The 71,257-nt window shown below is 44.6% G+C and overlaps 4 protein-coding genes across 4 annotated transcripts; 2 read left to right on the top strand and 2 right to left on the bottom strand.

The window, feature by feature from the left end:
• Window positions 1-14,596: 14,596 nt before the first annotated feature.
• LOC133151174 (uncharacterized) lies at window positions 14,597-17,613 on the bottom strand. The gene is made up of 3 exons (XM_061273970.1): window positions 17,580-17,613; window positions 15,958-16,866; window positions 14,597-15,274 (listed from the first exon to the last, which is right to left on the bottom strand). Exons 1-3 carry the CDS (start codon window positions 17,611-17,613, stop codon window positions 14,796-14,798), a joined length of 1,422 nt encoding a protein of 473 aa, XP_061129954.1. The 3' UTR covers window positions 14,597-14,795.
• LOC133151860 (zinc finger protein 260-like) lies at window positions 16,862-21,100 on the top strand. Its single transcript, XM_061275248.1, has 3 exons — window positions 16,862-17,185; window positions 18,309-18,421; window positions 18,565-21,100. The coding sequence occupies exon 3, from the start codon at window positions 18,663-18,665 to the stop codon at window positions 20,682-20,684; it is 2,022 nt and encodes a 673-aa protein (XP_061131232.1). The 5' UTR covers window positions 16,862-17,185; window positions 18,309-18,421; window positions 18,565-18,662; the 3' UTR covers window positions 20,685-21,100.
• Window positions 21,101-38,650: 17,550 nt separating this feature from the next.
• LOC133151167 (probable global transcription activator SNF2L2) lies at window positions 38,651-42,194 on the top strand. Its single transcript, XM_061273954.1, has 5 exons — window positions 38,651-38,755; window positions 38,932-39,033; window positions 39,737-39,989; window positions 40,061-40,187; window positions 42,189-42,194. Exons 1-5 carry the CDS (start codon window positions 38,695-38,697, stop codon window positions 42,192-42,194), a joined length of 549 nt encoding a protein of 182 aa, XP_061129938.1. The 5' UTR covers window positions 38,651-38,694.
• A 4,569-nt stretch (window positions 42,195-46,763) lies between these two features.
• Window positions 46,764-58,742, bottom strand: LOC133151975 (laminin subunit beta-3-like). Its single transcript, XM_061275430.1, is given in 25 exon segments — window positions 46,764-46,975; window positions 47,742-47,904; window positions 48,028-48,204; window positions 48,323-48,464; window positions 48,569-48,776; window positions 48,997-49,027; window positions 49,328-49,441; window positions 49,551-49,757; window positions 49,847-49,933; window positions 49,935-50,059; window positions 51,190-51,350; window positions 51,555-51,924; window positions 52,095-52,191; window positions 52,748-52,941; window positions 53,057-53,212; window positions 53,331-53,519; window positions 53,581-53,701; window positions 53,766-53,935; window positions 53,998-54,061; window positions 54,306-54,497; window positions 54,569-54,642; window positions 54,980-55,094; window positions 57,816-57,970; window positions 58,456-58,504; window positions 58,601-58,742. Coding segments are annotated over 24 exon segments (3,477 nt in total). The 5' UTR covers window positions 58,481-58,504; window positions 58,601-58,742; the 3' UTR covers window positions 46,764-46,835.
• Between the last annotated feature and the right edge of the window lie 12,515 nt (window positions 58,743-71,257).

The raw sequence follows: 71,257 nt of genomic DNA, 5'->3' as shown, positions 1-71,257 counted from the left end.
ATCGCCCCCCCGCGCACAGTTCCGGGCGGCCGGGATGACCTTTCAAAGCTGCCGCTGCCGCGGCAGCGGGGAGTTGCCTCCCTCATGCGGACACGACGAGTAAATACACCCGCATTCGAACTTAGAGCATATTGGCCGACTCTCCGCTCCGGCGACGCTCTGGGCCGGCTCCACGCGGTGCCGGGGCCAGCGGGAGGGCGTGCACACGCGCGAGGCGGCCGAAAATAGCTCCAGAAGAGCGGGTTGACGCTTTTTGAGCACCGCGGCGGAGATCGCGGAGCATGAATGACTTCCAGCGGGCCGCGAACACACCCAACGCCGTCCGAGGGAACTTTGTGACTTCCCCACGCGCTCCCGGGTTCACCGGGAGGCCGCGCACACGGGCGAGGTGGCCGGAAAAAAGCTCCAGGAGAGCGGGTTGACGCTTTTTGAGCACCGCGGCGGAGATCGCGGAGCATGAATGACTTCCAGCGGGCCGCGAACACACCCAACGCCGTCCGAGGGAACTTTGTGACTTCCCCACGCGCCTCCCGGCCGCGCACACGGGCGAGGTGGCCGGAAAAAAGCTCCAGGAGAGCGGATGGACGCTTTTTAAGCACCGCGGCGGAGATCGCGGAGCTTTAATAGACTTCCAGCGGGCCCAAAGCGGCCAGGCAGACGGCGCAGCGCGACCCGGTACCTCGCACGGGTCGCATCGCCCCCCCGCGCAGCGTTCCAGGCTGCCGGGATGACGTTTCAAAGCTGCCGCTGCAGCTGCGGCGGGGAGTTGCCTCCCTCCGGTGGACACGACGAGTAAATACACCAGCACTCGCACTTTGATTTTTTTATTTTATTTTTCTGCTTCCATAATGTAGCGCGGACACTTATCCACGCCCGGCAGGAGAGCTCGGAGGGCGGCTAGGAAGCCCCGCCAGCCGGTCCCACGCAGAATTTCTTTTTTTTTTTTTTTAAGCTTCCATAATGTACCGGTCGCGGACGCAAACCCACGCCGGGCAGGAGAGCTCGGAGGGCGGCTATGCTTTCAAGGAAGTCCCGCCGGCCGGTCCCGCTCAGAATTATTTTTTTTTTATTTATTATTTATTTCTCGGGGCCACCGGGAGGCCGTGCACACGCGCGAGATGGCCGGAAAAAAGCTCCAGGAGAGCGGATGGACGCTTTTTAAGCACCGCGGAGGAGAAGATGGAGCCATATTGATGGTTAATATTAGACTTCCAGCGGGCCGCGAACGCGCCGAAAGCCGTCCGAGGACACTCTGGGCCGGCTCCACGCGGTGCCAGGCTCACCGGGAGGCCGTGCACACGCGCGAGATGGCCGGAAAAAAGCTCCAGGAGAGCGGATGGACGCTTTTCAAGCACCGCGGAGGAGAAGATGGAGCCATATTTATGGTTAATATTAGACTTCCAGCGGGCCGCCAACGCACCGAGAGCCGTCCGAGGACACTCTGGGCCGGCTCCACGCGGTGCCAGGCTCACCGGGAGGCCGTGCGCACGCGTGAGATGGCCGAAAAAAAGCTCCAGGAGAGCGGATGGACGCTTTTTAAGCACCGCGGAGGAGAAGATGGAGCCATATTTATGGTTAATATTAGACTTCCAGCGGGCCGCGAACGCACCGAAAGCCGCCCGAGGACACTCTGGGCCGGCTCCACGCGGTGCCAGGCTCACCGGGAGGCCGTGCGCACGCGTGAGATGGCCGAAAAAAAGCTCCAGGAGAGCGGATGGTCGCTTTTTAAACACCGCGGAGGAGAAGATGGAGCGATACTTATGATTACTATTAGACTTCCAGCGGACCGCGCGCGGCTCGGCTGACGGCGCAGCGCGACCTGGTACCGCTGCGCGGGACGAAACACGCCCCGCGCAGAGTTCCAGCCGGCCGGGAAGACATTTAAGCGCTGCCGCTGCAGCTGCGGCGGGGAGTTGCCTCCCTCCGGTGGACACGACGAGTAAATACATCAGCAATCGCACTTGGAATTTTTTTTTCTTCTTTTTTAGCTTCCATAATATTCCGGAGGGCGGATGGGCTTTCAAGGAAGCCCCGCCGGCCGGTCCCACTCGCACTTAGAATTTTTTTTTTTTTTGGCTTCCATAATGTACCGGGCGCCCACGCAAACCCACGCCGGGCAGGGCAGCTCGACAGGCGGACTGGCTTTCAAGGAAGACCCGCCGGGCGGTCCGCGGGCCAAATAGGGTACCGTAAATCACCGAGAAAATAAAACAATAACCTTAATCGTGTTTAGGGCTGCAGCTATTGAATATTTTACGTATTCTTCTGATCACTCCGCCGATTAATCGTATAAAAATAGATTGAGCTTAATTAAACAACAATGGCAATAAGTCCGCATGAATTTGCCATCTCACCGTCCATCATCGGTCAATATATCAGTAAGCAGAATCGGTATCACCTTAAAAAAAACATCAGAAATAATCCAGGAGGAAAAAAAAAAAAAGGATTCAAGATTCAAGAGTTTTTTATTCGCCATGTTTGAGCGTGCCAAACAAGGAATTTGACTTCGGTAGAAACACACCCTCTGTTCAACATTTAGGTGACTAACAACATTCAGGACATGTGAATAATGGCAAAAACAGTGTAGACAAATTCAAAAAGGTGTGAGGAGCAGGATGTTATTGCACAGTAATGTCTCTGAGACTCTATGAGTGGTGTGAATTCATCAGAGCAACAGCCTGGGGGAAGAAGCTGTCTCTGTGTCTGCTGGTTTTGGCGTACCGAGCTCTATAACGCCGTCCGGAGGGGAGTAGTTCAAACAGACTGCAACCCGGGTGAGAAGGGTCTGTAGAGATGTTCCTTGCCCGATTCCTGGTCCTGGACAGGTACAAGTCTTGGATAGATGGGAGGTTGATTCCAATGATCTTTTCTGCAGTTCTGATTGTCCGTTGTAGTCTGTGCTTGTCTTGTTTGGAGGCCGATCCAAACCAGACAGTGATGGAGGTGCAGAGGACAGACTGGATGATGGCAGTGTAGAAGGTCTTCAGAACCTCTCGCGGCAGGTTGAACTTCTTGAGCTGTCTCAGGAAGTACAGCCTCTGCTGGGCCTTCTTCCGGACAGAGTCTATGTGGCCGGTCCATTTCAGGTCCCGAGAGATTGTGGTTCCCAGGAACTTGAAGGTGTCTGTGGAAAGAATAGTATTACTGCGGATAGTTAGGGGTAAAAGTGGTGAAGGGTCTCGCCTGAAATCCACTGTCATCTCCACGGTCTTGAGCGGGTTCAGCTCCAGATGGTTTTGACTGCACCAGTGGACCAGCCGCTCCACCTCATCTCAGTCTCATCACCGTCCTGGATCAGTCCGATGAGAGTGGTGTCGTCTGCATACTTCAGGAGCTTCACAGGGGAGTCACCTGAGGAGAAATCATTGGTGTAGAGGGAGAAGAGCAGTGGGGAGAGGACGCAACCCTGAGGGGCTCCAGTGTTGGTGGTCCGGGTGTCAGATGTGATGCCCCCCAGCCTCACATGTTGTCTCCTGTTGGTCAGGAAGCTGGTGATCCACTGACAGGTGGAGGCAGGCACCGCAAGCTGGATGAGCTTCTGTTGGAGGATGTCAGGGGCGATGGTGTTGAACGCCGAGCTGAAGTCCACGAACAGGATCCTGGCGTACGTTCCTGGGGTGTCCAGGTGGTGCAGGATGTAGTGCAGTCCCATGTTGACCGCATCATCCACTGACCTGTTTGCCCGGTAGGCAAACTGGAGGGGGTCAAGCAGGGGGCCCGTGACCTCCTTCAGGTGGTTCAGCACTAACCTCTCGAACGATTTCATGACCACAGATGTCAGTGCGACGGGTCTATAGTCATTCAGACCTGTGATGGCGGGCTTCTTGGCTACTGGAACGATGGTGGAGCTCTTGAAGCACGAGGGCACCTCACACAGCTCCAGAGAACGGTTGAAGATCCGTGCAAAGGTGGGCGCCAGCTGCTCAGCGCAGACTTTCAAGCAGGAAGGTGACACGCCATCTGGGCCCGGTGCCTTCCTGGTCTTTTGTCTCCGGAACATCTGGCGCACTTCCTCCTCGCGGACCTGGAGTGCGGGCGCGGCCTCTGCAAGAGAGTGAGTGGGTGACAACGATGATAGAGGTGTGGACGGAGCAGTTGTGGGGAGAGGTGAGTATGTAGATTGTGTTGCAGGAGGTCCCGTTGTGTGGGAGGACCGATCAAACCTGCAGTAGAACTTGTTTAGCTGGTTAGCAAGTCTTGGGCTCTCTACAGGACGGGTGGTTCGTTTCTTGTAGCCCGTGATGCTCTGCAGACCTTTCCACACCGTTGAGGGATCAGGATTGGCAGAGAGGTGTCTCTTCAGGTTCTCCCCGTAACACCTCCTGGCTTTTCTGACCTCTCGGTTCAGCGTGTTTCTGGTCTGCCTGAACAGCTCGCGGTCGCCGCTCCTGTAGGCCTCCTCCTTGACTTTGCGCAGCCTCCTGAGGTTCGGTGTAAAAAGAGAAGAAAGAGAGAATGGGAAGGAATTCAACACAAGGTAATTTGCAACCAGTTTTTATTTGTTCCATTAGCGAAGACAGGTGAGTACTTGGCAATCTCAAATGCTATGCAATATATGCCCAAAAATTAAATAATAAAGACAAAATGCACACAAAATAAACCAAAAGTTATAAAACTAATAGCTAAATTCTCAATATATCTAACAGATTGACCAATTGATCTACTCTGTCAGCGTTAAAGCTAGACAGTTGACTGGACAGATGACTGACATTTCAATTGACGAGGTAGACACACTCCGGGGCTTGATCGACCCCGGCGGGGCCTCCCTTGGGCGAGGGTGTCTTGTGGTAATGGCCGAAACACTCTGTGACCCCAAGGTCCACTACTGATGAGGTGTCTACAAAATTTTGACGTCCAAATTACCTACTACAATGACCCTTTCTAAATAAAACAGTTGTTTTTAACAAAAATAAATACATGAAAACAGGTAATAGTTCAAACATAACTAGGAGTTAACGGACACAATGGAGTTAATGGAGACATGTGTGGTCTTGTATTTTTTTGGAAAAAAAAGGCGGGTTTGTAGTTAATACAAGGAGGTCTTGTAGGTCGGGACTTTTCTGTAGCTTTTCACTGTTTTTCCGTCTTGCTAGCTAGGGACCTGGAGGGCGCCTCGACTGCCCGTGGGAGATTCTGGCGGAGGTGCGTTCTCACTGCGCCATCCTCCTACCGAAAAGGAGAAAGAAAAACAATCCAGATTTGGTATGACCTGGTACGGCGAGGTTTACTGCAGGGAATGGACATGGGTCTGAACGAAAGAGAAAGGAAAAACAATCCAGATTTGGGGTGACCTGGTGCGGCGGGGTTTGCTGCGGGGAATGGGCGTGGGTCTGTGCCTTTCGTTTTTTGGCCTGGTCGGCGGGGGTGGCGGACCCGGTGGGGAGGATTGGCGAGGCTAATTTAAAATGCTTAACCCTGACCCCTGACCCTAACCATTCACCCTAACCCCTGGCCCCTAACCCTAAACCTAACCCTAAACCTAAGCCTAAACTTAACCCTGAACCTAATCCTAGACCTAAACCTAACCCTAAACCTAACCCTAACCCTAAACTTAACCCTGAACCTAACCCTAGACCTAAACCTAACCCTAAACCTAACCCCTAGCCCTGACCCTAGCCCTAACCCTAACCTTAATCTCTAAGGATAACAGTTAATTGAATATAAAAACAAAATATTAAGTCGAGAATAATGCAAAGTGAATAGGCATAATGTAATCCAAGGTTGAAATTTTAGGTTAGGGTGTTCTCTCACTTTATCTCACTTTTCACTTGTTTTCCCATCTTGCTGGCCGAAGACCTGGGTAGCGCCTCAGCTACTCGGGGGAGGTTCGGTTTGAAGTGCAGTCTCACTTCGCCGTCCTTCGTACCCAATCCAGATTTTATGTGACCTGGTACGGCGGGGTTTACTGCGGAGACATGCGTAGGCCCGTGCCATCCGTTGCCTTCTATCTAACCGACGGGGTCGGCGGACCCTAAGGGGAAGGTGTAACGAGACAAACTCAAAATACCTAACCAGTCAGTGCCCTTCGGACATCCCAGTATAAGGACCTTAAGCCAAATTATCGGGTCGCATACTGTTCTAATTTTCCATTTTCCTGATTAACAACTTTTCACCCTCTCCACGTGTCGGGTCAGAAAACCTGGGGTTTTGGTCGAGATGCAGTCCCATTTCCCATTACCTATCCGTGGACTCTCCTTTTCTTTAAAACTTTTTTTTTCTCTCTTTTTTTTCTCTCTCTTACTTTCTTGTTAAATAGCTTCTCCCTCCCGTCCCTCCTCCCCTTCTGTCAAGGGTCGGAGAGGGAGAGGACCACGTGTCGGGCTTTTGGTAGAAATGGTCTCATTTCCCATTGCCTTTCCGTGGTCTCTCTTTTATATTTCTCTAATTCTCACTTTCTCGCTATTGGCTAGAATGAAAATGGCGCAGAGAGGCAACTTTTCCAACCTGGGGAGGGCCATCTTCAATCTCTACATAAGGCAGTGGAATGCCTGGAATCTACCTGAACAGAGACTCTAGAGGACCACTAGGAGCAGGCCCCGAGTAGAAGGATAAGTTCCCTCACTTCGGAGGAGGAATCAAGAGCACGGATTGGCAGCGCCTTTTCCATTGCGGCCTAAGAGGAGATGGGAGAGACGCCAACGGTGAGTTAAGAAGACATAGACGAAGGAGAGGTAGAAGAAACAGCTCAGCCACCACTCATTGGAACGAGGAGAAGCCCAACCCACGGAGGAACTGAAAGAAACCCACAAAACTTACCAGTAGGTGAAGGAAGATGTTCACCCACTCAGGAAGAAAACTCGACGACGCGGGAAGTGCAAACAACGGTAAGTGGGCTGCTGGAGCTCTGTGAAGAAAGAAGAATAAGATAGCAAGAACCTGGTCCTAATTCTTCTGAAGCACCAAAGGGAGAGAAGATCCATCACAACGGCAGGTGAAGGAGTGCATTCACCTACTCAGGAGGAAAACTCGACGACGTGCCAAGGGCCAACGGTAAATGTGCTGCGGGAGCTCTTTGAAGAAAGAAGAAGAAGATACCGAGAACCTGGCCCTAATTCTTCTGAAGCGCCAAGGGGGAGAGAAGATCCACCACAACGGCTACTAGTGGAGACAACAGCGGTCCAATCACGGGACACTGTAACACAAACTTCAAGTCCTAAATTCAACCAGATTCTAGTCTTGGAACTGAATCAAATTCTGAAATCGATTCCTTGCCCTGGGTCAAGTCCTAACCCTTAACCAAATCGCAAACAAAATCCTAAACTTAACTAATTCTAAGCTTAACCAAAATCAAGTTTCTAAATTTAACCTCATCAAAATCCTGACACTTAACCAAACTCCTAAACTAACTCGTAACCCTTATCCAAATCCTAAACTTAACCAATTCCAAAACTAAATCCTAAATTGAACCAAATTCCAAGACCAGATCTTAGCCTTGTTCTAAGCCTAAATTTAAAATCCTAAACTTAACCAATTCTAGATTCTAAGCTTAACCAAAATCAAGTTTCTAAATTTAACCTCATCAAAATCCTGACACTTAACCAAACTCCTAAACTAACTCGTAACCCTTATCCAAATCCTAAACTTAACCAATTCCAAAACTAAATCCTAAATTGAACCAAATTCCAAAACCAGAGCTTAACCTTGTTCTAAGCCTGAATTTAATCAAAAAGTTTTTTTTGGTCAAAACAATAATGACGGGACTGCACAAGGGGGCGCCATTGACACATTTGACAGCGGTCGCACAAACAAGGCTTTTTTTAGACAGAATTACTATTTTGTGAATATTATCCTTTAAATGTGGAGATAAATAAATAGGGAAAACACTAATAAAGATTACTAAGGTGTTTATGGACACTTTGTGGGATTCTGATCACTTTGTGGGGGTGGATATTAAGATAAATGCGATTGTTGACAGATGGTTGCCATGACACTGGGCGGAATCTTACGTACTTCCGGATTGCTGCCGTTGTTTAGCTACTTTACGTTAATGCCTATCTCGTTTCAATCAATATACAGCGCGATTATTGTTGGGGAGAAGTTGACGGACAAAAATGACCGGGTTAGCACGATTAAACTATTAAATCGATTTTTATTCGAGTATCATCATTTTGTGGGGCGATTTTAGTAACGTTATTGTTTACAGGCAACCTATGACGCGCCGCGGGGGCTTATGGGTACTTCCGGTTGGCTAATGCTCAGATTAGCTACAATACGGGTAAGTGGATTCCATTCCATATATGCGAAACTTTGAAAGTTATGAATTAAATTCACGAATAAATGAAGCCGATCGACACATTTGGGAAGTACCAGGGCATTGAATCGAAGTTTAATAGATTCTTAGCCGTTTATTTGGGTAACTTTGAGAGTGTTAGTGTTTGCGGGAGTTGCCATGACACAGCGCTGGGGCTTGTGGGTACTTCCTTTTTGCTAATGCTATTTTAACGGCTGCACGGTTAAGAAGAGTTCATTCCGAATATACGTTGTTATTGAGGTTTGGGATTTAAATGGCGGTTGAAAGTGACAAAGCAGCGCACTTTGACAGTAGCGTGGGGTTGGAGTGGAGTTTGTTGAGCGCTCTGTGGGTTGACTTTTGACGTAACGGGGTAGATGATAACTGACATCTTGGGCAGCAGGGGCTCATGGGTACTTCTGGTTCGCTCCTACTTATATTAGTGACGGTCCGCGTAAGGCGCTTTAAAATTGTGTAATTTGTCATGGTTATGGATTAAATTTATGGATAAAGGAGTCCGACAAATACATTTCAACAATACTAATGTTTTCAATCGGACCTTATTCGGCTTTTACCAATTTTTAGAGAGGTGATGGTTTGACGAGAGCCTGCCATGACACTTAGCTGAGGCTCATGGGAGTGGGCGATCAGTAGTGGCTCCGTGACTCCAGAGAGTGGCGCAAGTAAAGATTCAAGATTCAAGAGTTTTTTATTCGCCATGTTTGAGCGTGCCAAACAAGGAATTTGACTTCGGTAGAAACACACCCTCTGTTCAACATTTAGGTGACTAACAACATTCAGGACATGTGAATAATGGCAAAAACAGTGTAGACAAATTCAAAAAGGTGTGAGGAGCAGGATGTTATTGCACAGTAATGTCTCTGAGACTCTATGAGTGGTGTGAGTTCATCAGAGCAACAGCCTGGGGGAAGAAGCTGTCTCTGTGTCTGCTGGTTTTGGCGTACCGAGCTCTATAACGCCGTCCGGAGGGGAGTAGTTCAAACAGACTGCAACCCGGGTGAGAAGGGTCTGTAGAGATGTTCCTTGCCCGATTCCTGGTCCTGGACAGGTACAAGTCTTGGATAGATGGGAGGTTGATTCCAATGATCTTTTCTGCAGTTCTGATTGTCCGTTGTAGTCTGTGCTTGTCTTGTTTGGAGGCCGATCCAAACCAGACAGTGATGGAGGTGCAGAGGACAGACTGGATGATGGCAGTGTAGAAGGTCTTCAGAACCTCTCGCGGCAGGTTGAACTTCTTGAGCTGTCTCAGGAAGTACAGCCTCTGCTGGGCCTTCTTCCGGACAGAGTCTATGTGGCCGGTCCATTTCAGGTCCCGAGAGATTGTGGTTCCCAGGAACTTGAAGGTGTCTGTGGAAAGAATAGTATTACTGCGGATAGTTAGGGGTAAAAGTGGTGAAGGGTCTCGCCTGAAATCCACTGTCATCTCCACGGTCTTGAGCGGGTTCAGCTCCAGATGGTTTTGACTGCACCAGTGGACCAGCCGCTCCACCTCATCTCAGTCTCATCACCGTCCTGGATCAGTCCGATGAGAGTGGTGTCGTCTGCATACTTCAGGAGCTTCACAGGGGAGTCACCTGAGGAGAAATCATTGGTGTAGAGGGAGAAGAGCAGTGGGGAGAGGACGCAACCCTGAGGGGCTCCAGTGTTGGTGGTCCGGGTGTCAGATGTGATGCCCCCCAGCCTCACATGTTGTCTCCTGTTGGTCAGGAAGCTGGTGATCCACTGACAGGTGGAGGCAGGCACCGCAAGCTGGATGAGCTTCTGTTGGAGGATGTCAGGGGCGATGGTGTTGAACGCCGAGCTGAAGTCCACGAACAGGATCCTGGCGTACGTTCCTGGGGTGTCCAGGTGGTGCAGGATGTAGTGCAGTCCCATGTTGACCGCATCATCCACTGACCTGTTTGCCCGGTAGGCAAACTGGAGGGGGTCAAGCAGGGGGCCCGTGACCTCCTTCAGGTGGTTCAGCACTAACCTCTCGAACGATTTCATGACCACAGATGTCAGTGCGACGGGTCTATAGTCATTCAGACCTGTGATGGCGGGCTTCTTGGCTACTGGAACGATGGTGGAGCTCTTGAAGCACGAGGGCACCTCACACAGCTCCAGAGAACGGTTGAAGATCCGTGCAAAGGTGGGCGCCAGCTGCTCAGCGCAGACTTTCAAGCAGGAAGGTGACACGCCATCTGGGCCCGGTGCCTTCCTGGTCTTTTGTCTCCGGAACATCTGGCGCACTTCCTCCTCGCGGACCTGGAGTGCGGGCGCGGCCTCTGCAAGAGAGTGAGTGGGTGACAACGATGATAGAGGTGTGGACGGAGCAGTTGTGGGGAGAGGTGAGTATGTAGATTGTGTTGCAGGAGGTCCCGTTGTGTGGGAGGACCGATCAAACCTGCAGTAGAACTTGTTTAGCTGGTTAGCAAGTCTTGGGCTCTCTACAGGACGGGTGGTTCGTTTCTTGTAGCCCGTGATGCTCTGCAGACCTTTCCACACCGTTGAGGGATCAGGATTGGCAGAGAGGTGTCTAGGGACCTGGAGGGCGCCTCGACTGCCCGTGGGAGATTCTGGCGGAGGTGCGTTCTCACTGCGCCATCCTCCTACCGAAAAGGAGAAAGAAAAACAATCCAGATTTGGTATGACCTGGTACGGCGAGGTTTACTGCAGGGAATGGACATGGGTCTGAACGAAAGAGAAAGGAAAAACAATCCAGATTTGGGGTGACCTGGTGCGGCGGGGTTTGCTGCGGGGAATGGGCGTGGGTCTGTGCCTTTCGTTTTTTGGCCTGGTCGGCGGGGGTGGCGGACCCGGTGGGGAGGATTGGCGAGGCTAATTTAAAATGCTTAACCCTGACCCCTGACCCTAACCATTCACCCTAACCCCTGGCCCCTAACCCTAAACCTAACCCTAAACCTAAGCCTAAACTTAACCCTGAACCTAATCCTAGACCTAAACCTAACCCTAAACCTAACCCTAACCCTAAACTTAACCCTGAACCTAACCCTAGACCTAAACCTAACCCTAAACCTAACCCCTAGCCCTGACCCTAGCCCTAACCCTAACCTTAATCTCTAAGGATAACAGTTAATTGAATATAAAAACAAAATATTAAGTCGAGAATAATGCAAAGTGAATAGGCATAATGTAATCCAAGGTTGAAATTTTAGGTTAGGGTGTTCTCTCACTTTATCTCACTTTTCACTTGTTTTCCCATCTTGCTGGCCGAAGACCTGGGTAGCGCCTCAGCTACTCGGGGGAGGTTCGGTTTGAAGTGCAGTCTCACTTCGCCGTCCTTCGTACCCAATCCAGATTTTATGTGACCTGGTACGGCGGGGTTTACTGCGGAGACATGCGTAGGCCCGTGCCATCCGTTGCCTTCTATCTAACCGACGGGGTCGGCGGACCCTAAGGGGAAGGTGTAACGAGACAAACTCAAAATACCTAACCAGTCAGTGCCCTTCGGACATCCCAGTATAAGGACCTTAAGCCAAATTATCGGGTCGCATACTGTTCTAATTTTCCATTTTCCTGATTAACAACTTTTCACCCTCTCCACGTGTCGGGTCAGAAAACCTGGGGTTTTGGTCGAGATGCAGTCCCATTTCCCATTACCTATCCGTGGACTCTCCTTTTCTTTAAAACATTTTTTTTCTCTCTTTTTTTTCTCTCTCTTACTTTCTTGTTAAATAGCTTCTCCCTCCCGTCCCTCCTCCCCTTCTGTCAAGGGTCGGAGAGGGAGAGGACCACGTGTCGGGCTTTTGGTAGAAATGGTCTCATTTCCCATTGCCTTTCCGTGGTCTCTCTTTTATATTTCTCTAATTCTCACTTTCTCGCTATTGGCTAGAATGAAAATGGCGCAGAGAGGCAACTTTTCCAACCTGGGGAGGGCCATCTTCAATCTCTACATAAGGCAGTGGAATGCCTGGAATCTACCTGAACAGAGACTCTAGAGGACCACTAGGAGCAGGCCCCGAGTAGAAGGATAAGTTCCCTCACTTCGGAGGAGGAATCAAGAGCACGGATTGGCAGCGCCTTTTCCATTGCGGCCTAAGAGGAGATGGGAGAGACGCCAACGGTGAGTTAAGAAGACATAGACGAAGGAGAGGTAGAAGAAACAGCTCAGCCACCACTCATTGGAACGAGGAGAAGCCCAACCCACGGAGGAACTGAAAGAAACCCACAAAACTTACCAGTAGGTGAAGGAAGATGTTCACCCACTCAGGAAGAAAACTCGACGACGCGGGAAGTGCAAACAACGGTAAGTGGGCTGCTGGAGCTCTGTGAAGAAAGAAGAATAAGATAGCAAGAACCTGGTCCTAATTCTTCTGAAGCACCAAAGGGAGAGAAGATCCATCACAACGGCAGGTGAAGGAGTGCATTCACCTACTCAGGAGGAAAACTCGACGACGTGCCAAGGGCCAACGGTAAATGTGCTGCGGGAGCTCTTTGAAGAAAGAAGAAGAAGATACCGAGAACCTGGCCCTAATTCTTCTGAAGCGCCAAGGGGGAGAGAAGATCCACCACAACGGCTACTAGTGGAGACAACAGCGGTCCAATCACGGGACACTGTAACACAAACTTCAAGTCCTAAATTCAACCAGATTCTAGTCTTGGAACTGAATCAAATTCTGAAATCGATTCCTTGCCCTGGGTCAAGTCCTAACCCTTAACCAAATCGCAAACAAAATCCTAAACTTAACTAATTCTAAGCTTAACCAAAATCAAGTTTCTAAATTTAACCTCATCAAAATCCTGACACTTAACCAAACTCCTAAACTAACTCGTAACCCTTATCCAAATCCTAAACTTAACCAATTCCAAAACTAAATCCTAAATTGAACCAAATTCCAAGACCAGATCTTAGCCTTGTTCTAAGCCTAAATTTAAAATCCTAAACTTAACCAATTCTAGATTCTAAGCTTAACCAAAATCAAGTTTCTAAATTTAACCTCATCAAAATCCTGACACTTAACCAAACTCCTAAACTAACTCGTAACCCTTATCCAAATCCTAAACTTAACCAATTCCAAAACTAAATCCTAAATTGAACCAAATTCCAAAACCAGAGCTTAACCTTGTTCTAAGCCTGAATTTAATCAAAAAGTTTTTTTTGGTCAAAACAATAATGACGGGACTGCACAAGGGGGCGCCATTGACACATTTGACAGCGGTCGCACAAACAAGGCTTTTTTTAGACAGAATTACTATTTTGTGAATATTATCCTTTAAATGTGGAGATAAATAAATAGGGAAAACACTAATAAAGATTACTAAGGTGTTTATGGACACTTTGTGGGATTCTGATCACTTTGTGGGGGTGGATATTAAGATAAATGCGATTGTTGACAGATGGTTGCCATGACACTGGGCGGAATCTTACGTACTTCCGGATTGCTGCCGTTGTTTAGCTACTTTACGTTAATGCCTATCTCGTTTCAATCAATATACAGCGCGATTATTGTTGGGGAGAAGTTGACGGACAAAAATGACCGGGTTAGCACGATTAAACTATTAAATCGATTTTTATTCGAGTATCATCATTTTGTGGGGCGATTTTAGTAACGTTATTGTTTACAGGCAACCTATGACGCGCCGCGGGGGCTTATGGGTACTTCCGGTTGGCTAATGCTCAGATTAGCTACAATACGGGTAAGTGGATTCCATTCCATATATGCGAAACTTTGAAAGTTATGGATTAAATTCACGAATAAATGAAGCCGATCGACACATTTGGGAAGTACCAAGGCATTGAATCGAAGTTTAATAGATTCTTAGCCGTTTATTTGGGTAACTTTGAGAGTGTTAGTGTTTGCGGGAGTTGCCATGACACAGCGCTGGGGCTTGTGGGTACTTCCTTTTTGCTAATGCTATTTTAACGGCTGCACGGTTAAGAAGAGTTCATTCCGAATATACGTTGTTATTGAGGTTTGGGATTTAAATGGCGGTTGAAAGTGACAAAGCAGCGCACTTTGACAGTAGCGTGGGGTTGGAGTGGAGTTTGTTGAGCGCTCTGTGGGTTGACTTTTGACGTAACGGGGTAGATGATAACTGACATCTTGGGCAGCAGGGGCTCATGGGTACTTCTGGTTCGCTCCTACTTATATTAGTGACGGTCCGCGTAAGGCGCTTTAAAATTGTGTAATTTGTCATGGTTATGGATTAAATTTATGGATAAAGGAGTCCGACAAATACATTTCAACAATACTAATGTTTTCAATCGGACCTTATTCGGCTTTTACCAATTTTTAGAGAGGTGATGGTTTGACGAGAGCCTGCCATGACACTTAGCTGAGGCTCATGGGAGTGGGCGATCAGTAGTGGCTCCGTGACTCCAGAGAGTGGCGCAAGTAAAGATTCAAGATTCAAGAGTTTTTTATTCGCCATGTTTGAGCGTGCCAAACAAGGAATTTGACTTCGGTAGAAACACACCCTCTGTTCAACATTTAGGTGACTAACAACATTCAGGACATGTGAATAATGGCAAAAACAGTGTAGACAAATTCAAAAAGGTGTGAGGAGCAGGATGTTATTGCACAGTAATGTCTCTGAGACTCTATGAGTGGTGTGAGTTCATCAGAGCAACAGCCTGGGGGAAGAAGCTGTCTCTGTGTCTGCTGGTTTTGGCGTACCGAGCTCTATAACGCCGTCCGGAGGGGAGTAGTTCAAACAGACTGCAACCCGGGTGAGAAGGGTCTGTAGAGATGTTCCTTGCCCGATTCCTGGTCCTGGACAGGTACAAGTCTTGGATAGATGGGAGGTTGATTCCAATGATCTTTTCTGCAGTTCTGATTGTCCGTTGTAGTCTGTGCTTGTCTTGTTTGGAGGCCGATCCAAACCAGACAGTGATGGAGGTGCAGAGGACAGACTGGATGATGGCAGTGTAGAAGGTCTTCAGAAGCTCTCGCGGCAGGTTGAACTTCTTGAGCTGTCTCAGGAAGTACAGCCTCTGCTGGGCCTTCTTCCGGACAGAGTCTATGTGGCCGGTCCATTTCAGGTCCCGAGAGATTGTGGTTCCCAGGAACTTGAAGGTGTCTGTGGAAAGAATAGTATTACTGCGGATAGTTAGGGGTAAAAGTGGTGAAGGGTCTCGCCTGAAATCCACTGTCATCTCCACGGTCTTGAGCGGGTTCAGCTCCAGATGGTTTTGACTGCACCAGTGGACCAGCCGCTCCACCTCATCTCAGTCTCATCACCGTCCTGGATCAGTCCGATGAGAGTGGTGTCGTCTGCATACTTCAGGAGCTTCACAGGGGAGTCACCTGAGGAGAAATCATTGGTGTAGAGGGAGAAGAGCAGTGGGGAGAGGACGCAACCCTGAGGGGCTCCAGTGTTGGTGGTCCGGGTGTCAGATGTGATGCCCCCCAGCCTCACATGTTGTCTCCTGTTGGTCAGGAAGCTGGTGATCCACTGACAGGTGGAGGCAGGCACCGCAAGCTGGATGAGCTTCTGTTGGAGGATGTCAGGGGCGATGGTGTTGAACGCCGAGCTGAAGTCCACGAACAGGATCCTGGCGTACGTTCCTGGGGTGTCCAGGTGGTGCAGGATGTAGTGCAGTCCCATGTTGACCGCATCATCCACTGACCTGTTTGCCCGGTAGGCAAACTGGAGGGGGTCAAGCAGGGGGCCCGTGACCTCCTTCAGGTGGTTCAGCACTAACCTCTCGAACGATTTCATGACCACAGATGTCAGTGCGACGGGTCTATAGTCATTCAGACCTGTGATGGCGGGCTTCTTGGCTACTGGAACGATGGTGGAGCTCTTGAAGCACGAGGGCACCTCACACAGCTCCAGAGAACGGTTGAAGATCCGTGCAAAGGTGGGCGCCAGCTGCTCAGCGCAGACTTTCAAGCAGGAAGGTGACACGCCGTCTGGGCCCGGTGCCTTCCTGGTCTTTTGTCTCCGGAACATCTGGCGCACTTCCTCCTCGCGGACCTGGAGTGCGGGCGCGGCCTCTGCAAGAGAGTGAGTGGGTGACAACGATGATAGAGGTGTGGACGGAGCAGTTGTGGGGAGAGGTGAGTATGTAGATTGTGTTGCAGGAGGTCCCGTTGTGTGGGAGGACCGATCAAACCTGCAGTAGAACTTGTTTAGCTGGTTAGCAAGTCTTGGGCTCTCTACAGGACGGGTGGTTCGTTTCTTGTAGCCCGTGATGCTCTGCAGACCTTTCCACACCGTTGAGGGATCAGGATTGGCAGAGAGGTGTCTCTTCAGGTTCTCCCCGTAACACCTCCTGGCTTTTCTGACCTCTCGGTTCAGCGTGTTTCTGGTCTGCCTGAACAGCTCGCGGTCGCCGCTCCTGTAGGCCTCCTCCTTGACTTTGCGCAGCCTCCTGAGGTTCGGTGTAAACCAAGGTTTGTCGTTGTTGTACGTGCAGAAGGTCTTAGTCTGCACACACAGATCCTCACAAAAACTGATGTATGATGTGACAGTGTCAGTGAGTTCATGCAAGTCTGAAGTTGCAGCTTCGAAAGCTCCCCAATCGGTGCAGACAAAGCAGGCTTGGAGGTCCTGCCTTGACTCCACTGTCCACTTCCTCACAGTCCTCACCACAGGCTTAGAAGTTTTTAGTTTCTGCCTGTAGGCCGGGATCAGATGAACTAGACAGTGGTCCGATAGTCCTAAAGCTGCCCGAGCCGCCGAAAAGTGTTTCTAGGAGAGGGCTGCAAAACTCTTTCAACAACGTGACATCAGTACACCAACGTTCATTAATGTAGAAACAGACACCACCTCCCTTTGATTTTCCGGAGAGCTCCGCGCTGCGATCTGCTCGCATTAGCTTGAACCCGGCTAGCTCCACGGCGTGGTGGGGGGTTCGTTCGCTAAGCCACGTTTCCACAAAGCACAGCGCGGCGGATCTGCTGAAGTCCGTGTTCCTTGAAGTGAGGAGCAGCAGTTCGTCCATCTTGTTCGCCAGGGAGCGGACATTCGCCAGATGAATTGACGGTAGGGCAGAACGGAACCCTTTCTGCCTCAGCCTTACGAGTGCGCCGGCTCGCTTACCGCGCCGCCGTCGTCGCGCTAGCTTGTACGCTAGCTTGTACAGCACCGCCGCTCCGGCTAGAATCTCCGACAAACAGTCTGAATCGGAGAGAACAGGAGAGAAAGTACCAGAAGAAGTCTGTCCGATGTTTAACAGAGCTTCTCTGGTAAAAGTGATCCGGGATGGACAGCAGAGGACACAGAAAACACACAAAATAAGACAAATAAACAGAGAGCGACTCACCGTGGCTGCCATCCGCGGCGCCATCATATGTCCGTAAACTCTTTTTACTCTTAGAATGTTATATTAATGTCATATTAATCAAAACTGTAAACCGTGAGGGAGGGGCTCTTGCACGTGCATTGTAAAAGGGCTGTTGGATTTCTGCCATTTTTCCGCAGTATTCTCAAATACTGAAAGATTTCGAGGCCACTGACGCAAACTGCGCCATCTCTTGGCACCTGGAAGCGTATCGAAGTTCTTTATTTCGATATTATATCGTATCGTGACAAAACCCGCGATTTACACCCCTACTGTCATATAAAGCTTGTTTACGGAATTTACAACGTCATTTGTAGGTCGAAAAATCTTTGGCACACGAACTGGTCGATGTCATTTTTAATTTAAACGTCTTTTCACTTTTGACGACTGCAGTCATATTTTAGAGAAACATTAGATTTGGCGTATGGCATGGTATGGCGTTAGAATTGATTCAAAATGGAGGGCTACCCTTTTTTTAAGGGACTTAAAATGGAGGGCTTATAATATGTAGTGAAACTGACTCAAAATAGGGGACTTAATGTATTTATGTAATGTATAAGAGTCTCAAAATTGATATGTATTTGGTTATTTTATTAAGAGTTATTTGATCACTATTACAAATTATTAATGTCGTAAAGCTTGTTAGCATTGAAAGGTTTTTAGCTTGTAGAACTTGGGTCTATTCGAGTTTATGACTCCCCAGACACTGTTGCGTAAATACGGGATAACCTATTTTTTCAATTACTTCAACAAATAGCTCGCTTGCCGCTGCCCAGAAGACACTTTTGTTAGCCAAACGTCATTGAAGCAGTTTTGTGATTGCAGTGGGAAAGTGTCTGCAAGGACCACAGCAGCAAAGTACGTGAAAGAAAAGGACCGCTGTCGTCGACGACTGGAACATCTTTGGCTGCAGCCTTATGTTGTGTTGCGCAGAGCAGGTCAGGACACGTCTAGTCTCTATTATGAACTCTATCGGAATCATGTGTGATATGCCGATTGAAAAAGCCCCTGTATCGTTTTTTTGCCAGTTTCTCTTCAACTGTAACTTTCATTGTTTATATGTGTTTGTCTTGTTTTGCAGATATCAGTGAAGCTATTCGTCCTAAGCAGGAGGAGCCGGACCGCACACGCATTAAAGAGGAAGATGTGGGCAAGGAGGTCCACCACTTCAATGAACAAATGGAGCAGAAGTTTTTTTGCACTAAAAAAGAGGAGGAAGAGCCGGAGCGGCCTTGTCAGAAAGAGGACGGAGAGGACTCCTGCGACATCAAAAAGGAGGAGGAAGATACCTGCGAGATGCCATTGACTGGTGTACTTGTGAAGTGTTTAGATGAGGCTCAACGTGAGGTGAGCAAAGGGGCGGAGCCTCCAAGCTGCAGCTCAAATCCACATATGACCAGAGAAGGTGATGGAGACCACTGTGGGGCATCACGAGCAGCTCCACCATCAGATAGTGATGACGGGTTGTCACATGTTCCTGCTGATGATGATGATGATGACTCTCAAAACAAACACAGGCAATGTTCTCACTGTGGAATTTGTTTTGCTCATACCAGTAGTTTGAAACAACACATGAGAATGCACACAAGAAAGAAAAACTTTTCCTGTTCAGATTGTGGCAAAAAGTTCTCTCAGAGGGGACATTTAAATAGGCACACAAGAACCCACACTGGCGAGAAACCTTTTTCATGCTCAGTTTGTGGCCAAACGTTCTCTCAGCGGGCAGGTTTAAATGTGCTCACAAGAATCCACACTGGCGAGAAACCTTTTTCATGCTCAGTTTGTGGCCAAATGTTCTCTCAGAGGGGAAATTTAAATATGCACACAAGAATCCACACTGGCGAGAAACCTTTTTCATGCTCAGTTTGTGGCCAAAAGTTCTCTCGGAGGGGACATTTAAATTCACACACATTAACCCACACTGGCGAGAAACCTTTTTCATGCTCAGTTTGTGGCCAAACGTTCTCTCAGCGGGCAGGTTTAAATGTGCACACAAGAATCCACACTGGCGAGAAACCTTTTTCATGCTCAGTTTGTGGCCAAATGTTCTCTCAGAGGGTACATTTAAATATGCACACAAGAATCCACACTGGCGAGAAACCTTTTTCATGCTCAGTTTGTGGCCAAACGTTCTCTCAGCGGGCAGGTTTAAATGTGCACACAAGAATCCACACTGGCGAGAAACCTTTTTCATGCTCAGTTTGTGGCCAAATGTTCTCTCAGAGGGGAAATTTAAATATGCACACAAGAATCCACACTGGCGAGAAACCTTTTTCATGCTCAGTTTGTGGCCAAATGTTCTCTCAGAGGGTACATTTAAATATGCACACAAGAATCCACACTGGCGAGAAACCTTTTTCATGCTCAGTTTGTGGCCAAAAGTTCTCTCGGAGGGGAAGTTTAAATATGCACACAAGAATCCACACTGGCGAGAAACCTTTTTCATGCTCAGTTTGTGGCCAAAAGTTCTCTCGGAGGGGACATGTAAATTCACACACATTAACCCACACTGGCGAGAAACCTTTTTCGTGCTCAGTTTGTGGCCAAAAATTCTCTGAGAGGGGAAATTTAAAAAAGCACACAAGAATCCACACTGGCGAGAAACCTTTTTCATGCTCAGTTTGTGGCCAAACGTTCTCTCAGCGGGCAGGTTTAAATGTGCACACAAGAATCCACACTGGCGAGAAACCTTTTTCATGCTCAGTTTGTGGCCAAATGTTCTCTCAGAGGGGAAATTTAAATATGCACACAAGAATCCACACTGGCGAGAAACCTTTTTCATGCTCAGTTTGTGGCCAAATGTTCTCTCAGAGGGTACATTTAAATATGCACACAAGAATCCACACTGGCGAGAAACCTTTTTCATGCTCAGTTTGTGGCCAAAAGTTCTCTCGGAGGGGAAGTTTAAATATGCACACAAGAATCCACACTGGCGAGAAACCTTTTTCATGCTCAGTTTGTGGCCAAAAGTTCTCTCGGAGGGGACATGTAAATTCACACACATTAACCCACACTGGCGAGAAACCTTTTTCGTGCTCAGTTTGTGGCCAAAAATTCTCTGAGAGGGGAAATTTAAAAAAGCACGCAAGAATCCACATTGGCGAGAAACCTTTTTCATGCTCAGTTTGTGGCCAAAAATTCAGTCGTAAGCATCACTTAAAAAAGCATGCAAGAATCCACACTGGCGAGAAACCTTTTTAATGCTCAGTTCGGCCAAACAGTCTGTTAGAATAATTAATTTTGCTGAAGCGCTGGTCGGCCTGGAACCGAAGGTCACATATCTTCGCTCAAGTCAACATATGTGCCGGCTAGCATTGGGGAGTCCTTATACTCCCTTTCCTTGTCTTATCTTTGAGAGGCCCTAACAAGTTAGAAACAGAACATCTTTGTTCTTTGTTTCTTGTTAGTTCAAGAGAAGTCCTCTCTCTGTTAATTGTTTTGTCCGAGACAGTGTTTAGTTATCCCATATTTACTCAATGTTTGTTTAAGTAGACTTCATGCAAGTTATCTCACATCTACTTAACGTTTGTTAGAGTGTTTGCACGAGAGGTATCTGATTATCTACTTATTATTATTATTATTGTGTGAAATGTAGCAAGAAAGTCTAGAGCAGGGGTCTCAAACTTGCGGCCTGCGGGCCAATTGCGGCCCTCAGGACAATGTTTTGTGGCCCCCCTGCCTGAAATAAAATCTTTGTGTTAACGCGGCCCGCGGATTTATTCTCACATGCATCTGGGGTTTTTATATTTTTTAACACCTGTGGGCTCCCGTAGCTCAGGCTCGTGACAACAGCGCAAATTAGCAATTGGTCAATTTAACATGTTTGGATGAACAAGTGGAGGGAAAATATATCTGTTCACCTAGTGCAATACGGTTTTTGTCAGCCCCAGTCATGTCTTTTTCAAAACCTGTCCTGAAGAGAAAAATTGGCGATGAGCACAGACAATTTCAGGAGAAGTGGGAGACGGAATATTTTTTTGTTGAGCACAGGGGCATCCCAACATGTCTAATATGCAAGGATAAAGTTGCGGTGCACAAGGAGTATAACATCAGACGTCATTACTCAACTAAACATGCTGAGGAGTATGGAAAATACCTGGGGGATGAGCGAGAGGACCGGGTCGCCAAACTTAAAACGTGTCTACAGAGGCAACAAGATTTTTTCAAAAAAGCAAGCAGAGAGTGAAGCGGCTATCAAAGCTAGCTACGTGGTGAGTGAGATGATTACGAAAGCAGGGAAGCCATTCAAAGACGGCGAGTTCATCAAACGGTGCATGTTACAGGCTGCAAGTATCGTCAGTTTCAATCAGCAAATAACAAAATGCGTATTACAGGTAATATTTTATTTCACAACACTTTGCCTTGTTCCTTTTGTCTCTGCTGTTCACTTCAAACGCTCCATAAGAACGCAATGCTCTCGTATCAGACGCTTTCTCGATCACCTGTTCGTTTGCTGTCACAATGTACCCTACACAAATCCGAAACATTTGTTGCGGCTCCGAGTCACGACAAGGGGCAAGTTTTGGTTTCCAAGGGTGTTTTTATTCCTCTTCAACTTCTCTCCCATACAGAGCCGCCTTTTTCACATGTCCGCACGTCACTTTCCTCTCTTTTCATTTTAACCTAACTAATCGCGGTGGTGCCTTTATGGTCAGTCGGAGAAATAAAAAAAAATATATATATATATATATATCCAGCCTAGTTAAGAAATCACCAGAAAGATCACCTTGATAATTGTGAATAATAAATAAATAATTATTATATATATTACATATATTATCATTATAATCATAAATAATTGTGATAAATAACTAGAACATCACTCAAATATTGGTGATCCCATTGAGAGTCTCACATATTTCTTCGCTATTGCGTTTGCTACTGCATGCGCAGTGATACTGACCGGCAGAATAACATCCGGTTGTTCCCAAAGATGATCCTTTTTCTGAAATAATTTTACGTTTACGGACTAAAGTAGGAGTCAAAATTTGGGTGCGTATTATACATGGATACAGGCTTTTTTCCAGCATAGACATGCCATTTTTAGGGTGCATATTTTACATGGGGGCGCATAATACATGGAAAAAACGGTACTTAATGCGGCCCAGCCTCACCCAGACTCTACCTCTAGCGGCCCCTCGGTAAGTTGAGTTTGAGACCCCTGCTCTAGAGCATTGTTTTACAGAGACACGGCATCCAGATTTGGAGATTGCAGCCTGGAACGAGGCTGCCAACCATCTAAGAACAGACTCTGCATTCCTGGGGTCACGGATCGGCCAAGGCCATGCGGCCTCGCACCACACAACATTATTAGCTAGCTGAAACAGCGTTGCTACAGACACACTCTCCCCTCCCTTTTAGTGTAGCAACGCCTCTTGTAACCAGGGCAACCCAAAATAAAAAGAGGAGATAGCGGTGGGGGAAGTCCAGAATTGGTGGAGGACTGTGAACTGGGCCTTCTACCTAATTCTCCTCGCGAGCAAAAGAATACTGGTTGTCTTCTCCTCTTTGTTTCCAGCGTGTAAATAAATGTCTGATGGTATTTAGACCTGACACAGTCTCTCAGGGTAAGCTTAATCAGGCACACAGGAGCCCACACTGGAGAGAAACCTGTTGCCTGCTCAGTCAGTTGCCAAAGAGTGTCTATTAAGAATTTTGGGTGTTTTGGAGGGATGAGCAATGATCCATGAAGTTCTCAGCTTCTATTTGAGCAGACTTTATGAGTTTATGCATCAGCCCTTTCATAAACCCACAACCCAAACTACAAACCCTAACCACCTCCTTCCTGGTTTCAGACCCAACCTTAAAACCCAACCAACCCTGGCTTGATAGTATCAGCTCTTACGTTTGTGTGACGTTGCAATGTTGAAGGGGGACATTTCGAACATTTAATACTTTGATATTTAACTGTGCTAGATCATTTGAATTATTTTGAAGACATTCAAATTATTTTTGAAGAACGTAATTTTGCCAATATTGTGCATTTGCTTCTCTTTAGCTTTTCTTGGCAACGGCGGTGCAATAAAAACATTTTCCTAAAACTATTGCATTCAGCGTGACAGTTTACAAATCATCTATGCAGGTACGAGTGGGACATATATTTGCAAAGTACAGCCAATTACGTGAGTGTAATTCGCCTCCAACTTTGCTGGTCAACAACACAAAAACGTCCCAGTGTCTTCCGCTAGAGGGCGTCCGGGAGCTCACTCAAATGACATCATCGTTACGTAACAGGAAGTAAAGCGACTACAACCAAACCGCGCGTGGTTGAAATTAGGGATGGGCGATACCAATGATTTTGGAATCGATCCGATACCAAGTATTTCCTACCCAAAATACCCGATATTCGATCCGATATCGATACCGGAAGTGTAATTTCCCGCCAGGAAAACAATTTAAATGCAGTGGCATTCTTGCTCTTGGAGAGTCATCTATTGAATTTTGTAGAAAAAAGTATTACGTCATGTACATGAATTATTAACCTTTTTAGACATTAGTGCATTAGTGGAAGATGCATATTAATAGTATAACTTTAATAAAAAGGAGCTATTCTTTACTTTTTTCTCTCTCTCTGTTGTTGGGAAAAAGTTTTGTCTTTTAGTATAATCTAAAAAGAGACATGGTACCAACAGAGATGCAGGGCTTAATCGTCATGAGCAGCAAAACTATCAATTTGTAAAGCCACTGGATACTTACATTTAATATTGTCATACTTTAGTGTTGTTTATAGGAAGTGGAGTTACAAATAAAACGTATGGCGTTCGACCACAAATTGAAAAGGGGAAAACTTTATTTATAAATGACTGACTAAAGCGTAGTAATTATTGCTTCAAATAGCACATCAACCACAAATGCTTACGATTTTTGGTTAGCACCTGATACCTGGATATGTCTTGCCTTTCTGAAACGCTGCTTCTAAGGTACTTTGGTACCTTAGCCTCGGTGTGGCTGCAGGGTTTTCCGTCGCTGCCTTAGTGTCTGCGGCACGTTTCAACTGCAGCTCTTCATGAACCGTGGGGTGAATTTTGCTTAAATGTTTTGTCAAGTTTGTGGTGTTGCCACAATATTTAATTGTTTTGTGACATATTTCACATTTTGCCTCGTTGTTATTAAGTAAAATATAATATCCCCAAACCAGACTTCTCTTGCGTTCGGACTGGGCCGCCGCCGTGGCCATGCTTGTTTGTGTTTGTTTGGATTGGAACGGGGGGGCGGAGGAGGAGGGCTTGGCTTGTGAGAAAAGGGGGCGGGAGCAGAGCAGGACACGCCGGTGCAGCAGGCGGAAGGAAAAGTAGTGCTAGCATGAGTGCAAGTCGTCAAATTGGAGCAGAAAAAAATGAGGGAAAAATATAATTAAATAATTGTAAGTATCGATATTTTAGCTAGGGAGATCGATACTCAAAAATGAGCAGCCTGGATCGATATATCGATATTTTGGTATCGATCCGCCCATCCCTATTCCAGATTTTAACCTTGGTGCTGGCTGACAAACAACCTGTTGCCACTGTGCAACTTTGCGCCTGTTTTGGCAACAGCGTCTGTGCTAATGTGTGTGTTGTTACATCAACACACTGTGTTTTAACTCACTTGGCCCATGGCCTGTTTGAAGTGTGCACACACACTAACATTTCTCAATTTTAATTCCAAAAGGTCCAATCCAAGAATCGTTATACTTACTTACTTCACCGGGGAAGGATTCTTGCGATTTTTTTTTGTGGGTCCACACATAAAAGATAAGCCTACCAAATTCCATGTTGTGTTAAGTGAAGCTAATTTTAAGGGTCTGACTTTTCAAAACTGAGTTCAGTTTTGGAATGTCCCAACCAAAGAGTCCCACTATTGAAGAGAGGTGTCAATGTCAGCAAAGCATGGAAGTCAGCTCTGTCTAAGGACACAGGGGTGCATTTGAAGGTCAAACATATTTGACTCCACCTGTAGAATAACCCCGCCATAAAAACGAGAAAGGGTCTTATGGGGGGGAAGCTGCGCGACACAGGAAGACATCACCTCAGAAGTTGCGGATTCAGTCAATCCATCAATCATCATCATCATCACTGTCATGTGCACACAGCGAAAAAAAAAATGCATCAAAATACAATTTATTTTCACATTTATTTAATTACTAAATTGATTAAAAATGACTTTTTAAAAATTATTTGGCATGGAAATAAGCATTCAAAAGATTCACGCAAAAATGCAACCGTTCCATTAAATTATTAGAAAAATAAGGAAATGTAGTCAAATGTTAATCCCTAATACAGCATCGCTTTTATGATTTGCACCAAACGCTAATATTCATGTGTTGTCGTGGTGACGGGGTGCATGATGGGAAAGCCAGAAAAACATGTGTGCTCTTTAAACCTGTCGGTGTGGAAAAGAAAAAAAAAGAAAAATCTTGACGGGCTGGGGAAGCTTCAACCGGGGCGCGGCGTTGACACGTGTAAGTGGACCCTGGTGCATTTGAACTTTTTTAAAAGCTTAAAAAAGACGATTTAGTGAGGAGGGAATCGAGCAGGGAACCACGGCCAGTCGCAAACCGGAAAAAAAAAAAAAAAATTCAAAGGAAATCGTAAAAGTCTCAATTTTTTTTTTTTTTTTTGAAAAAGTGCAGATTCTTTTAGCGTTAGCGCTTTTAATGGCCCTAACCCGAGCCGTTTTTACATCACATCAGGATGTGTTGTGGTATTAGTTTGAGCGGGCCAAGAATAATGTCATAAATGACGATGATGAGGCCAGACGCTTCCGACCAAGTGATGAGGAAAGCAAAGCGTGTGCCGCGTTAACGAGCGCATGTGCTCCCATGAGTTATGAATCCAGTCCCGTCATGTGCCACTCTTTTTTGGGGGGATTATTTCTTGTAACTATATGCTTATTTCTACTGTGCTTATTCAGAGTATTTCTGTCATGCAAATTGGCAGTTACCAAGGAGAGACATTTTGCAGGAAAGCGCATGAAGAGGAGTTTATTTTTGATTTGGTGGATTATTTCTAGTCACTGTTTAATTCTAATGCTCAGAGTGGCGGTTATCAAAAATAATTGTTGAGAGGAGCAATTGGATAATATGACATGTACAGGAATATGGGAGAGTGAAAAGGTCCGCCGTGTTTTTTTTTTTTTTAACTTTGTAGCTTATTTCTAGTCATAGATTTTATTTCTATTGTGCAGGGTGAGAGTTATCAAAAATAACTGCTAATAAAAACCATGATAATTATCATATAACACACACAAAGAATATTTTAAATGCTTCAGCCCACAAATGTGCCATTGATTTTGTTTTGTGTAGATTATTTGCAGTCGTTATTTTTCATCAGTCTACTTTGTTCCACTGATGTTTTTCCCATAGCGGTTTTAAACAAGCCACTTTGAGGAGCGTCACCTCCTGTAAAAAAAAATAAAAATGACAAGGTCCTTACACTTGATAGCTTTGCGTTCGGGTGGTCTTAAGGGGTGAGGACCTTGTAAAGGACCTCGCGAGGTTCTAACAGGGGTCTGGCCCAGCCCAACCTAAGCCGCTTGATGACGTGTCCAGCTGGAGCACCACGGTCACCAACTTGTGCTCACGGAAAGTTGCGCTCATAAACGTTTGGCTTTGATAGCGCCATCCCGCAAGTTCCTAAAGTTGGCAAACACAAGCTACCGCGTTAGCGTTGGCTAACTTGCACGTGCAAACAGATTGTTAAAATTTGAAAATGGCATCTGACAGTTAGTGACGGTGAGTTAGCTAGATTGAGGACTAGCTAGGTAGCCGTCGCATTTAACTACACAGCTAGGCCGAAGGAGAAAGTAGAGTGAAAAAACGTTGGGGGAAAAACTACATTCACACGCGCCCACATAAATGTCACACAAGATTTAAGCAACGTGCCGTCCCAGGCCTGCAACCTTTTGGCCCGACAGTTTGCTTTTTCCCACTGTCCTCGTCCCGATAGTGCGTGCGTGCAGGCGTGTGTGTGGATGTGTGCGTTTGTGTGTGTCTTTTCCACGTGTGGCAGCTTTTTGAATGACTACATTGATGATCCCATAATAAGTCATCTTGTCTCACAGGTTACGTCTCCTGTCTGCAAGTAATAAAAGCTCATAATTAACAATGTCCTGATCTAGACATTATTTGTGCGTGTGCATGTTGCACATATGATGCTCATCATCATCATCATCTTCAACGAGTGAAGTCACTTGCAGTAGAAAAGAAGACGACCTTGGCAAGGGCTCGGACCTTGGAGCGGGGCCTGCACGGCCAAAACTGTTTTCCACGTATGGATTTTATTTTTATGTCTTTTATTTTTATGTATTTGTTTCATCTTCGTTTGCTTGCGTGCCATCATTCTATCTGTTTTACTTTGAATAAAATGGAAACATTGATACCCTTTAATCCATCTATATATATGGATTGAAGGGTATCTATCTATCTATCTATCTATCTATCTATCTATCTATCTATCTATCTATCTATCTATCTATCTATCTATCTATCTATCTATCTATCTAATCTAATCTAATCTATATCACCAAAAAACCCAGTGAAGGATGCCCAGTGGGATCCACTGTGGTCGTTTTGTACATTTTTAGCCTGTTCCAAGAAAACAACAAAAATGCAAAGACTCTATTTAGACAAAATGTATTTTGTGTAGCGCAGATATTTACGAGGGGGCTTTGGAGTGTTTTGGTCTTCTTTTACAACACTGACACATGGCAATAAGATGTTGGCCCGTTTGAAGTCGCACATCTGCCCGCCAGCGGAAACGCGCAAAATCTCGCGTGCCTCTTTGATTGTTACATTGGAGATATCATATGTGTATGTGTGTATATGTGTGTGTGCGCTACCAGGCCGGCTGCTGCGAGCTTGTAAAAGACTGGAAGATGGGGATTCCACATGCTTATCCAAGGAGATAATAAACAAAAGGGGGGGACGGGTGATATATTGGGCACATGTGGGCTCTTGGAAGGATGAAGGGCTGGGGTGGGGGTAGAGGGGAGTGGAGAGGGGGCCGGTGGTTGGATACTTGAGGGGTATCCGAGAACAAGATGAGTTCAGTAGATCACATCATCTGACATGAAGAGATTCCCACCCTGGCCACACCCTCCTCCCCAAATGGGGAGCTGCTTCTTAAATGAATGGACGCAGTAAAGGAAATATTGGCATTTGTGCTCATTTTCACCATTAATAGATATGCTAAAAGTGGAGCAGAAATTTCTCAGCAAGAAAAAAGAACATTCTGGAACACTGCAAAGAGTACCGTATTTTCCGCCCTATAAGGCGCACCTAAAAACCTAAATTTTTCTCAAAAACCAACAGTGCGCCTTATAGCCCAGTGCGCCTTATATATGGACCAAATTCCTAAATTTAAACTGGCCCAAAGCATTGTGTCATGAAATCAATCATAAGTGGCCCGCTGAAGACTATGAATCATGACTTAAAAAGACTATGGATCATTATTTTATGATTATAAAGTAATTTGTTTCCGTCTGAAGTTGAAATAAAAAAGATAAAATGGAGAATGATTTGATTTGGATTAAAAATCTGACATGATGCATTAATGGTGCGCCTTATAGTCCGGTGCGCCTTATATAAGGATAAAGTTTTAAAATGGGCCATTCATTGAAGGTGCGCCTTATAGTCCGGTGCGCCTTATAGGCCGGAAAATACGGTAAATAAAAAGTTTGGATTGCGCTGACTCAAGATTTAGAAGCAAAAGGGTGACAGCCGGGAGCCCTGAATTGACATTTCAAATAGGGTAGGGTTGAGAAATAAGGTCTACCCAGGGTTTCAAAAAACAGGGTTAGGGTTTTAATTTAGGGTTTAATGGAAGTAAGTTTAGATTTTCAAAAAGGTTCGGCTTTTAAGAAACAAGTTCATCATAATAATTCAAGTAAATTGAATTGAATTTATTCCTGGAAATAGCGTGTGGACTCGGAGGGGGTTAAAAAAGGTGTTTTTTGTTACAACTGTGATTTGTTTTGATAACATGCCATTAAGCGCCAGGACCAACCCGCTGACGGGACTCCGCGGCGTCAGCGCCACCGCCGCCTTGCCTTCGGAAACGCGAGCGAGCGTCGCCATTGGCCGCCTGCACCACGCAAACACAAAACGTTGTCTACATATCAAATATTACATACTATACATATTTAGGAGATGATGTCGAAAGATGAGATTATATAATCAGATTAATAAAATAGTATGGAAGGAAAGGTAAAAAATAAGAACACAAAAACAAAACAAATTCAAATGAATTAGTAGATGAAATAGTAAAACTACATAAATACAAAGTTAAAAGATATGAAATAAAATATTCATATAAAAAATGACTAAACTAAAAAAAACATGAATGAAATAAAAATACCCTAAAATGAGAATTGACCAAACAAATCAGATACTAAAATATACACTAAAATTCAATCATGAAATATAAAATACTGAAACAAAAACCACCCAAAGTACCCCAATAAATCAATAAAAACAACATTAGAAATATAACACAAGTTAAATAAAATAAGATTAGGTTGAGCACAACAAAAACTCCAAAATGAAAACAAGAAGCTGTTTTCTGAGCAGAGAGGGCAAAAACTCCAAAATAAAAATGGCTTGCCAATACTGAAACAGGTTTTCTAAAGAAGAATGATTTCTCTCAATAAATCATTGTGAGCCACTTTTGCCCCTTGCCAAGCCTGGCACCACACGCGAACATTTCCACACATATTTGGATGGTGAGACAAGAAGTACATTTAATTTAAGAGGTGTCACAAAAATATGCGGATCTACCTCTGCCGTCGGGCGCCCAAAAGTATTTTTAATACATCCACCCACCCAAGTAGCTCAATAAGACAACCCAAGAGGTCATAACACTCGCAAGCGTATATACATTCTTTATCCTCTTCGAAGAATGGCTTCACTTGATCCGAATGTATTATGCTGCCCCCTGTGGCAAAGTGACAAAAACACACCCAAAGTGTTTTCGAATTTCTGGATGATTGAAAGTAAGACGGGTAGATTATCGGCGACGGCGCGAGGGAGCAGCGACAGTTTGGCTGCTTGAATTGTTTCCGCGACAGCGGCGTTTGTCACCCGACCACGAGGAGTGAGTCATGTGTTGAGTACAAACACACTCTGCTGGCATTAGGTCACCCTGTTTACAAGTTTACCCGCTGAGGAATTCACGATTGAACTGAACTATGTTTTTATCAATTTGTATCCAAATTCACCCCAAAAAAAAAAAAAAAAAAAAAAAAAAAGCACAAACTGCAAATTGTTTTGGGGCTGCATTTCAACAATAGTGGTCGACGTCTGCTAAATAGATAGCGCTCGTGTTTGTTTTTGGCTTTTGTTTTTGCGTACACAGCTTTGAGAGGTCAACGAGCCTGTGACACCTGTCTGGCTAAACGACAACAAAAACAACAACACATTGCTCCTGTGCATGCGCAACTTTGTCACCCGACACCGCAGCAAAAAGAAACAAATGTGTGCTGATCGTTAAGTAGCGTTTCATACAAACGTGTAATAAGACGAAAAGGCAAAAAAAAAGCCGATCACTGCTTTCCAAAATAAAAGCGGACTTAGAGTTACCGCGAAGATATTGCGATAGCTTCGCTTTCACGGAGGACTGCAAAAATAGGAGAATATGAAATTGTTGAGTGACTGAAATTCTGAGAATTTGAAAAAATTCACAAAATCTCGAAAGAATCAAAAAACAATTATTTGATAACCAACAATAAAAACCCCTTAAGACACAAGAGCCAATAGAAAACGTCTGGCCGTGAACCCACTACTTGGCACCCCGTGACCTTATGTTGTCACGGTGACAATAAAGTAAACCGTTAACATCCCCAAACAGCGCGGCATGAAGTTATCGTTTGCGCGTAAAGGCGGCTAATTCCGCTAGCGGCGGGCAGCCAATTCCCATGAAATGGGCCCGATATTCCTTTCATTTGTTCTCCGCCCCCACAATTAGTCTCGGTTGGGGAGGGGTGGTGGGCGATCAAAGGGGCTGGGGGCGCTTCGCCACTCGCATGTGCACTGACGTCCTCAAAGCAGAATGAAATAGGAAATATCCAGTTTCTCGCTTGTAAAAGCGAACCTCAGGGAACGGGAGGCGTTTCACACGGCTAATACGAAACATTCGCCGCTCGCTGTCTGCCGTGCCAAGTAATACAAATACAATTTTTGGGTTTTGGATTATTTTTACTTTTATTCACTATATTTGAAAACATACAGTGTTTTGAATACAAAACAACCACATAGATTTGCCTTACAAAGTCAGATTAGCTTAATGCTAACAAACAATACAAAACACCTTAGGCTGGCTAACAAATAGCATCGATACTATTTACAATGTGTGCACTTAAGTATTTTTGCCACTTCTGTAACTTGTTGTTAGTTTCTCAGCTTTTAGGGGGAAAAAAGCGTCAAAGCAAACGATGCTGTGGCGTAAGACATCTGTACTCGCATCAATTACGACTTCTGCCGACTGACATTTATGGCTTTCGCCGATGAAGGCCAGTTCTCAGGCCTCGGCAGATGTTCAACCTCAAGGGTCCCCAAACCTTGAAATGTCGCCATTCACATAACCACTAAGTGTAGAATAAGTAAAGAAAAAAGTAGAAATAATGATTAAATGTGCTTTCCGATTGTCTTTGTTGCAAGGAACCATTAATGATGGTTGATTTAAGAATTTCTGTAGGAAATTTTATTCATATTATAATTCTACTGAAGTAGTATGGCAGATTTTCAGAAAAACATGAAATTGTGTTATAGTATTTTTTTTTGTTGTGAAAACTTTCAATGATTTCTTCAATCATTCAAATTAAGACTTAAGAATTCAGAATTAAGAATTCAATTAAAAAAAAAACATTTTTAGGGACATCTTTTGGACAGTTTTTTAAAATAACATTTTTGTAACTTTTTTGTATGGCCGATATTAAGAAAAAGGACATATTGTGTTAAATTTTGAATTTTTTTTTTATAATTATTTTATATATTTTTTGTGTTTGGGCCTACCCAAATTTGTACTTTGCTGTATTTTTGGTGGCTGTTGATGGGAAGCAACTTAAACAAAGCGGCAACAATGTTGCGCTAATGAGCGTCAAAAACGGCGTAAATGCGACACAGGTGCCGGCGCATCGTTGTAGCAGTCCACCGCTTGCAAATCAATCGCTCGCTGTCAGACGGAAGATTCCAGAGTGTGAAACGACACCTTGACTTGAGGGAAAACACTTGTGATGTCTCCCAGTTGTTGCCAGCATCCCGTCCCCCCCCCCCGCACCCCCGTGATGACCACATGGTGACCCCCTTCCAAGTCACCTGCTATTGGAACCGTGGCTAACCTGCCATCCCCGGCGGAAAATCTGCCGCCTCTTTGGACACATACTTCCATTTTTTTCACTGGATGCCAAAGCTTATAAAGTTCTGACAAGTTCTGACTAAATTAAGATCCACTCAATTTGACATCATTTAAATATTACAAGATGGCGTCAAAGCACTAGTTTAGTCTAAATTGAGCGAGGGAGGGTGGCAGTTGCCTCCCCCCTGACACACAGAAGAATAAAGTATCCGTCTTTGGTATGTTCAAATAGCAAGTCGTCAATCAAACAGCGGGGAGGCGGAGCCACATTCACGCACTTCCATCTCGCAGGCACAACGTGTACGTAAAATGCCCGCCATCTTTCTCTCATTTACGCCTCTTCTAGAACGAGGACGGTGCAAGCTATAAATCAACTCGCAAATCTTCATAAGACTTTCTTTTTCTCTCCCTGCACTGGGTCTATTCACGTTTGCTCGGCAACTTTGAACTTTATGACCTTAATGTTGTCTGACTCAAGTCTTAGCAACACAGAAGAGTGTTGAACTCCCTAAAGTGAGCCATCTTTGTGCTGCCGTGAGAGACATGAGGGTATTTGGGGATGAATTTCAGCGATGGGCGACTGTTATAAAGCAGCAGAACACATTTGAACAATGGGGACAGAAACGTTGTTTTTATTTGCCGGGCCGGGCTTTCGTATTTAAGCGAGAACGTGTTAACATTTTGATGGACGACTGCGATGTTATTGTGCTGGCCGCGCTTTGAAGGCGGTCCCGGGTAGATGGCGACCCAGGGATGAGAGTCGTCCAGCGCCCACACCTGCGGCGGCCATGTTGTTTTGATTCGCCATTGAGGTCGTCTCGGGCCATGATTAACCAGACAGGCTCGTGGGAAAAAAGGGGAACGGAGATCTGTACTGACATCAAAATAAATGAATGAGTAACATGTTCATGTACACTTTTGGAAAAATTCAAGCAGTTGGCCTACAAATGAGCGGCGGCGGCGGAATGTCTGATGTAAATGGGCGCTTGCCACGTTATTGGGCACGCCCAGGTTACCCGTTACGTAACACGACCAAGTTCAAAAGCGCAGAGTTGAACGTTCAAAAATAACAAAAGTGTCCTTGAAAGCATAGAAAGTTGTTTAAAAAGGCATCAAATAACTTTTTTTTTTCCATAGGAAATAATGGGGGGGGGGGGGGGATCATTATCCCCTTGGAAAATACCTCGTCGCTACCTCCCTTTCCTTCTCTACTTGCTTCCTCGTGATGTCATCTTCATATCTTGGACACTTGCATTTTTTTTTTTTTACCCTCCAACAAAAATCTCGATACCTGGAGCGCCTTCAAACAACAAAATACCTGTTCCATCTGGCGGAGGCCAAGTTATTTACGACAACCACGATTTTTTGTTGTTTTTATTACATTCAAAGCCTCGAATTACCGCACCATTCATCCTGATGCTCACGCGCCGTCCTCGGGAGGCGTTGCTATTGTCAGGGTTTTCCAAAACTATCTTGATCATATGATTATGTTGGAATGTATGTAACCAGTAATGAATGACCTTGGTAGATTAGTTTTATGCTTATGTTGGTGTGTAACCAGTAATAAATAACCTAGCTTGTTCCATCCTACACAATGTCGTAAAACATCCCCTGCTCTGCTAATCTAGAGGTCAAGGGCCTTTTTTACTTGTCTATTCAGTCTATGGTCACCCCCACCCTTTTTCTCTTAATAAAGATGGTCTTGTGGGAAGCGAGAGTCAGACGTCATTCGATCATTGCTGTACGCACAGCGACGAATGGACTCTCCGCCTGCAGGTGCCCAAAACGACTAACTTGTCTCCGAGTGGTTCTTGCAAAATAAGTTAGAGTGAGCACCACTCTAACAGCTATTTTTACTCAAATAAGAAGAGAACCATCTCTTCTGCTTTGGAAACGGGGGCCGACATGCCTGGAATTGTCGCGCTGATGCCTTTTCCAGAGAACAGCTGGGATAAGTTTGTTCAGGCAAATTGCTGGGCGCCCAAAGAAGTCCCTCAGTGAAATGTAGACAGGACCCTGGACGCCGGCCATCGGGAGGGGGGGACACACCTTACGAACGCAGCGGTTTAATTAGGTTGGTAAATGTCAAGGATAGATGACAGGTTCTCTTTGGTGTCATCCATCGTGGGACCCCAGTGGGCGGACCTGGTGCTCCGCACATGTGGAGCAAACCCCCGCATTTCTGACTAAATAAGTCATTCTGCGTTTTTGGCAACGTCCGTCTGGAGATACGATACAGCTGAAGCGCTACATTGTGCTGCCCCTCGAGTCGGACAACCTGGAGATCAAATTCAAATCTCCTGGCGGGGATCAATGGTCAATAGAATAGTCCAAATCCCTCAAGATCTCTGCAAGTCTCATGAGATTTCCTCTGTTTAATTGGACAGTCGTCCCCCGCTATTGGCTAGCATACGGGGACTGACCCGCCAATAAGAGAATCCACATCTAATTGACGGACGCTCATTTGATATACAGTCCAGTATTTGATATTACTCCCAAAATACGATTTAAAAAAAAAAAAGAGTAACAATAAAATATCTAATATTAAAAATACAGGAAAAAACCTTATTTTTAGCATATATATACATAATAATAATTAATAATATTTTTAATATTGGTCATGATGGATCTAATGTGATATATTGATAATATGTAAATATTATAATATTATTCAAATATAGACATTTCAATTACAAGGCAAGGCAGATCAAACGGAATTCATTTTTACATAGACAACATTTTAGAAAAAAAGACAAAATTCTACATCCATTCTGGAATATCTAGGAAGCGAACACGGCAGGAGGCTCAGCGGCGCCTTTGACACCAAATGACCGGAAGTGACTTTGCGCTACTTCTGCCCATTTTCCCACTTGAGCGCTCCGCTCCGCTGGGACTTAACGGGAAACAGGTGGACATCTTTAAGGCCATGCGAAAACAGCCCAAAAAGCATAACAAGGCCCCTGTGGCTTCCCCATAAGTGTGCCCTCATTTACCATATGTAGCCGCATATATCAAGCATATAATCATTAACGAGCAGTTCACGGGGAGGTCGCGCGCGAGCCCTTGGAGCCCGGCTCCGGGATCGTTTGCTTTCCCCTGAAAACCACAAGAGAGCCGGCCTGAGCAAATGTTATGCTTTGCATGTTTCACAGAGCTCAGTGGCCACGATTTCCTTTCACTAGCAATGACAAATCAAGACGGTGGATAGAGTTGCCACTAATGGCTTATCCTCTGTGGCTTCCTTTCTTTCTTGTTTTTTTTTTTTAAAGGAAATTTCCCTTACCGTGCCAAGCGATTCAACATGCATGACCTGACGTGTTGGGATTGAGCTTTTTAAAAAAAAAAAAAAAAAAAAAAAGGGGGAAGTGATGACATCCTCATTGTTTGGCGTCATTTGGCTGCCCGGTAACAAACGGCCCGCGAACCGCTGATTGGTTGCTTTCACGAATGACATCATCGAATACAAACCGTTTTCATTCCACTTTCTCCTTCAATTGTTGCCGTGTGTGCTTTGGCCAACACGGGCAATAGAACGCTTGTTAAAGTCTTGCGGCAAAATTAGGTCATTTCGGTAACCGCAAACTCAGAATGGCGGTAAAATAAATGACTATGATATAAAGGAATAAAGGAACCATGAATGAATATGAAAGCAAGTTTACAGGGGTTAACTTACAAAGCGCTTTATAAACATATACAAATGTATACATAAATCATATACATCAATATATACAATTATATTTTGGTCTGCGCAACAAATGGTTTCAAAATTTCATTGCAATAGATCCTATTTGTAAAAATATCAATAGACACCGAATGATTTTTTTTTTTAATGTTCCAGTCAAATGGTTATGCAAGTTTATTTGAAGTCATTACCGACCGACCGTCACGGGAATAATACACTACATGCAGACAAACTTTTTTTTAATGCAGACTCACAAGCCAACAACTTTCCAGCTCTTGATGTCACTATTAGGCTATGCCTCTTAAAGGCAGACCCCCAACACATGGATACCACAATACATAGACGCGATTAAACAAATACAAAAAAAAAGATTATTTCTTCACTTTGTTTTTGTATTTTTAAATTATTTTATTATTAAATATTATTATATATTAATGTGGCACTTTTGTCACCGACTTCTTTCAATGGCGTTAAGAGCTTTAAAGAACAAGTGCTAGGTGTTGCTTCCCCCTTGTGGTCAATGTAATAACCTCACACAAATCGGGAGGGGGGGGGGGGGCTCAAGAAAGCACTGTCAATTATATAAAGCTTGTTTACGCAATTTACAACGTCATTTGTAGGTCGAAAAATCTTTGGCACACAAACTGGTCGATGTCATTTTTAATTTAAACGTCTTTTCACTTTAATACAGGGGTCACCAAACTACGGCCCGCGGGCCGGATACGGCCCACGGGACCGTTTAATCCGGCCCGCCAACCCTGAACAAATTGTATTAAACTTTTTTTTTTGGTCATTTTGCCTGCAATGACTGCGTTTCCCCAGTAGATGGGGAAGCGCTCGCCTGCGCATTTACTACCGGAAGCCGTGTCAGAAAGCTCGGTGCACAAGTGCGTGCGTGTACGGACATGGCGCACTCGCGCTCTATTTGTATCAGTCCCGAATTTAGAGCGTGGGCTGTGACGACAGCATTCTTGTAATTCGCGCGCTGAGCTTTCAGATGCAGTTTCAGCACATGAACGTCAACATCTACCCGTCACAGATCGAGGTAAACGGACCAACACCTCGGATCTCGCCTAAGAATTGCCACAACAAATCTTACTCCAGACTATGACGCACTATCAAACTTTAACAAAAAAGACAGCGGTGTCTACAAGCCTACTGGAACCTACAAAAGGATTATAAGGAAGGAACACAAGAACTTTAAGAGACTGCTCATGTGTCAGAGGTTCTGCTCTGACAACTGAGCTGAACTTTTATCTGTTAAGATTGTGCATGGCACAACAGAAAGTTAATGTTCCATGGTTTTTTTTTTCTATTAAGAACCCAGAGAAAGTTATTTAGTTATTTTTTTAGTTGTTTTTTTCTGTGAAGAACTCAGAGAGGGTTATTTAGTTATTATTTATTTCATTAATAGTGTTATTTGTTTCCTGACTTTTTTTCTGTAAAGAACCTGGAAAGGGTTATTAAATAACCGTTATTTGTTTATGTGTGGCTCTCTGGAAAACAATACATTTTTTAAGCTCCCCTACGATCGTCACACTTTTTCTGTTACAAACTGACACCGGCCCTCCATCAGAGAAGGGAAAGGTTATGTGGCCCTCACAGGAAAAAGTTTGGGGACCCCTGCTTTAATACATCACAATGTTGAAACATTACAGTAGTTGTACAGTACAATCCAAAACACACCCAGAAAGAAGACACGACGACCTACAAGGCACCGGAGCCAATAGGCAAGAGTGGAGAAGAAAAAAGCCGGGACATCCTGTGTATCCAGCCAATGCGCGACGGCGCCAACGAGCTCAACTTTAAATATGTCAGCAAAACAGCACGGAGGGGGAGTGAATTTGACGACTGCAGTCATATTTTAGAGAAACATTAGATTTTTTTTTCTGCTGCCGTGTTCCACTTTCGCTTCGGCCGAGAGGTAAATGATCTTCGCGTGGCGGGGGGCGTGAGGGCCTTGTCGCCGTGTGCGGCGTGTTTTTAACCGTGTCGCGGTGCTCGTTGCTGTCAAAACTTTTCTGACCCGCTCGCTTTGCAAGAGGGAGAGAGAGGGGGAGAGAGTCTACACCACAGAATCAGAACCAGCTAGCTCATTAGCCTCCTAGCTTAGCGTTAGCTTAGCCGCACGAACGAGGGTTCGAAGGGGGTGCCCGAGAACCTCCAACTGGCCGTGCAAGGAAAGAGGAGCCTACCCACAATGCAGCAGCAACAGCAGCAGCAACAGGCGGCGAGTGGTAGTCCTTACAACAGACCTCAAGGTACGAATGATACCACATTTGAAAAGCGTGCCACCGACGTGCTAACAAGAGAATAATTGAAGTTGTTAATAAAAAAAACAAAAAAAAAACGTATTACTGTTAACGATGATATTGTTCGATATTTAGTTGCTTGAAAATCTGCAGTTTTTTTAACCAACATTTGTTTTGGTCCAAAGGAATGCCAATGGCACCTTTGGGTGGAGCCCAGTCCAGCCCGTGCCCCACTCCAGCCATGCAAGGACACAATCAAGGTGCAGGGCCCAAACCTTGGCTCGATGGTATGTATCGGAAAAGAATGCAACCCAACTTTTAGGATCGTGAGGCTAACTCTGTCATTTTACCAGGAGACTAAAAACACTGCAAAAGATCGATTAAAGATCAGATACACATTTTCTCTACAGAAACTGATTGATTCTTTTTTTTTTTTACCTCTCTGCTTACTTTGTTTGCTCCCTCGCAAATGGCTGAGTTCAAAACAAAAAAGGATATTAGATACAGATGTAAAAGGCACATTTGCACTTTTGTTTCTGTCTGCTCAAAGCAAACCTGCCTGTCTACAGCAAAATTAGACATATAAGGAAATACTTCAAAAGGTGAGCAGTGCTGTGAAATAGAACTCACCCTTTTTATTCCGTATGTCATCATAAAATAGAATTTGAAGCTGACGAAACTTCAGTGTACCGTCTTGCGTCACACTCTTCTATTTGACAGCAAGCTGAGGTAAATTCTTTGAAATACATGACCTTTAGACGTCTACAACACGTATCAATTAAGACAGGAAAGTTTTTTTTTTTCCTGGGTTGGGGGGGTAATTATTAATTAGAACAAAGATTTTTTTTACTTTCGTTCCAAACAGCACAAAAAGATGAAGCTCAAATCATAATGCCTCGTTTCAAAAATGTCATTCTTACTGACCCAAAACCAAGAAATCCCAGACAAAAAGTAGACAACCAAGCAATCACTAAGCTTCCTCTTCTCCAGGCCAAGGCGGTGACAATCAAGCCGGCGCCCCCAAGCACCTCCCCCCTGTGAGCGGCGGTCGCCCGTCGCCCGCGCCTCCCCAGGCCGCCTCTTTGCCAGCCGGGCCCCTGCCGGGCGGCTCCGTGGCCCCTCAACCGGCGGGCCAGCAAGTGTCTCCCATGCTGCAGATGCAGCAGAAGCAGAACCGCATCACACCCATTCAGAAGCCACAGGGCCTGGACCCGGTGGGCATCCTGCAGGAGAGGGAGTACAGGTAGAAGTGCTTTGTAGCCCTAAACACATCGATTAGTTTCCACCAATCGCTTCGATAATGACGTCCACCAGGCTGCAGGCTCGGATTGCGCATCGTATCCAAGAGCTGGAGAGTCTGCCGGGCTCCCTTCCGCCCGACCTGAGGAACAAGGCCACGGTGGAGCTCAAGGCACTGCGGCTTCTCAACTTCCAGCGGCAGGTTTGTGCTGAATTTGCACATTAATTTACCGTTTTTTTCCGTGTATAGTGCGCCCCCATGTATAGTACGCACCCCTAACAATGGCATGCTGATGCTGGAAAAAAGCTTGTACCCATGTATAATACGCACCCAATTTTTATGAATTTTTTAAAAAAAAAATTTTAATTTTTTTTTTTTTTTAAGTCCCAAAGATCGTCACACACGCAGGGAGGCAATGGGTCCCATTTTTAAAGTCTTTGGTATGGTCTTAACTAGGCTGGATGTCATTTTTTTTGTTGGCGTTGATTTCTCCGACTGCCCCTAAACGCACCACCGCGCTCCGTGCGCACACGGCGGCTCTGTATGGGAGAGACGTTGAAGAGGAATAAAAACACCCTTGGAAACCAAAACTTGCCCCTCGTCGTGACTCGGAGCCGCAACAAATGTTTCGGATTTGTGTAGGGTACATTGTGACAGACGGCAAACTAGCAGGTGATCGAGCGAGCGTCTGATACAAGAGCATTGCGGTCGTATGGAGCGTGTTTGAAATGAACAGCAGAGACGAAAGGAACAAGGCAAAGTGTTGTGAAATAAAATATTACCTGTAATACGCATTTTGTTATTTGCTGATTGAAACTGCTAATTAAACTGTGAATTGAAACTAATAGGTGGAGAACTGAACTCTCGCTCTTTATATAGCTGACGTGTCTTGCGCAACCGTTCTGCGCATCTGTAATGGCGGCCTCCGTATGACGTCCGGTCCGCGATGGAGATTAAAAAACAAACAATATTTGACAATAACACACCATCGAGGATTGCACCATCGCATCAAACGATGTGTCGTCAATTATGAATTTTACTAAGTGTGTTGGGCAGGATGGCTGAATGCGATGCGCGATTGACAACAAACAAGAAGAAAGGTGAGTTTTATTTCGGGGGAGATTTGTCATGTCTCGTCCCCAGTTTTGCTATGTGTCTAGGTTGCCATAGTTTCTGTTCGTGTCACCCCGCTCTTCCTGTGTCACCTCAATCGATGTAACGTGTTTTGTATTTAAGTCCTGTCTGCCCCTCGCTCACCGTTGGATCATTGCATGTGTTACTGTCATTCTGTTCCTGTCTTTGGTAATGTCACCCTGTCTTTTTGTTCCACGACTTTGTCGGTCAGTCCTGTTGTTGGTTTTGTTGTACCATGACTTTATTTAAAAAAAAAAAAAAAAAAAAAATTAAAAAAAATAAAATTAAAATTTTTTTTCTTTGTACCCATGTATAATACGCACCCCAGATTTTAGGACAATAAATTAGTAAAATATTGCGCACTATACACGGAAAAAAACGGTATCTCAGATGAACAAAAAAACGAACTGGAATTAGAAATAACAAAAGAAGATATTGCAAGTGCCATTGACGCAATGAAGTTAGGTAAACGGGCGGGCCCGGATGGCATTCCTATTGATATCTACAGGAAATTTAAAGATAAACTGCTGGCGCCTTTGTTAGATATGATAACAGAAGCATTTGAAAGAAATTGCCTCCCGCTGTCCTTGAATGAAGCGTCAATAGTTCTACTGCCAAAACCCGGTAAACCTCCGACGAAATGTGAAAACCTGAGACCTATCAGTCTTTTAAACTCTGACCTCAAGATAATCTGTAAAATATTGGCAAGGCGGCTTCAGACTATCCTCCCTACGGTAATAAGTAACGATCAAAATGGGTTCATAAGTGGAAGACAAGGCTTTCACAATGTGAGGAGGGTTATAAATGTTCTGCATTACAAGAAAGAGGAAAAAGACTGTGCACTCCTTTCTCTTGACGCAGAAAAGGCCTTCGATAGGGTGGAATGGCCCTATCTTTTTAATATTTTAGATAGATTTGGCCTTGGAAGCAATTTTACAAAGTGGATAAAAATACTTTACAGAAATCCAACAGCAGAAATTTTAACTAACAGACGTTTTTCAAAACCAATTCAAATAAAAAGAGGCTGTTGTCAGGGCTGCCCTCTGTCTCCCCTGCTTTTCTCCTTAGCGATAGAGCCTTTTGCAACGGCAATACGCTCTCAGCCGCAAATATCAGGAATAAAAATAGGCCAGCATGAACATAAGATCGCACTGTTTGCCGATGACGTCATACTATTTCTATCAAAACTTACGTCCTCAATCCCGGCAGTTTTGGAAGTAATAAAATTATTTGGGACTATCTCAGGATATAAAGTAAATGAAACAAAGTCTTCAATGTTACTGTTAAACACAATAGAAAGAAAGCATCCCAATGCCCAAATTACAGTTTACAGATTCAAAATGATAGACCAATTCGAATATCTGGGAATCCTAATATTACCGAACACAGAAAAAATGGTTGAGGCTAATTATGGCAGGCTTAAAGAAGAAATCAGAACATCTGTGGACCGATGGAAGTCATTGCCTCTATCGATTATGTGAAGAATAAGTACTTTAAAAATGACTATATTGCCAAAATTGTTATACTTATTTCAAAATATTGCTTTGCCCCCTCCCACTGACTTGTTTACCTGGATAAGAAAAATTATTTTGAGTTTGATATGGAACAATGGAAGATCAAGGATTCGTCTCTCTCTTTTATACATGCCATTCGATGGGGGAGGGTTAAGATGTCCCAATTTCTTGTGGTACTACTGGGCTGCGCAACTGCGCTCCTTGACTTTCTATTTCAATAACGATAACAATAACCCGCATTGGGTGGAAATGGAAGGTCAAAATTTAAAATTACCCCTGCACACGTTTTTTTATTCTGACACAAAAAAACAATTATTAAAACAAATAACAAATCCTCTTTTGAAACTCATGGTGCAAGTATGGTATGATGTTAGAAAGTATCTCAGAGATACACAAACATTATCGCAACTAAGTCCGATATGGGGTAACCAGTTGTTTACTCCTGGGAGAGCAGATGCCACTTTCAAAATATGGGCGACTAAGGGGCTGGGGACAGTTGGGAATCTCTACCCTCCACAGTCTGATGACTTTATGACCTTTGGAGAACTCGGGGTTGAGTTCAATCTTGACAAAAAACACTACTTTAAATACCTGCAACTGAGAAGTTTTGTAAAAGGGTATCAAAGCGACCTACGACGGATCCCATTAACACGGCTGGAAAACTTGCTGTTGAAGAATAAATTACGAAAAGGCATAATCTCAGACTTTTACATCCTACTACAAACAAATTCAAATGAAAATTCAAGAAGTAAATTATTATCCTGGAACAATGATCTAAATACTAAAATCAGTGAGCAAGAATGGGGAAGAGTTTGCAAAAAATCACAAGAAATATCTATTAATAGCTGTCTAAGAGTAATACAATTTAAATGGTTACAGCGAGTGTACACGACACCTGTTAAATTGAATAAATACAATAAGGATATTCCGGATATCTGTGTAAAGTGTGGCTTAAAAGGAACGTTAATACATTGTATGTGGGAATGCAGTCAGATAAAACGTTTTTGGTTAGAAGTAAAGGATCAAATAGAGAAAATAATATCAAAAGAGCTTACTTTGGAGCCCTCGCTGTTTATACTGGCTCTATATCCAAAGAAACACAACTTCAGTAGAACAGACTCAATTTTTATTGATATAAGCTCGTTAATGGCCAAAAGATGTATTGCTCTGACCTGGAAAAATGTTACTGGACCGAGCACCTCCCAGTGGCTAAAACAGATGCTCTCTTGTCTTCCATTGGAAAGAATAACATATATACGTAAAGCCAAACAACATTTGTTTGAAGGGATTTGGAGGCCTTTTATTGATTTCGTAAAAGACTTGGACTTTTCTGATAACCTTGTTGACTTTTGAGCCCCTGCAGGAAACACTCATTTTGTCAGTTGCAATATTACAAATAAAGAGAAGCTGTTTTGTTTTGTTCTTTTAGGTTAATTTGAACATATAATAGACAAAATGTTTGGGATACATGCTTTGCTCATTCTAGATTTTGCTACTTCATTATTTCATTATTTGTATTTTTTTGTAAAGAAATACCATGTAAGACGTATTTTGTGAAATTGTTTATGAATGTTGTACATGGAAAAAATGTGAATAAAAAGTGTATTGGAAAAAAAGAAAAGCATTGTCTTCGATATATTTGTGGCCAACAAACCGAGTTTTGTGGCGATCTGGACTTTGAAGCGGGGACATTAAAGGCACTCGGTCTGCTCCGTCCTGAAGCGTCGGAAGCGGTGTGCGAGGAGGCAGAAGAGGGGCGAGAGCGGGGGCGTCCGGGCCAGGCTGGCGGCCAACCCTGCTCGCCCGGCCGTGCCTTCCTTTCTTCGGGCGAACGTTCGGTCGCTGGGCATCAACATGCCTTCTGAGATCTACGAACTGGACAGTGCGTAAGTGCTGTGCATCTGGAGCGGCTATCGGGCGGACCGGGCCATTGTACGAGGGGGAACATCGCGAGGAGGTGGAATGCACGTCTACATCCGTGACGAATGGTGCCGGTGTTGGTGGGATGCAAGCACTGCTCGCCTCTGGCGTAGTTGTGATCTCCAGGCTTTTGGGGTCCTGAACTCTCTCCCCCGTTGTTTACTTGTATGTTACTCGTGTACTGTGTCTCGTCACCGTGGGATGGAGGAAACGTAATTTCGATTTCTTTGTGTGTCTTGGCATGAAGGAATTGACAATAAAGTTGACTCTCTGACTCTGAACTACAATGTGACGTCATATCCGGTCCCCGTGCGCCACCGTAAAAGCCTCGATTAGACAAAGACATTTATATACATATAATTGCGATTATTGAAAGAATCAAAGTTTAATAGAAATTATTTAATTTGACACAGCAACCGCCTCATATTGAACCTATTTACGTCTATTGAACTCCGGAGCTGAGCTGCAAGCGGTTGCTATCGGACGTTTCGCTAATGCTAGCTAGCTAGCGGCAATGTTTCACTGAGAAAATAAACCAAATAAACGACTTGGTCGCCGAAGCTACCAACCAAACGGCGCATACACGAAACAATGTGGAATCAGACAAACAGCACAAAAGTAAACAGGAGTAACACTTAAATGTATAACTCACTTTTTGGCAAAGACGCACGGGTTCACAGCAACGGTGACAGAACACTGCGCTCGGGGTGCAACAATCGCGATAAGCGCTTATAACTCACGCGAGACTTGGCGCGGTGACGTAACTTTCCAACGCGACAATTGAATCCCAAAATAGACATTGTTTTTTTAACATAGGACACTGAAACACTACCCGTTGTCAAGATGCGTTGTTTGTCTACTAAACATCAAAATGTATATATTTTACAGTATGCTTAAGAATAATGAAAACCATTGTGTTCGATATCTTTGTGGCATACTCTCTCTGTCGTGTAACGTCAGAGCTCCAACTTGGTGTCGTAGAGCCACGCCAGCATCTCTGGTCCCAGGTCGAAGACGCCGGCCTCTGAGGGTGGTCTATATAGGGGGCAGGTGTTGATGATGTGGTGGGCTGTCTGCTCGGGGGCTCCACACTCGCATGCCGCACTGTCCGCCAGTCCCCACTGCCGCATAGACGTGTTGAAGCGCCCAACAGCAGTTCTTAAGCGGTTCAGTGTGGTCCACTGCTGGCGAGGTAGTTCGTCTCCTCCTATGGCGCCGTCCCCTGGTTGCCAGACATAACGGTGCATGAGGGAGGGGCCACCTGCCACCCACTCCTGCTTCCAAGAGAGGTCCACTCTGTGGACTCTGTGAATGACACTACATCCAAAAGGTCCTAAATGCATCGATACGTATCCATTGATGGATGTTAGCTCCGATATTAGCTTCTAAAGATGATTGCTATCTGTGCCTCGTAGCCCGGGAGCCGCCGTGGCTGAGAGAAAGGAGATGCCGCTTCAATCTGGTGTTTGTTCTGTCATGTGATTGACCCCATTCTCATGTAAGTCAATGTTTTTTTTCTCCTTGCTTGACAAGGGTGAAAACCTTGCTGCCTGCTTCTGAAATATTATCTCCACTTTCAGAGAGACACTCAACTCGTCCACTGTGCAACACGTCGGAAAATCTTCTCTCATGACTGACCATTTGGATGACATCCATTGAAATGTTTATTTGAAGTTGATCTGTCTGAATTGATGGCAAAAACACAAGTTGAACATCAAAGCAAGCAACGTTTTTCAACGTTTATTGGTTTTGCCCCCAGGCATTGTTCATGGAAAGCACATGTTTTTATCAACATGTATGCTATCTTCGCTCATTGCATTTCCACAGGCGGCAATTATTTGCGCAGCGTTTTGATATTTGTGGGTTGGCCCGGTCAAATAGCGGGGCGCCACCCTACATAAATGAATCTGTGAAATGAATGAATTTAAGTGCCACAACTCGGTAGAAAAAGTCCGTATGTAGTGAAATGCACATTTTGGAAATGTTTATTTCTTTTTTCCCCTCAATAAATGCAGATTAGTCTGTCTCTTTCTTCTTCATATCCCGTTAACCCTAACCCAATTCTTTGTGATACCCTGTAGGCAAATGTGATACATACGTTTTGTGTTGACCTTTTCTCATGACAAATGAATGCATTGACATCCTCACTAAGCGCTAAATTATCACTAAATAGATAAGTCGCTACGTCCATCAGAGATGATATTATTTCAGGGTCAAGGAGGAGTTTTGCTTTAATCGTGGAAAAGATTGTCCTGTGGCATGGTGTGAAAGAAGCTACTTGTCAGCCCTGGCAGACACTCAAATCGTGGGCTTTCTTTTGAAGTTGTGTCACCAGATTTTGAAGCTTGTCATCAAGTCCCTCAAGCTTTTTGGACTTTTGAAGAATCTCATCCTGCAATTGGTTCAGTGAGTCGGCTTTTCCTGTGGAGCGGTAACAAAGGCGTACTTGCTTTCAAGAGAGTTCGCAGATCATCATCATTTGACTCATTTTCTTGCCTTATCCACCTCATTCCTACAGCCCGCGAGCCTTTGCGTGAAATGTTGGGTGGGAGTGAAGGAATTGTTTCATTTCAATGCTTACATGAGAAACCATTTCTAGCTGGCTTCCTGCTAATGAGGACCGTGTAAAAAAAAAAAGGCATCGTCAAAGTCCAGCTAAATTCCAAACTCTGGAGAGTCACAACACTATTTCCTCGTCCGGAAAGCCAGTTAAAAAAAAATGCAATTGTTTTCACTAATTCAACTTCTTTTGCCAGTTAGTGCAACCAACCGCCAGCAGCGCAACAAGCTCGCGAGGCGTGCAAGACATTTTTCCATGCAATAAGGGCCAATGATTGTTTTGAAAAACAAAAAGAAAAAAGGTTCAAATCCGCCGCTCCCTACCTCCCTACCTCCCTCCCTCCCGCCGTGAAGCGAAATTCATTGAAACCAATGGGAGTCTAGTACTGGAAGTTCACTACACATTTGTTTCACCCATGAGGAATGGGTAAATGAGAAGATGAATAATTGCGTATCGTTTGTCTCCAAAATAGACATGTTCTATATCTGGACAGAGTCGAATGTAGCCTGAATAAATAATCCACTCTGTTTGTCTTTGTGTAACAAGTCAAATATTGGCAGCTAACCAGAGCTCAACCAACCTCATGAGAAAATGCATAAGACGCTGCAAATAAATGCCAAGGGTTACCTTCGAGAGCATCCAACATAGCGCCAGTGGTATTGGCCAGATTGCCAGCATCTTCCCTTAGCTTTGAAAGCTGTTCGGCCCCCGGGCCTTTTTCTCCAGGAAGCCCTCCCGCTGCGACCTTATCTTTAAGGCGATCAAACTCTTTCTGCACTGACAACAGCTCCTTGAAAACAAAGCAAAACAAAACAACACAGTCATGAATCAAATTGTAGTCCTATCCATCTATCCATCCATCCATCCATCCATCCATCCATCCATCCATCCCGTGACTTGCGATAAGGCTAACCTTATCCGCAGCATCTGCCTCATCCCCAGCTCGGTCTGCAGTTTCCTGTGCATCTTCGGCAATTTCGGAAGCATTCTGCAGCACCTTTTTAAGTTCATCCAGTTGAGGCTGGACCGGCTGAATCACCGCTGACACATCATCCAACGTCTTCTCTGCTGGTTTCAGTTGATTTTTGGCCTGGATCAAATCAATGAGAAGCATTTCTGCAAATGTATTTTCCAAGTGTGGCTAGCCAGCTAGCATAGTTTCTCCATCAATACTGAAAATGATACAGAAGATCTTTCCCGGGTCCCACCTTGGTAAGGGTTCGATTCAAGTTGTCAATGGAATCCATACTGTTCTGCAATCTGTCCTCCATGTCGGCGAGGGAGTCTTCCACAGAGTCAAAGCCTGCCAGCAGCTCATCCACATCATCTTTCACCCCTTGGGCCGTGTCCCTGTCAAGTTGGCACTTTCAGAAAAACCTTGCATTTCTCCAGAGGCAAGTACATTTCATTCTCTAATCAATTGATTGGAAGAACCAAATCTCTCTATCAATCACCTGGTATCTTGGGCTTCCTGCAAGAGTTTTCTAGCTTCATCCAACTGTGGCTCTGACTTGTCTAATATGGACGTACTGTCTGGTAGGTTGGCGGCAAGATTTTTCAGTTCATCCAGCTTTTTCTTGAGAGAAGCCAGGCTCAAAGGCAGTTTGGTTTTCAGGATCCAGTCACTCACGTCCTGAATGTGGGTCAGGTTGGAGGATGGGTCTGAAGCAAGAGACAAGACAAATTGGAAGCAGAACAAAAAAATCCAGCTAAATACAAAGTATAATCCAATCCAATCCAATACACATGTTGCTTTTTAAATGCCATTTGTTCGCATCCATATAGAAAAAGAACAGCACTTGTTCTAAATAAAGCAAGCTAACGCGACTCATACAATATTGAATCCGTCATCCCGAAATGCAAACACTCCAAATCAATATACCTGACAGGAAATCTTTAATATCTTTCAAGATTCAAGAGTTTTTTATTCGCCATGTTTGAGCGTGCCAAACAAGGAATTTGACTTCGGTAGAAACACACCCTCTGTTCAACATTTAGGTGACTAACAACATTCAGGACATGTGAATAATGGCAAAAACAGTGTAGACAAATTCAAAAAGGTGTGAGGAGCAGGATGTTATTGCACAGTAATGTCTCTGAGACTCTATGAGTGGTGTGAGTTCATCAGAGCAACAGCCTGGGGGAAGAAGCTGTCTCTGTGTCTGCTGGTTTTGGCGTACCGAGCTCTATAACGCCGTCCGGAGGGGACGTCCATCCTTTGCCTCTTTTAAGTCATCTTCCAGGTCGTTTCTGGCCTGCCTAATCTTATTGGACAGATTGTCTGTTGACTGTCTCATGTCATTGGTGTTATCTTGGGTGTCTTGGAGCTGTGGAAAAAAAAGAATACAAAATTGGTTGACAAGTGTGTCTGGATACTACACTGTATACGTTTATATACTATCCATCCGTCTATCCGTCCCTCCATCCCTCCTGTACCGTCTCTGCAGCTTCTGTGATCTTGTTGCTGAGATTTTCCAGCCGATCTTTCACATCCTTCACATCGGCATCGGCCCTTTTGCCCAAAGGCAGGGCGCCGACGCACGTGGAGCCTTTTTCACAGGGCAACGCACCTTCCGGTGGACACAAATCTTCACCCTCACACACGAGCGGGGTACAGGGCTCAGACCGAACACTGCCACATACCTGATCAAACAATCAACACAATTGTTATACATCAGTGACTTGAAATAAGATACAGTGATAAAAATGTTGCTGGCTGGCCTAGTTAGTACCTTTTTGGCAACAGGAGTGAGGTCCGGGCCAGACGCCATGCTCTGATTGAGTTTGTTGAGATTTCTGGTATTGTTTGGATATTCCTTTTTCCTGAAAATCTAAAGTGTCTTCTCTGACATCAGCGGATTCCTTCACAGTTGTTTTGCTTTCATCTACTTTCTTGGCGGCATCTGTCGAATCGTCGTAAGCGCTTTTGATGGTAGAGAAATCTCCTGCATGAAAGAAAAACTCAACGTGAGCAGGCTCTTGGTGCACATATACACATGTAGAGATGCACCGATCCGATATCTGGATCGGATATCGGTCCCGATATCAACAAAATAGATGGATCGGGTATCGGAAAATACAGCCGATCTGTGAGCCGATACTTTCCTTAATCTATTGGGACGCGGGCTACGTCATACGTCAGCAGCACGTGTGCCGCATGCCACGAGAGTTTTCTAAACAAACGCAAACATGGAGCGAACGTTCGCTTCTCTTCCCCGGGTTGCTAAGCGGACGTCAAACCATGCGCGTTCGCTTCTCTTCGGGTTGCTAATGGGACGTCAAAGGCTGCGCGTTCGCTTCTCTCCCGAATGGGAGGGGCTAATCGGATGTGAAACGCTGCGTGTTCGCTTCTCTTCCGGGGGGGTGTTAATGGGACGTCAAACGCTTTGTGTGGCGGGCTCCATCTAGTGTGGAAACTGAGAAGCTGAGCTCAAGCTTCTTGTGCGGGCCATATTCAATTATGTTTTCAGAATTTGCTGCGGGCCAATAAAAACTGGACCGTTAGTTTGGACACCCCTAATTGAGAGCAAAGAACTGTGTAGTCTGCCTGATGCCATTGCCTTTGGTCTTTTCTGTTCCACATGTAGAGTTATGTAGCTTGTTAAGTTTGAACTGGACTGCCCCTACACCTGTCTATGGACCCCGTGGAGGCTATTTTGTGTGTTTTGGGGTGTTCTCTTGTATTGAGGGGTGCTGGTTGGCCGCTGTTACTTTTTTTCCTTTGTCTTTTAGCTTTGTTTTGCTTTGATGGCTTTTATCTTGAGCACTTTCTGCCTTTCTTTGTGGCACCGTTGTGTGGCAGCCTTATGAGAGCCTATTGAGTTGCGCTCATGCCATCTGTGTGTCTTTTGTATACCCACTCTGTGGTATGAATACGGCTGGGGCCTGAATTTCCCCACCCCTGGGGATCAATAAATATACAATCAATCAATCAATCAAGTCAACCATAATATCGGATCGGTATCGGGTATCGACCGATACGCAAAGCCACGGCATCGGTATCGGTATCGGAACTGAAAAAGTCGGATCGGTGCATCTCTATACACATGTATATTTTTTTTTCCCCATCATTGACCTGCATTGCCAGGAGTGATTGTGTTTTTCATGGCTTCTTTCTTGATGTTGAAGTCCCCATTCAGGCTGTCTAGAAGGCCTTGAAGTTTGTCAAGCTCTTTGCTCGGGTCAGGTTTTGATTCCAAAGGAGAGAGGTCATTTTTTACCTTGTCCACTTGGTCCCTGTGAAGCAAACGTGAGTGAGCTGAATGGTTCATCCATCCAAGTTATTTAGTGTTAGTAATGTCCCTCGATGCTGTGCATGTGAGCTTGCATCTGATTGCTCAGTCAGATCAACGCAAACAATTCCATCCGAAATGGATTGGACGTCTTAGCATTATCCCCGTGATCCATATATTGTAAATGTTAATAGAACTATTTCCACACCTTAATTTGTTGGTTTGGGACAGAGCATCATCAATCTGTTTTGCCGAACTGGGAGGAAGGGCGACGGAGTTCCGAATGAAGTTCAGACGAGTTTCCAGGACTCGAATACGGGGCTCTAAACTTCCCAGGTCACCGGAGCCTCCCGGACGAGGCGGCACTTTCAAGGTGAAGCTTTCCACTGCTAAACGGAGGGCTTTTTGCTGCCCATCCATGGTGAAGAAGCAAGAAGGACACATCTTGCAGTTGGGAAAATTGTCACAGTGTCCTCTCATGCACGAGTCACATCGAGCTCCCGTGACGCCTGGACGGCACAAGCAGCTTCCCGTCTGCTTGTTACAAATTTGGGTACCTTGGGCGTCACACAGACAAGCTGGCAAAAGCAAAGGAAAAGTGGATTAGATCAATGATAGGTGATGAGCAATCAGAAATCAACATGACTTTTTCACACAATGTACAATCCCTTTCGAGTTTGATTAGTGTCTTTTACTGGTATTACTGAGACAAAAACAGAACGCGATGATTTATTGAAAAACGACTTACGCTTGCAGCCAATGAGAGGATCACCAAATGTGTTGTCTGGGCATCCAGTACATGTACGGCCTGCAAAGCCTGGCCTGCATTGGCACTGACCTGTCAACTACAAGGGAATAAAACAAAAAAAACAGCAACTCAAATTTCTCCCACTGGTGAAACAAATGATATATTGACAGATTAAGTCAGTGATTTTTTTAAGCCATTGTACTTAAGGTTTTGTACAATTTCCCTCCATTTATTATTTTACTTTTATTTATTTCTCAACTATTGGTAATATTTAAATCGTACATTAAGTTACAGAGATTGAATAGTTTTTTATGATCACTACTTAACCTACTTTGCTATTAATATTTGGTGGTACTTGCTCAGTGTACTAATTTGGAGTGGCAGTGTTTGCGAACAATTGGATCAGGGTCATTTTCCTATCAAATGTAGAAAAAAATCGTTTTTTGTTATTTTATGAATTATTTCAAATCATTTTTTCTTGCTATGAATGAATGAATGAATGAATGAAATTGCAGCAACTACAACCCTTGAAAAACATTTCTCATCTCTCTGCACATGCATGACTTTTTGTCCACAATACTACATTAGAGTAACAGCCTCCCGTTTCTGTTGTTTTTTTGTAGAAGTGTACAGTATAGTACTTGGGGTCACACCTGGTCACAAGTATCGCTGAAGGACTTGGTGGGGTCACACCTGCAAAGTTCGCAGCTCTGGAACTGCGGCGATTTCCAGTAGCCTCTCGCACACGCGTCGCACGTGAGACCGTGAAAGTGTGGCCGACAGGGACACTGGCCGGTGACTGGATCGCAAATATCTGAAAGTGAGCCCTCTGCAAAACAGGAACACTCTGGAGAGCGGAAAGGAGGAGGAGGAACATTCAATGAATTCCCTGTTATGAAAATAACCTCACTTAAGGGAGTGACTTTTGCAATGAAATACACAGAAGAAAGCCTTTGACTCACTTGAGCAACCCAGAGGATTGGATGCAGAAAGGCCATAATAACCTCTTTTGCACCGATCACAGCGTGGCCCTTCGACATTGCTTTTGCACAGACACAGGCCTGTGTTGTCATCGCATCGTCCCCCGTTCAGCGTCCCTTCAGCATTGCAGACGCAACCTAGCGCCAATAAGGACAAGCGCTACAAAAGCTACACAAAGCTACCAGCATAGAATACAAAACACGATACGTAGGAGCTGAAAGGAATTTCCTGATGATGCATTTCCCCTCTACTTACGGATACACGCATCCGGACGGTCCATCTGGCTGTTGGGATTGGGCTGGTAGCCAGGGATGCACTGGTCACACTTTGCTCCCGTGGTGTGGTGCAAACACCCTTCGCACACACCTCCACTCCTCCGCCCACTGGCTTCATACAAAGCTGGGTCAAAGCGACAGCGCTGGGCGTGGTTGTTGCACTCGCAGCCTGAGGTGGACGCAAGGACAATTTGACAATTGCTACTCATGATCCCAGAGCTTTGTCTTACGTCTGCAGGTGTGAGGGTTGCCCTCCTCCGCTGGTCTCCAGGGTAGATCGTCGTAGAGATCGTCACAGCGCTCACAGTTGACGCCGGCAGTGTTATGCTGGCAGTCGCACTGCGGGCTCACCTAGGGTTGGTTATTCACAAGTTTATTCCTGAAGGGTGCACAGTTGGAGTGAGAGTAAGCAAACCTTATTGACGGCCTCCAGCAAACAGTGACTGGCGTGTCCGTGACACATGCAGTTGCCCATCACTTTCATCTCCTTCAAGGCGAAGAACCTACTGAGAGCTCTGCCCGGTTGACGTGGCACATCGCCCAACTCGGCCATGGTGACCCTCAGATCCGTTAAGCCCGTCACCTCTGATGATCAAACAAAAGTCCGTCGGAAATCATTCCAGCCAGTAAAAAAACTAACTGCTAACCTTTTATCTTTGGGCTGCTGGGATCTGGGATATAGGGATAGTGCTGCAATGGATTGAACTCAATCTGAAAAAGACAAGACTTGTGTCAGATGTGTGTTGTGCAATCAAAATTGACAATGGCATAATAGATATGCAGGGACATCCCTGTCATGTAAGAAGAGCTGACGACAGTAAGAAAAAAAACAGGGCGTGCCGTACGACTATGTCCAACTTTTCTTTTCTTAAGTGCAGAGATTCAAATACTAATATTGAGAAACTGTGGGGGATGCTGCTTTTGGTAGTATCGAAAATGTACTTTGTCTCCTTACTTTGTGATCTTGGTATGGGTTGCCTCCAGTAGGGGGCAGAGTATAACAGTATGCTCGGTACTCAGTAACAGGAGTGGCAGTAGGGACCCCTGGAAAAGATCGCTGGCAGTCTGCAGCAAAATAGATGGCAGGCTGCCACGTCCTGCCATTATCCATCGACTTCTCAACAAGCAGGGCGTTCGGACGAGGGCCCTGCAAAAAAGCAGAATAGAATCAAATAGAATCAAATATTCGGGTGAGAAATGTTGCTGATTTTCACACACCTTGAAATCAAGGACCAGCTTGTCAAGCTTGAATAGATTGTCGAGGTCCAAATGAAATGTTACTGGAGACACCTCTAAAGGGAAAACAATCAGATGAGAGCGTATTATATTGGGAACGTAATTTCGATCTCTTTGTGTGTCTTGACGTGAAGAAATTGACAATAAAGCAGACTTTGATTATTAGGATGGAAATGACACACCGACATCTTGACATGCATTGACGATTCAATTATTACTGGTCAATTTTCAGTAGATTGTACTTTTTCAAAAACAACACACTACAAATATCAACTTTGGCGTTCTATTTTAAAGCCATTAGGGTAACAGGTTCCTCACGTGAACTGTGCCTAGTCTCATCTAGTATCTTGTGCCGGCATGCTACTATTTGCTTTTTGGAATGTCTTTGCCAACCTTTCTTGGACTGCCACCATCTCTCCGGTCCAGCAGTGGAGAGGACTTCCGGGACAGTGTGGGCCAGTGGTCCGTTTGGATTTCTCGAGTCACACGGACAGCACTTCATCTTCCTCTGAGCAAGGAAAAAAAAGAACAACTCAATTATAGTCAGTGCCACAAAGCTTTCCAGACACACAAGAACATGGCCAGTAATTGATCCATCGGTGTGGTGGGTCAGGATGACAAAATACTTGAATGAGGATAAGCTCAGACAATAACTTCCTCCCTTGGTAGAATCAAAGGTTGTCCGGCACCGATTAAACCAGGGGTGGGCAATTCCGGTCCTCGAGCGCCGGTGTCCTGCAGGTTTTATAGGTGTCCCTGCTGCAACACACCTGATTGAAATGATCCGGATTGTTATCCAGCTTCTGCAGACCTTGCTAATCAGCAGACCATTTGAATCAGGTGTGCTGCAACAGGGTGACGTAGAAAGGATGCAGGACACCGGCCCTTGAGGACCGGAATTGCCCACCCCTGGGTTAAACGCACACAACTTTCTGTCACCAAATGAGCAGGTGCGTCGGGGGCGGATTCGTGCATCGGCATGCCCGGATGAGGGCAGAGCAGATGCAGACGCAAACGCGCTAGACTAGACTTGCGCTGGCACAAAAATGAAGTTCCGCCTGCCTGTGTGCACGCCGAGCATGCCATTTGACCAAAATAGGACCTTTAAGATCACTACAAACACCTGCAAAGCGGGGCGAGGCGGTGTCATGAGAATGCAATGAGAATGCAATGAGAATGCAATGAGAATGCGATGACGTTGTCCGTCACGTCAGTTTTTTTGTTTTTGTTTTGTGTTTTCTGCACCAGACACACGGGCCCTCAAGGAACAAGGGTTGAGAATGGCAGGTTGTCCTGCACCATATTATTTTTGAAATATCATTTGAAAGTCTTTCAGGTATATTTCTGTTTTCGTAGAAAATATCTGGCACAATATACATATTTGCATCCTGTAATAAAGTTAGTTATACAGTGTTGCGTTCATTTGCCTTATCGAATGAATAACTAAGTATTTGTGGTGACATTCCAGTTGATCCTGATAAGTCAATATTTGGAAACTCTGGAAGCTCTGTGCTGGAAGACAGACAGGCCTATGAGCCACTAGGGAAAAGTTCCCAAGCAGTTGTTCATTGTTACAACATCAATGTTTCCCCAAAGTTCATCATGCGTACGTGTCTCAGGTCACACGCAGCATTACAAATGATTTGTGTCTGGTAAAATCCAGTGTGAGTTTGTATTGGTAAAATCCATTATAGGGGGAGGGGGTTTGTCATTTTACCAAAAAGCACTACGACAATTGATGACAATTGATCAGGGAATCTTTGGTGGATTACGGTGTAAGACATAAATCTTACTTCCGATTAAAGTTGACAAAGATTGATTCTGATCAAAGCTATTTTTTTAAACCATGTGTTGCTTTTGGCAGCGCTCTTTATCACCTCAGACAAACATTCCATGAACAATTTGCATTCATTCCTTGCCAGTGGTCCGATATGCATGAAGCAATGAAATAAATGTGAACTGAAGTATAGGTTGCGGTCAAAGTTCACAATGAAAAGCAAAACATTCGATTATTAAGTGCTAATATGTGTGTGTACTGGTACCAAAAAGGCACTGTTTCCATTTTTAATGGTGTCAAAGGTGTTGTATTTCACTTATTCAGCATGGTACATAGTACTTACCAGATGATTAAAGTGATTAAGTCAGCAGGCCTAATCATTGTTGATCTTTATTGCTCGCCTTAGTTGAATGTGTCAAGTGAGATGGGAGTTTGTTTTGCTCTCTGACGGGTCAAAGTCACGGAGGTAAAGAAATAAAAGACGTAGTCACCTCGAGAGAGGAGGAGACGACACGCCTATTACAATTATCGTTCCCTCGGGCAAATTCAAAATGTTGTGTGCAGAATGCAAGGAATGAGGGAGGCTTAAACATGATCTAACCAAAACCCAAATGGTCATCCAAGTGAATGCAGATTTCTGAAAGTGTCAACTTGCTCTTCTGCGTTGATAGAATGACTTCAAGCAAATTCAGCCAAAAGCCAATTTCAATGGCTGTGCCAACATTTTAAATAGGCACGTAATAAAGCCTTTGCAAATGTGGCTTTCAAAGTCGCAATGCTTAGCGGACACTTTGGACGTTTTTCAGGGAATTCTTTTCAAATATTAGGCCTCCCTTATTTCTTCAGCTTCTTGTCCAATGTTTCTAGACAATGCTGAGTCTGCAAACGGTCTCGTCGGTGTTGCAGACTGTTCATGAGATGGAAAATGTTGGCTAAAGGGTGCAGTTGCAACATGACCATCTGGCAATGAAACGAGACTGACCAAAGGGGAATGGGGCAGTCCCACCAAAACTACCACAGACCTTTGCTGCGTGCGTGTCCATGTTCACCATGACCTCTGCCTCATTTGCTTTCTTGTGTTGAAATCACCCGCTAGAAAGATGCAAAAGTGGGATCCGCCACTACCTACAGAGGTGTCTCACAATATAAGCTCTTTTCTGTCATGTGATTGATTACTCTTAAAAAAAAGCATGTCTTGTAGGCACAGTTGAGGTCACCAAGGCTGGACTGCAATTTATTTTTTTTTAGCAAAAATTTAAAACAAATATGAGTTGCTGTCTTGCTGAGTTATTTGTGACTGCCGTTTGCAGATTTGTTTTGTCTGAATTCATATCATCTATGAGCAGCTGCACACAGTGCATATTTACCTTTGACATAATGAACAGCAGATTTAGCGTGTCAAAATGTGGGGGGGGAAAATGCAAGTTTCATTGGAATGGGATCAGTTCATACCTGTTGGTATGGTGTGCAGAAGACTTCGGGGCCAGTTAGCCCGCACGTTGATGAGGCATGGAGCTGATCGGCTCGGCCCAGGAGTAGGTCGCTGCTGCGTGGGTAACAAGCTCCTCGAGAGCAGTCGGTCTGGGCGTGGGATACCGCCGCCACGGCTGGGGGAGCAGATTCTTACATTATACTTGTACTTGTTAGATCTGACCTCTGTCAGCAAAAACATTGGAATTCATTCATTGTCTGTCTGTCTGTCTGTCTGTCTGTCTGTCTGTCTGTCTGTCTGTCTGTCTGTCTGTCTGTCTGTCTGTCTGTCTGTCTGTCTGTCTGTCTATCAGAGTACTTTGAATCAAGCGAATGATTGGACAAGATTGGTTCTTGAACTTGAGCGTCTTCATAAGGTCTACATAATATGCCGTAGTGCGAATGGTAAAGCAAGCCCAAAGAAACTCTTTAAACATGTGCCATCATGACGGAAAGCATGTAGCTTCATTCTTTGTTTGTGGTATGTGTGGTATTTTAGCAACCGCTCGCTTTCACTGGAAAGATTCCGTTTGATTATGGACAGAAACAACAGATTTATGTCTGAAAGAAGGTACCAGAGAAGAGTGAAGGCGAAAAATGGGAAGAAAAAAAACCCTCTTACCTGTCAGTAGTAAAAGTAGTGCCATTTTATGATCTATTCACGTACAGGTCTGGAAGAGAAGAGGAAGTCAACATATTAGCTTAACGGACGGCAAAGAGATCCAGATTCCAAAGCATTTCAATGTAGATTGGAAGATGAGCGTAACCTTGTTGTTGATGCCCACCCACCACCAGGTACTTGTGGCACTGCCTTGCTGCTCTTATACAAAGCCCAGACACACCTGGACAATATGATAGTGTGTCAGAGTCACACCCTTCAGCACCACACCTTTCTCTCCATGAATCAACACACACACACACACACGCAACCACGCACGCACACACACACACACACACACACACACACGCACACACACGCAACCACGCACACACACACACACACACACACACACACACACACACACACACACACACACACACACACACAAAACCAACTGTGAAACGCTACCTCATGAAGATTTGTGCCAATGTAGGACAATTACACAAAATGAAGATAATGTCAAAACGATATCCCAGCTGACTTGAGGCAGTAAGTCCTGGGACACCCAGAACTGGTTGCCAGCCGGGCACAAAAATAGAAAAACAGACAAGCGCGGGGAAAAGATGCCAATTCTACACAGGAAGCTGGAATGGAACCCCGCAGCATCTCTCAACTGTGAGGCGAGGTGCTCCGCAAATATAGAATCCAAAATTCAAGTCAAATCAAGAGGAAGAATACAAGTCAATAACAGAAGAAATGAAAAATCAATACAATACATAAATACAAAATCGCAAAATACCATTAAATATGAGTTTATATAAGTGTATGATATGATTTTATTCAATTGTATTATTCCAAAAAGGAAGGAGTAAAAGTATCTTGTGTGTTTTGCTGTAACAACACTTGTGAACCGCAGACACAACAACTGCCCTGCCCTAAGGACTTGAGATTGACTGGCTTGTGTGCAAAGGTAGCCACAGGGCGCAATTGAACACACGTATGATTCCCCACAGATGCTCCACATGCCTAGTAATACCAAGCACAGGGTGTGTCTTGTGATTCAACCAGTGCGCGCACACACAGAGAGACTTCACGTCCAAGACAAGTACAGTCATGCCTTCTGCCATTCTGTTGTAGCTACTTGGTGTTTTCTCTCTTTTAACGCCCGCCAGCCAGCCAGCCAGCCAGCCAGCCAGCCAGCCCCAGGTGACCAAATGGTACGTACGGAGAGCTTTTAATGCGTCAAAGGGTGAAAACAAGCCAGCACTCAGTATTCCAGTATCACCATATGATATCATTGGGACTGCGTTTCACTTTGTATGTCAAGTGTATTTTAAGCACTATATGAAAGCAAAGCAAAGCAAATGTTGACAGCCAGGGAGAGGTGCTACTTCCAGTCTATAGCGCATTTCCATGCAACTCAAGGTGCAAAGACAAGCAGCATTCAAATCATCTTCAAATATGCCGCCGATGGACAAACAGTATGTCACGTTCTGGATGACAACATTCTTCTTAACTCTATGATTCAGGTACTGCATGTGGACATTTCCCGTACAACCGATTCTTAGTCATCTTCTGCCACGCACGTTTGTTTGTCTGTGTTTATCTGTGAGTGCTGTACAATTCCACTCCAGCGGGGTGACACAACCTTTCCTCTATTTCCTTATCTGTTCATGTTATTTACTAGTATATGAAGAGAGGAAAGGCAAATCCTCTAATTCCCTTTGTGTGGATGTGGATGTTATTTATATCAAGTCCACAAAGCACCATCAAGTCTCTACAAGTCAGGCGACAGGAAATGAGCGAAAGCACCTTCGATATTTTCAACCGGTGTTCCTTCCAAAATACTTTCAAAGGTTAGAAACTTGAATCATCTCTAGTGAATTGTTTGACTTCAGCAATGGAAATGAGGTGGAGCAGAAAGTCAAGCAGCATGGTTGTGAAATCTTGTCACTGGTTACTAAGGTACACACTGTTTGGCGCCATAAAGAAAGAGTGCATTTGAACACGTAGCAATTGCTGCCGAGAGTGGTTGTGCTTGCCCAACGGTAGACGTGACATTTAGTGGGGCGGCAAGGACGTTTTGTCACAGAAGCACCAGGCATCGGCCCAGGAGCAATGGGCATCGGCCCAGGAGCACCGGGCATCGGGCCAGGAGCTGCACAACGCCACCACTGCCTCATGAATATCGAGCAAGTGGCAAGTGGGTGGAGACACTTTGGATATAAATGATCACTGTTTCAAGTGACTTCTTTAGCCAGACTACGATTCTGGATTAAGATGAGCCTCTCATCATCATCATCAACAACAACAACAACAACAACAACAACAACAACAGCTTAGGTAAGTTTGTTTGAATATGGCTCTAAAATAGCTTTGCTTGATGCTGGTTTTGAATTGCAGAATTCTTCACAATGTCTGGACCAAACACACCATTTTAACGACCGTAAACGTCTACAATTCATTTCATTCTGTACTTTGCTTTGATTTCGAGCAAAAATCATTTCAAACGATCCACAATCATCTTCGGTAAAGGTCAAAAGGCTCATCAATGGATAGCATACTCATCCCAACTACCATTAACCCACCATATTGAATTGATGAGCTTTTCATTTGGATATTTTTCCAGAGCAAAACACTGCCTCCAGCCAATTCTTGCCTATCAGCTGAAGAGCCAGTGGAAATGGAAAGCACGCAAGAGTTGATGGTCTTTGCCAAGGAGATGCTCCGCCAAAAACCCAATCGACATCTGCTCAAGGTCTACCTGATAGGCTCCGTGTTCGCACTCCTGGGGACTGTCATGGGACTGCTGGAGAGGGCGTCTCGGCCGTTCTCTTCGGGAGAGCCCACCGACACAGACATGCTCCTCGGGATGGCCGAGGAGCCGAGGACCGTTGCCTCCGTGACGCCACGCAAAGTCCAGGTGTGGGCCAAAAAGGAAGAGCGTGAGGAGGACACTATCCAGAGCATGACTTTTACCAAGCTCCAAGGTGAAAGAAGTTTGTCCAATCGGCTACATGCTTCAAGAAGTTAACACTAGATATAGTGCAACATTGCTTGAACATATGAATGAAAAGAGCAAATGAGTTTCGAGCTCTCTTTTTAATCTCAACTGTGACTGTTCATTTATTTAGGCACGTGTCACACCTTTTTATTCCTTGCACAAGGACTTTTTATGTCAAGACTGTGATACTGATTATGAGCAGCACTGTTGTACAGTATTGTTTTAGTTTTGAAAGGTCAACTGCAATTGTTGTAGTCATATAGCACCCCCTAGTGGCAGAATGACAGCAGCCCAAATTCTGAAATCCAAAGTCAAAAGTCAAAGTCAAAGTCAGCTTTATTGTCAATCTCTCCACATGTCACAACACACAAAGAGACCAAAATTACGTTTTCTCTATCCCACGGTGACGAGACATATTACACGATAGACATACAAGTAAGTAATCCGTAGTACTTGCAATGTTTTGGTACACATCAATAAAGTATATTTTATATTTGAAAGTCTAATAGAGTACATACTTCCATCTCATCTTTCTTAGGAGTCTCATCTTTGCTACCAGTAGACTTAAAGTGGCTGCGGCAGGCATGATTAATGTGTTTTCAAAAAGAGGTTGTTGTAAAACAAGCCATTCACTCAGCCATCTTGGCTAGTGGATAGTGCAGGGCCTGCCTGCCTGCGTGGCTGCCTGCGTGGCTGCCTGCGTAGCTGCCTGCCTGTCTGCGTGGCTGCCTGCCTGCCTGCCTTTTAGTCTTGACTTCCCACTTACCAGATGACTTTTGAGAGACACTCTTATTGCTATTTCACCATAAAATCTACAATGGGCTCCAAATGTTAACGCCCAAAAAACTCAAGTTGATCATTTATCATGCGCGCGAGCACCCACGCACGCGCACACGCACGCACACACACACACACGCACACGCACATGCACACGCACACACACACACATTCTGAAGTAGGCATTTTTATTTCTTTCCTCAAGCTGGGTTACAGTGCTTTAAGTGTCTCGCAAAAGATCAGTAAAGTCATTAATGCGCCCACAGTCCGGCTCTCTAGCACAAACATGAACCCACAAGCTGTACCACTTTAACAGGGGTCAAAGGGTCAGCTATAGAAAGCCAAATCAAAGAGACAATGGGATTAGGGAATATGCGGCCGCCAATCCCAGCCGGGTTGAATCCCCCGATCTCTGACTGCGTGGTCCCCACCCGTTTACCTCTCAACGGTTTCACGCCCTGTTGAAGTCTCTCTTCAAAGTTCTTTTCAACTTTCCCTTAAGGTACTTATATATATATATATATATATATATATATATATATATATATATATATATATATATATATATATATATATATATATATATATATATATATATATATATATATATATATATATATATTTATATATATATATATATATATTTATATATATATATATTTTTTTTTTTGCTCGATTTACTTGAAAAGGTTGTTGGTGAATCCCAAAGTCAACATTCCCAATGTGAAGTTGTGGACTCCTTGCCAAGGCCTGAGTCAAACAAGCTCTGTGTGTTACTTTGTCTGACTCACTGAGAACAACAGAGACTGCTGTAAAGGTGAGGTAACGTAATGGTTCTTAGCAGCTGAGCCAGCTGTCGGGAAAACATTTGCATCACAACAGGAAACGTGAACAGAAGAATTGAGAACATTAATATTGGCTGGGAATTAAAGCCTCACCACAGCAGCCTGGATATATGCTAGCTAGAAAATGGGTGGATACAGGGAGGGAGGGAGGGAGGGAGACAAAAATGATGGAAACTTTCCAATTTGAACCACAGTCCCCTAATGTAGCAACATTGGATTGTCTGTTCTTTTACTGTAGACAGAAATATGTCACAATTGCTTAGCAAAGGCCCTTCTCACTACTTAGCATTACGTTACCATTTGAACTTTTTTTCAGAGTTAAGAACGCGTATATCAAGTTAATGACGAAAACATTCAAATGGAGTGTTGACCTTATCTTGAGTGACACACAGGCACAACTTTATGTGTGTGACTCATGTATATTATACGTTGATGCACATATTTTGTACACTTGGGCCGATTAAAAAAAAAAAAAAAAAGTCCATCGGTGTGTTGCTGCCTGGCAACGTGGGGAGCTTAGAAACACAATATTTCCGCTTTAGGCCTATGGCCTTGAGTCTTACTCAAAATTTTTACAAGACTGCTGTAGGTGGTGTGTAATGTCGTCACACAACACACATACACACACACACCGTGGCTGCTGGAGCAAATGTTATTGCGCTACTCCATCTGGAGTCGGTGACAAAGAGGACACACGAATCCTATCTATCTGGGCACTACACACATCTTTTCTTTAAGGAAGACAGCTCCCAGGTGTCTATGACATGACATGCTCTTGTCAATATACATCTAGGATCAACAATTAGGTCACAGTTTATAAGTACAACATATATCTCGTCTTGCCTAATTCAACTGCTTTTAGGGGCCCACATAGTACTGGAGCAATTGTGAACCAAAGGGAATTGTAAATATCCTCCACACGCAACGGTCCGGATGGACAGAAGAACTTTGGGAAAAAAAGACAGACTAAGTGAGGACACAAGTGGACCTGTCCTGTAATCTTCCCCAACCGGCTCAAGTACAGACTGAAAGAACGTACGTACCAAGTTAAATGACTAGCGTGGTGTAAACCTTAGCGCTAGGGAGTTGTTTGATCATGATGACTGCTTTATTCTATTCGATTCGATTCGATTCTAAGTTGGCGGAAACACCTCAAGTGAAAGCGCGTGGGCGGACACGGTCGTAGAATAAGTGGCTGCTTTATTCTTTCTTCCATGCAATTCACATAGCATCACTAAATAGCCTTCAGAATTTATTACCGGATAATAATAATAATTCGATTAAATCACTTGAACCCGTATTAAGTGAAATATCAGTTTGTCGGAAACAATTGAGTGCGAGGAAGCGCTTTTGCGGCTAAGTGTTCATTTATATGTTGTTAGAATTAGTTAATAAAGTATTAAACTTATTCTTAAGCGCTGTCATAGTCCTACTTCTGCTATTTTGACTTGCTCCCGGAAAAAGGGGAAGTAGGCTCGCTCCTCTAGCAAAAGCGGAACGGGGCCTGAGCAAAAGTATTTAATTTACTCGGGCCGCATCAAAAGGCACTTTGGATGATTTTGAGGGGTTAAGTTGCCTTCAGAAGTAATTACGCCTGTACGGTTAAGTGTTTATATTAGAGATGCACCGATCCGATATCTGGATCGGATATCGGCCCCGATATCAACAAAATAGATGGATCGGGTATCGGAAAATGCAGCCGATCTGTGAGCCGATACTTTCCTTAATCTATTGGGACGCGGGCTACGTCATACGTCAGCAGCACGTGTGCCGCATGCCACGAGAGTTTTCTAAACAAACGCAAACATGGAGCGAACGTTCGCTTCTCTTCCCCGGGTTGCTAAGCGGACGTCAAACCCTGCGCGTTCGCTTCTCTTCGGGTTGCAAATGGGACGTCAAAGGCTGCGCGTTCGCTTCTCTCCCGAATGGGGGGGGGGGGGGGGGGCGGAGGCTAATCGGATGTCAAACGCTGCGTGTTCGCTTCTCTTCCGGGGGGGTGTTAATGGGACGTCAAACGCTTTGTGTGGCGGGCTCCATCTGTAATGTTTCTCTATACCATAAGAAATAACTTGACAAGACGACCAGGTTTTAGGGAAGCAGTGAGTCAATCATGTATTGATGTTCGTTTCTTTTTAGCCGCAGTCTCTCCTAGCTACAACATGCCATCCGCCCGCCATACCTGTAGCTCCACCCCCCAGTACGGGTAACCACACAGTCCAAATACATTACACTATCTAGTGTGGAAACTGAGAAGCTGAGCTCAAGCTTCTTGTGCGGGCCATATTCAATTATGTTTTCAGAATTTGCTGCGGGCCAATAAAAACTGGACCGTTAGTTTGGACACCCCTAATTTAGAGCAAAGAACTGTGTAGTCTGCCTGATGCCATTGCCTTTGGTCTTTTCTGTTCCACATGTAGAGTTATGTAGCTTGTTAAGTCAACCATAATATCGGATCGGTATCGGGTATCGACCGATACGCAAATCCACGGCATCGGTATCGGTATCGGAACTGAAAAAGTCGGATCGGTGCATCTCTAGTTTATATATATAACATTGGAATTAGTGATTAATGTATTAAAGTTCTCTTTTCAACCCTATCATTGTCATACTTTAGTCAATCTGACTTTCCACTGAAAAAGGGAAGTAATCTCGTTACTTCCCCAACCCGGCCAGAGCAGGGCCATATTAAAAGTTACTTCGGCGAGAGCAGCGCTACGGGGCGCTATAGACTAACGAATCCCTGAGGCCTTAACCAAGGCATCTAAAAACATCCGTAACGAAATACCAGCATCAAACACCTGAAGGGAGCCATCATTACGGCGTGGTCATACCGGCGACTTGCCTCGAATTGAGTTACTCGGCTTGCGCGTCGGATGATTTGAGCGGGATTGACGTCGTATAGAAGTTGGGTTGATTCCAAGAGGATTAATTTGACTCGGGTGGTCAGCTGCGGACGAGTCCCTTCGCCCCGGCTTATCGAACCCGTTACCGGGGAGCCGGAGGCACTTTATTGTTTCCTATTAGGTACAAGCGATCATGAAAAGAGCTCTAATGCAAGACAGTAAAGATTGATTGAACTATGGGAGCAGTACAGAGCCACGGGACTCTTTGTTGTAACATTGGGAGGGTCAGCACTTCAATGACGAACAATGGTAGCATCAACTACTACTAGCATCAAACTAGTTTGTGTAGTCTGGCAGCGCGACCGTCGTCAACGACAAAAAAGTCTCGTAGTCTGAGAAGGAGATCAGCCAGGATTCTTCGATTTAGTTTTTTCTTTTCTTCTTCTTCTTCTTCTATGTTTCTTTCCAGCAGTTTGGATGCTCTGTGGCAGGGCGGGAGGGAGGTAGGGTTGGGAGCTGCATTTGCTCGCCCTGCTTCATTCCGTTGCGTGACAGTATTTGATAAGTGTTGCACGTTCTAGCAGTTCGAGCGCTCTTTTTTTAGTAGACCAGGGGTCAGCAAATTTTGAGAGCCACTTTTTGGAGACTAATCCATGTGAAGAGCTACTCGTTTGATACGTCTTGAAAGAAATCACAAATGACTTTTAGTGGGATTTATGTCCCCTGGCCGCTGAGCTATTTATAAAACAAGGCCGAGGGCTACTCCTAGTCCCTCCTGGCGTGAACTATACAAGTCAGAATGTCGAAAACACTTCTTTAATGCACGGCAAACTTTATTACATGAAGGGATGCAACAACGGGGAGATTATGCTTCTCTTTGGGCAATCTTGATTTTATAACACTTGTAGTTTTTAAAATAACAAAAATTTGACATTTGGTTAACTGTGTGACGTTACAGCAACAGGTGAGGGCGGGTGTGGCACTTTTCACTTTCAGTTCAGCTTTGGCCATCATTTTTCTCTAATGAACTGTGTTTTTAGGTACGCTTGACAATGGCGGCGTACCTAAAGGAGTGTCCGCGTGACATCACAGATCAAACAGAAAGTGGGGGTGAGGCTTTTCCCTTTCAATTAAGCTTTGGCCATGATTTTTCCCTGGCGTAAATAAAGGTTGACCATTCGCTTATGAGTTACTCCATAAAACCATATTTATTCCGGGCATTGTGAGCGAGCCAGGCTTCCTTAGTGGAGTTGTTGGTCCTCTGGGCTCTCACCCCCAGCAACACGGATTTGAATTTTGGTGCCCTGCATTTGACCCATGCCCATGTGATCGAGGCTTCCGTAGTGTGTAGTGGTTCGTCCTCTGGGCTCTCACCCCAGCGACACGGGTTTGAATCTGGGTGGGGCCGAAAAAATAAATGTGCAACACTAGTGGCTCGGGTACTGCCCCATATAACCATACACCTCCCTAAAGCTTAGGGTTAGGTTTAGAGCTAGGGTTAGGTTTAGGGCTAGTGTTCGGGTTAGAGCTGGGGCTAGGGTTAGGGTTAGAGCTAGGGTTAGGGTAAGGGTTAGAGCTAGGGTTAGAGCTGGAAGCAAGGGTTAGGGTTAGAGCTAGGGTTAGAGCTAGTTAGCCAACGCTAACGCGGTAGCTTGTGTTTGCCAACCTTAGGAACTTGCGGGATGGCGCTATCAAAGCCAAACGTTTATGAGCGCAACTTTCCGTGAGCACAAGTTGGTGACCGTGGTGCTCCAGCTGGACACGTCATCAAGCGGCAAAGGTTAGGTTGGGCTGGGCCAGACCCCTGTTAGAACCTCGCGAGGTCCTTTACAAGGTCCTTGCCTCTTAAGACCACCCGAACGCAAAGCTATCAAGTGTAAGGACCTTGTCATTTTTTTTTTTTTTTTTACAGGAGGTGACGCTCCTCAAAGTGGCTTGTTTAAAACCGCTATGGGAAAAACATCAGTGGAACAAAGTAGACTGATGAAAAATAACGACTGCAAATAATCCACACAAAACAAAATCAATGGCACATTTGTGGGCTGAAGCATTTAAAATATTCTTTGTGTGTGTTATATGATAATTATCATGGTTTTTATTAGCAGTTATTTTCGATAACTCTCACCCTGCACAATAGAAATAAAATCTATGGCTAGAAATAAGCTACAAAGTTAAAAAAAACAAAAAAAAGTCTACATCAAGCACGGTGGACCTTTTCACTCTCCCATATTCCTGTACATGTCATATTATCCAATTGCTCCTCTCAACAATTATTTTTGATAACCGCCACTCTGAGCATTAGAATTAAACAGTGACTAGAAATAATCCACAAAATCAAAAATAAACTCCTCTTCATGCGCTTTCCTGCAAAATGTCTCTCCTTGGTAACTGCCAATTTGCATGACAGAAAAACTCTGAATAAGCACAGTAGAAAAAAGCATATAGTCACAAGAAATAATCCCCCAAAAAAGAGTGGCACATGACGGGACTGGATTCATAACTCATGGGAGCACATGCGCTCGTTAACGCGGCACACGCTTTGCTTTCCTCATCACTTGGTCGGAAGCGTCTGGCCTCATCATCGTCATTTATGACATTATTCTTGGCCAGCTCCAACTAATACCACAACACATCCTGATGTGATGTAAAAACGGCTCGGGTTAGGGCCATTAAAAGGGCTAACGCTAAAAGAATCTGCACTTTTTCAAAAAAAAAAAAAAAGAAAACATTGAGACTTTTACGATTTCCTTTGAATTTTTTTTTTTTTTTTCCGGTTCGCAACTGGCCGTGGTTCCCTGCTCGATTCCCTCCTCACTAAATCGTCTTTTTTAAGCTTTTAAAAAAGTTCAAATGCACCAGGGTCCACTTACACGTGTCAACGCCGCGCCCCGGTTGAAGCTTCCCCAGCCCGTCAAGATTTTTTTTTTTTTTCTTTTCCACACCGACAGGTTTAAAGAGCACACATGTTTTTCTGGCTTTCCCATCATGCACCCCGTCACCACGACAACACATGAATATTAGCGTTTGGTGCAAATCATAAAAGCGATGCTGTATTAGGGATTAACATTTGACTACATTTCCTTATTTTTCTAATAATTTAATGGAACGGTTGCATTTTTGCGTGAATCTTTTGAATGCTTATTTCCATGCCAAATAATTTTTAAAAAGTCATTTTTAATCTATTTAGTAATTAAATAAATGTGAAAATAAATTGTATTTTGATGCATTTTTTTTGCGCTGTGTGCACATGACAGTGATGATGATGATGATTGATGGATTGACTGAATCCGCAACTTCTGAGGTGATGTCTTCCTGTGTCGCGCAGCTTCCCCCCCATAAGACCCTTTCTCGTTTTTATGGCGGGGTTATTCTACAGGTGGAGTCAAATATGTTTGACCTTCAAATGCACCCCTGTGTCCTTAGACAGAGCTGACTTCCATGCTTTGCTCACATTGACACCTCTCTTCAATAGTGGGACTCTTTGGTTGGGACATTCCAAAAATGAACCCAGTTTTGAAAAGTCAGACCCTTAAAATTAGCCTCACTTAACACAACATGGAATTTGGTAGGCTTATCTTTTATGTGTGGACCCACAAAAAAAATCGCAAGAATCCTTCCCCGGTGAAGTAAGTAAGTATAACGATTCTTGGATTGGACCTTTTGGAATTAAAATTGAGAAATGTTAGTGTGTGTGCACACTTCAAACAGGCCATGGGCCAAGTGAGTTAAAACACAGTGTGTTGATGTAACAACACACACATTAGCACAGACGCTGTTGCCAAAACAGGCGCAAAGTTGCACAGTGGCAACAGGTTGTTTGTCAGCCAGCACCAAGGTTAAAATCTGGAAGGCTTGGCAGCAAAAAGATTGTCACGTTTCACATTGCCACGCCTGAAAGGACACATTATGTATGCCATTTTGGTATGAAGCAGCCATTTTAGACTGAATTGTGACGGATTTGATTTTTGTGTTCAATCTGTGTCGGCAAAGTTGAATTATCCTACATAAAACCAGAAACCAAAATGATTGAATCCATTATACCAAAGTTTTATTTGGCAACATAAAGTTTGCTAGACATGAATGGAGTTACAAAAACAGCTCAAGCAGCCATATCTGAAAAGACGCAGTTGAGAACGGCCATTTTAGTTTGAAGCCAACCGTTTGAGTGATTGTGTCGATGCCCACATTCAAACATAAAGTTTTGATCTTTAAAAATGAAGCCCCCTGAAGTCACTTTCAATACGCAACTTGAAATTTGGTAGACATGAGTAGAGCCACAAAAACGTCTACCAATTTGCTTTGAAGTTGCCATTTCAGAATCATCGTGTCCATCTCCGCATATAAACATGAACTGTAGTCTTCATTTTATAAATTTGCTACAGAATTGGAAAAAATGAGATGTGTGGAGCATAGCATCAAATTTCAATGACTTGCAGCAAAACACAGAAAGCTGAGATGCCAAAATATGAGTCCAATATTAAGTCAAAGGAACTTGAGCATCAGTACATTTCCCAGCAGTGTCCTGAGGTAGCAGATTCGAAAAAATAAGAACCTAAATTTAGCGTCTATGTGTGCAGTCATTTACATGGACTCCTCCAGGCCAATGCAAATGTGGGCCCCTCAAGTTTTAACTTTGGCAGACTCGCTGTTTACTCTAGTTAGCGGCAGCCAGGTGTGGCGGCCATTTATCAGGACTTTAGTAAAATCACAGCTCACGCAGCGGCGGTCGGTGCGGTCGGGCAGCGGCAGCTGCGATCAGTCACGTCGCGGCGGCCGCTAAAAGAAGAGTCGTGAATCATGGGCAAAAGACAACAAAGCGGGCAGAAATAACACAGAGTGTGACGCTACATAATGTCGCTATGGTTATTTTCTTTGGGGGCCGCAATGTGACACACTTTTTCCATAGAATTTACATGAAAGTTTAGACTGGCAAATTTGCTACAAAATGACAGGTGGACGTGACATTTGCCATGAAATAACACTTAAAAAAACTGAAGAGCTGTCAACATTGTTGTGATAGAAGACATTTTCTTAGCGCTTGAGTAAAATGGACACGAGTATCAGTGGCAACTGCGCAAACATTTTTTTGGAAACTTAGGTATTCATTTCTGTTAACACAACACTCGTTTTCCTTCTTTCTCCAAAAATGTACCTCTGGTTTAAGGGAACGGTTCATTTCACATTGCGTACAGTCAAGAACTAGAAGTCAATAATTAAACGTACAATAACAACAGAACCTAACCGCATGAATAGCAGAGGTTTACTGTATAATCACATTTTCCAAAATATCTTCTCCGGTGGCCTTCTCCAGGTGTCGGAGCAGACATCCGCCTCGTTGCCGTCGTCGTCGCGGT

The sequence above is a fragment of the Syngnathus typhle genome, linkage group LG3 (genome assembly GCF_033458585.1).
Source record: "Syngnathus typhle isolate RoL2023-S1 ecotype Sweden linkage group LG3, RoL_Styp_1.0, whole genome shotgun sequence".
Lineage (NCBI taxonomy): Eukaryota > Metazoa > Chordata > Actinopteri > Syngnathiformes > Syngnathidae > Syngnathus > Syngnathus typhle.
Note: the sequence above shows the minus strand (reverse complement) of the source record. Positions and strands in the feature narration are given on the sequence as shown.

What these genes read in the sequence shown, in the direction of transcription:
- LOC133151174 (XM_061273970.1), bottom strand. Translation starts at nt 17,613, where the DNA reads ATGGCAGAAATCCAACAGCCCTTTTACAATGCAC. An exon ending in ACAGCCCTTTTACAATGCAC is followed by an intron (nt 16,867 to 17,579) that starts GTGCAAGAGCCC and finishes CGGCTCGGGCAG; the next exon opens with CTTTAGGACTATCGGACCAC. An exon ending in CAAGAAGCCCGCCATCACAG is followed by an intron (nt 15,275 to 15,957) that starts GTCTGAATGACT and finishes TTCTTTCCACAG; the next exon opens with ACACCTTCAAGTTCCTGGGA.
- LOC133151860 (XM_061275248.1), top strand. Translation starts at nt 18,663, where the DNA reads ATGGAGCAGAAGTTTTTTTGCACTAAAAAAGAGGAGGAAGAGCCGGAG.
- LOC133151167 (XM_061273954.1), top strand. Translation starts at nt 38,695, where the DNA reads ATGCAGCAGCAACAGCAGCAGCAACAGGCGGCGAGTGGTAGTCCTTAC. An exon ending in GCCCAAACCTTGGCTCGATG is followed by an intron (nt 39,034 to 39,736) that starts GTATGTATCGGA and finishes CCTCTTCTCCAG; the next exon opens with GCCAAGGCGGTGACAATCAA. An exon ending in CTGCAGGAGAGGGAGTACAG is followed by an intron (nt 39,990 to 40,060) that starts GTAGAAGTGCTT and finishes GACGTCCACCAG; the next exon opens with GCTGCAGGCTCGGATTGCGC.